Below are 67,691 nucleotides of genomic sequence, written 5' to 3' on the forward strand. Positions count from 1 at the left end.
AAATACAATTTTAACAAGGAATCCAATGATTTCATTGGACAAAGGTGGATGCTATTCCTGTGCCATTCCTTCTTTTTTGTGGAAAAAAGTTCAAAGTTCAGGATCTGGGGAAAGTCTGTCTGAAAATTCAGGATCTGGGAAAAGTGTCTGAAACTTCAGGATCTGGGAAAAAAAATCTTTCTAAAAATTCAGGATCTGGGGAAAGTCTGAAACTTCAGGATCTGGAGAAAGTGTCTGAAAATTCAGGATCTGAGGGAAATCTGTCTGAAATTCCTCCTGGGGAGGAGTGGAGGGGCAGGCAGGGATTTCTCCTCCCTCCAGATGTAGGAAAGGGTGGAGATGTCTCAAAAAAAATTCAGGTGGGATTTTAGGGAAAGGTTCTGTCCCCAGAGGGTGTTTGGAACAGCTCCCCAGGGAATGGTGACATTCCCAAAGCTGCCAGAGCTCCAGGGTTTGGACAATGGGATGCACAGGGTGGGAATTTTGGGGATGTGATGATCTGGGTGGGTCACTTGGAGAAGTCACATTCCATAATTCATTCCATAATTCCATCATTCCATCATTCCGTTATTCCATCATTCCCCAATTCCATAATTCCATCATTCCATCATTCCATCATTCCATCATTCCACAATTCCATCATTCCACAATTCCATAATTCCATCATTCCATCATTCCCCAATTCCATCATTCCATAATTTCATAATTCCATCATTCCATCATTCCCCAATTCCATCATTCCCCAATTCCATCATTCCATAATTTCATAATTCCATCATTCCATCATTCCACAATTCCATAATTCCATCATTCCATCATTCCATCACTCCATCATTCCACAATTCCATCATTCCATAATTCCATAATTCCATCATTCCATCATTCCATAATTCCACAATTCCACAATTCCATAATTCCATAACTCCATAATTCCATCATTCCATCATTCCACAATTCCATCATTCCATCATTCCACAATTCCACAATTCCATAATTCCATAATTCCATAATTCCATAATTCCATAACTCTATCATTCCATCATTCCATAATTCCACAATTCCATCATTCCATCATTCCACAATTCCATCATTCCACAATTCCATCATTGCATCATTCTATCATCCCATCATTCCATCATTCCATCATTCCATCATTCCATCATTCCATCATTCTATCATCCCATCATTCCATCATTCCACAATTCCATCATTCCATAATTCCACAATTCCATCATTCCATAATTCCACAATTCCATCATTCCATCATTCCATAATTCCACAATTCCATCATTCCATAATTCCATAATTCCATAATTCCATAATTCCATCATTCTATCATTCCATCATTCCACAATTTAATCATTCCATCATTCCATCATTCCATCATTCCACAATTCCATCGTTCTGTAATTCCACAATTCCATCATTCCATCATTCCACAATCCCATAAAGCTGCACAAGCCACAGAACTGCCTGGATTGAGCTGGATTTTCAAGTATTTACTGAAATTCCTCAATTTAGGAATTCATGGGATGATTTGGGTGGGAAGGGACCTTAAATCTCATCCAGTCCCACCCCTGCCATCCTGCCACCCTATCCCAGGCTGCTCCAAACCCAGCCTGGATTTGGATATTCCAGGAGCAGCCACAGCTTCTCTGGGAATTCTGTCCCTCACAGGGAAGGATTCTTTCCCAAAATCCTGTTTTCTAGCAGTGGGAGCCATTCCCTGTGTCCTGTCCCTCCATCCCTTGTCCCCAGCCCCTCTCCAGCTCTCCTGGAGCCCCTTCAGCCTCTGCAACCAAAATTTTGGTTTAGTGCCCCAAAAGACAAAGCTATTGACACATGGTGACCAAAAAAAAAAAAAAAAAAATCTATTGTCATTCTAAAAAAAAAAAAAAAAAAAGGAAATGCAGGAGCAGGTTGCAGGTATGGTAAACATCAGTGCAAAAGAGATTTTGGGGAAAAAAAAAATCCCAAGTTTTGAGAGTTTATGCAGAGATAAAAAGAGCAGAATTGTCAGAGTCCCTTGGAATGGTTCACAATTAGGATGGGAAGGTCCAAGAAATTTGGATAAGAACAAAGTTTCACAGGGCAGGAGACAGGAGTGGTGGATTCTATCAGCAGGAAAATGTCACTTGGAAACCACTGGAAATACCTCCACGCATTCCAGTACAATTTGGAATTCAAAAATGGCTTGAAAAATAAATTATTCCGTAGAAGAAAGCTCAACAATCCATCATGATCTTATCCCATTAACCAGGAAGAATTTCCTTTACCTGGGCTAATCTCTGCTTAACCATTCCCAAAACAACTCCTGCAGAAGCAGAAGCACTTTATTTATTATATTTATGATGGATTGATTTATTTACCATGATTTTTGAGCACATCTCAGCAGAAATAAAACCTTTGTTCTGCTGCATGCAGAGGTTTAAGGATGCATTCCCCTAATCCCATCAGTCCACGTGGCACCAATGGAGCAACAGAAAAATTCAGCTGGGAATAAATTTAAAAATTTTAGGATTTAACTGAATCAGCCTCAAGTTAAAGCAGGAGAGGGATTTTGGTTGTAAATCAATGTATCAAAATAAACAGTGCAGTGATGGAGGTTTTAAGCAGCAGCACCAAGCAGAGGTACAGGCAGAGCAGAGGGTGGAGTAGGAAGGAGCTGGGGCTGAAATCAATAATCAATAGTCAATAATCAATAATCAATGATCAATAATCAATAGCCCAGCAAGGCTGGGAGTTGTCCATGGATCCCAATGTGTTTTCCAAGCATTCCCTGAGCTTATTTTGTTTGAATGATGTCTTTATACCCCCACTGTTGGAGACTCCCTTTGTGGAGTCACAGGATTGTTCAGGTTGGGGAAAGGCCTGAGCAAACCCAAACACAAACCCAGCCCTAATCCATGTCCCCAAGTGCCACATCCTGGTGGCTTTTGGACACTTCCAAAGGATTCCATCACTGCTCTGGGCAGCTTGATCACCCAAATATCCCCTCTGAGCCTCCTCTGGTGTCACCTGAGGCTGTTCCCTCTCCTCCTGTCCGTGTTCCCTGGGAGAAATCCTGTCCCCCCTGGCTGTCCCCTCCTGTCAGGGAGTTGTGCAGAGCCACAAGGTTCCCCTGAGCCTCCTTTTCTCCAGGCTCAGCCCCTTCCCAGCTCTGTTCCCTTCCCTGGACACTCCAGCTGCTCCATGTCCTTCTTGTCCCAGAGCTGGAGGTGCCCCAGCAGTGCCTTGGAGGGGGTTCAGAGAAAATTGGAAAATCACTTGGAGATTATGGAGTCCAACCTCCCCCAGCACTGCCAAGGCCACCTCTGACCCATGTCACCAAGTGCCACATCCACATGGCACTGAAACCCTGCAGGGATGGAGACTCCACCACTGCCCTGGGCTGGACAACCCTTTAAGTGAAGAAATTCCTCCTGTTATCCAGCCTGAACCTCCCCTGGGCCAGCCTGAGCCCCTTCCTCTCCTCCTGTCCCTATTCCATGGCAGCAGAGCCAGATCCCACCTGGCTGCAGAGAGGAAAAGTTCCCCCTGAGCCTCCTTTTCTCCAGGCTGAGCCCCTTCCCTGCACACACTCCAACTGCTCCATGTCCTTGTCCCAGAGCTGTCCCAGCACTGGAGGTGCCCAGCACAGGGGACAGGCACTGCCCTGACCCTGCTGCCACCCCAGAGCTGGCACAGCCCAGATGCCACCGGCTTCTTGCCCACCTGGGCGCCCTCATCCATAGGGATGGAAACATTGGGAACACCGCTGACATTTTCCACCTTCCTCCCCGTACCCCGAACCCGTTTTCCCCCCCGCACTGCCGGCGGAGTTTGTGTCACCTCCCCGCCGTGTCTCAGCGCATTTGATGTCCCTTGGGGTGTGTCCGCTCCTGCCCCCCGTGTCCCCCCTTGTCCCCCGTGTCCTCTCACCTTCCTCCTCCCTCCTGCCGACGCCGCCTCCTCCTCTTCCTCCTCCCCCCCACATCCGCATCCCGTCGCTATGGCAACCCCGGGGGAGGGAGCGGCGCCAACCAATCAGCTCCCTCCTTTTTCCTCCCGCCCGTCCGCATCCCGTCTCCATGGCAACCCCGGGAGGCTCCAGCCAATCAGAGCCCCCCCAGCGGGGTTAGAGCGGCCGGGGGTTCGGATCTACCTAGCAACCAGCCCGGCGCGCTCTGATTGGCCGGGAGGCGGGGAGTGGGCGGGACGTGATGGCGCGGGGGGCGTGGCCATGCGAGAGGCGTGGCCGGGCGCTGCCGCTGCCGCCGCCGCCCGAGGAGCGCGCGCGGGACCGTGAGGGCGGCGGGAGCCGCGCAGGTAACGGGGACACGGCGGGGACACGGCGGGGACACGGCGGGGACACGGCGGGGACACGGCGCTGCCCTCAGCGGCTCCTCCTGCCCGCCCCGGGCACAGGCGGCGGCGGGGCCGTGCAGCGCAGCGCGGGGATCGGGGATGCCGGTGCTGCTGAGCTCGGCGGGTGGGAGGAGAGCGGGGGGATGCCGGCCCTGAGCGCCGGGAAGGGGCCGGACCCGCTCCCCGTGAGGCCGGGGATGCTGGCGCGGGCTCGGCGTGCCGTAGTGCGGTACTGCGGCCCCGGGGAGGGGATGCTGGAGCCTCAGCGCTCTCGCTGAGGGCTCGGGGGATGCCGGATATTCACTGAGGGCTCGGGGGATGCCGGATCCTCGCTGAGGGCTCGGGGGGTGTTGGATCCTCGCTGAGGGCTCGGGGGATGCCGGATCCTCACAGAGGGCTCGGGGGATGCCGGATCCTCGCTGAGGGCTCGGGGGATGCCGGATATTCACTGAGGGCTCGGGGGATGTTGGATCCTCACTGAGGGCTGGAACCTCGTTGAGGTGGAGCCTCACTGCCTTCACTGAGGGCTCGGGTGATGCCGGATCTTCACTGAGGGCTCAGGGGTGTTGGATCCTCGCTGAGGGCTCGGGTGGTGCCGGTTCCTCGCTCAGGGCTCAGGGCTCGGGTGATGCCGGTTCCTCGCTCAGGGCTCGGGTGGTGCCGGTTCCTCGCTCAGGGCTCAGGGCTCGGGTGGTGCCGGTTCCTCGCTCAGGGCTCAGGGCTCGGGTGATGCCGGTTCCTCCTCAGGGCTCAGGGCTCGGGTGATGCCGGTTCCTCGCTCAGGGCTCAGGGCTCGGGGGTGTTGGTTCCTCGCTCAGGGCTCGGGTGGTGCCGGTTCCTCGCTCAGGGCTCCAGGGATGCCGGCGCTGTCCGTGCTCTCCCTGGATCCATCCGGGAAGGCGGTGCGGGCGATCCGGGCTGGATCTGGGCTGGATCTCGGCTGGATTTGGCCTGAACTCGGGCTGGATTTGGGCTAGATCCGGGCTGAATTCGGGCTGGATTTGGGCTGGACCCAGGCAGGATCCGGGTTGTATTTAGGCTGGATCCGGGCTGGACTCGCGCTGGATTTGGGCTGGAGCCGGGCTGGATCCAAGTTGGATACGGGCTGCATTTAGGCTGGATTTAGGCTGGACCCGGGCTGGATTTAGGCTGGACCCGGGCTGGATTTAGGCTGTATTTAGGCTGGACCCGGGCTGGATCCAGGTTGGATCCGGGCTGGATTTAGGCTGGATTTGGGCTGGATTTAGACTGGATTTGGGCTGGATTTAGGCTGGACCCGGGCTGGACCCGGGCTGGATTTAGGCTGGACCCGGGCTGGATTTAGGCTGGACCCGGGCTGGATTTGGGCTGGACCCGGGCTGGATTTAGGCTGGATTTAGGCTGGATTTGGGCTGGACCCGGGCTGGATTTAGGCTGGACCCGGGCTGGATTTAGGCTGGACCCGGGCTGGATTTAGGCTGGATTTAGGCTGGACCCGGGCTGGATTTAGGCTGGACCCGGGCTGGATTTGGGCTGGATTTAGGCTGGACCCGGGCTGGATTTAGGCTGGACCCGGGCTGGACCCGGGCTGGATTTAGGCTGGATTTAGGCTGGACCCGGGCTGGATTTAGGCTGGATTTAGGCTGGATTTAGGCTGGATTTAGGCTGAACCCGAGCTGGATTTAGGCTGGATTTAGACTGGATTTAGGCTGGATCCGAGCTGGATTTAGGCTGGATTTAGGCTGGATCCGAGCTGGATTTAGGCTGGATCCGAGCTGGATTTAGGCTGGATTTAGGCTGGATTTAGGCTGGATTTAGGCTGGATCCGAGCTGGATTTAGGCTGGATCCGAGCTGGATTTAGGCTGGATTTAGGCTGCATTTAGGCTGGATTTAGGCTGGATTTAGGCTGCATTTAGGCTGGATTTAGGCTGGATTTAGGCTGGATTTAGGCTGGATCCGAGCTGGATTTAGGCTGGATCCGAGCTGGATTTAGGCTGCATTTAGGCTGCATTTAGGCTGCATTTAGGCTGGACCCGGGCTGGATTTAGGCTGGATTTAGGCTGGATTTAGGCTGGATCCGAGCTGGATTTAGGCTGGATTTAGGCTGGACCCGGGCTGGATTTAGGCTGGATTTAGGCTGGATCCGAGCTGGATTTAGGCTGGATTTAGGCTGGATTTAGGCTGGACCCGGGCTGGATTTAGGCTGGATTTAGGCTGGATCCGAGCTGGATTTAGGCTGGATCCGAGCTGGATTTAGGCTGGATTTAGGCTGGATCCGAGCTGGATTTAGGCTGGATTTAGGCTGGATTTAGGATGGATTTAGGCTGGATTTAGGATGGATTTAGGCTGGATTTGGGCTGGATCCGAGCTGGATTTAGGCTGGATTTAGGCTGGATTTAGGCTGGATTTGGGCTGGATTTAGGCTGGATTTAGGCTGGATTTAGGCTGGGTTTAGGCTGGATCCGAGCTGGATTTAGGCTGGATTTAGGCTGCATTTAGGCTGGATTTAGGCTGGATTTAGGCTGGATTTAGGCTGCATTTAGGCTGGATTTAGGCTGGATTTAGGCTGCATTTAGGCTGCATTTAGGCTGCATTTAGGCTGCATTTAGTCTGGATTTAGGCTGCATTTAGGCTGCATTTAGGCTGCATTTAGGCTGGATTTAGGCTGGATTTAGGCTGCATTTAGGCTGGATTTAGGCTGCATTTAGGCTGGATTTAGGCTGGATTTAGGCTGGGTTTAGGCTGGCTCCTTTTGTGCCTTGCTGTGGGTGGGGGAAGGGCATTTTCCTCCTCTCTGATATTTTATCTCCCCGTTTCTCTTTTTTTTCCCCCTAAAATCTGATAAATTCATTTTTCTTCCTCATTGCTCCCTTAGGGACTTTGAAATTTCGGTTTAAAAAAAAAAATAAATTATTTATTGTGAGAATCAACCCTTTCTCATGATTTTTCACTGTAAAGTCCTGATGAATTTTTTTTTTCAAGTTGATTTTTTTTTTCCTGCTTTTTGCATAGTTAAAACTTTTTTTTGTCCTTTTTTTTTTATTTTTTTGGTGACTCATTGAATCTTTATTTTTGAGAAATGGATCTGTTTGGATCCTGTGTGTCATTAATATGATTTCTATGCAGCATTCTTGAACTTTTTCCCCCAAAAATTCCACATCCTCACCTGAATTTGCCCAATTTTTGTGGTGCAGATTTAACTGGAGCACAATTCACCTTAAATTGCTTCTGAACCATTTTTTGTGATGATTTTTTTTTATTACAGATCACTGCAATTCCACCTCAATCACAATTAGAAAAAAAAATAAATTATAAAATAAATTCCCTTGCTCATCCACACTGCAAAGTGACCTCACTAAAATTGGAGAATAAAACCCTTTGGAGAAACAACAAAAAAAATTCTGAATTCAGATTTCTGGAGGTGCCAACAAACTCAAAAAACATTTTTTTAATTTTTTTTTTTTTGTGTTTGAGGAGCTGTTATTAAAATATTTAACCCAAGGGAATGGATTTAAAGGCTTTGGGTTGAACCATTTATTTCCATTTTTTCAGCCAGGGAATTTCACAAAACTCAGCAATTTTTCTATTTTAAATCAGAAGGACACAATTTTTCCAACTCACATCATCTTGAAATTTGCCCTTAAATCAGGTGTGGCTACATGGAATATTTATTCAATATTTGGGTTGATTTGTGCCTTTTTAAATTCAGTGTATTTCAGAATATAAACTGAGATTTGAGTTGTGTTGCTTCTACCACTTTCCCCCTTTTTTCTATTTTTTTTTTTTGGCTCATATTTTGTTTTTCCTGGCTTGGAAACTTCTCATATTTCTATTTTTTTCCCTTATTTCAGTGCCTATGAAAGCAAAATTGTCAATAAACTGAATTTAATGTGATTATCTTTAGCAGCTTGGCCTTTTAATTTTTTAATTTTTATTTTTTTTCCCATCTCTTTACATGTTTATTATAATATTATTTATTATTTATGTCTCCAAAAAGTTCCAGCCCATAAAAAAAAAACCCCAGAATTGTTTAGGTTGTTAGTCCAACCCACAAAACAGCACCAAGGCTTTAAAATTTTAATTTTTTCTGACCATAAGATGTAAATAATAAAAATGTACAGAAATAAAAAAAAATTCTTTCCAGGAAGAATTCTCTCAAAATTGAGAATCTGTTCAGATTTTGGGAATATTGATGAAGTATTTGGGATTTTCTACATTTTTAAAACAATAATTCACTTTAAAGCAACTGGATTTTTGCAAATGTTACCTTTGGAAGACAAAATTATGATTAAAAATTGACTTTTTATTTGGTACTTTGGGGGGGGGCTCTGTGAATGGATAATAAAAATCAAAATAAAAACCAAATTAAAATGTCACATTTGAGCTCCCTGGGCAGGTTGGGATTTGTGGGGTTGGTGAGTGGTTTTGTGTTTTTGTTTTATAATTAGAATTTATAATTATTCCTGAGATGCTATCATGGGAGTGAGTCACAAACAACCTGGTTTCAGTCTGGCCAAGCTGAAAGTTGGTTGTTTTTTTAAAATATTCTGATTATGAAATGTTAAAATAATATTAATAATCAGAATTTTAGTTATTATTATTAAATATAAAATATAAATACCATTATCAGTATTATAATCATTTTTGGGTGCTTTTCTTCCCTCCAATTCTGCCAATTGTGGTGGATTATTAAATATTAAAATATTTTAATAGTCAGAATTTTAAATTAATATTATGGAATATTAAATATAGAAATATTAATATAATAATCAATATGACCCTCATGTTTTCACCATTTTTGGGTGCTTTTCTTCCATCCAATTCTGCCAATTTTGCTGGATTATTAAACATTTAAAATAATATCCATAATCATAATTTTAAATACTGCTATTAGATATAAAAATATTAATATAATAATCAATATGACCCTCATGTTTTCACCATTTTTGGGTGCTTTTCTTCCATCCAATTCTGCCAAATTTGGTGGATTATTAAACATTTAAAACAATAATAAGAAATTTAAATATTAATAACTATTAAATATAAAAATATTAATATCATAATTAATATTACCCCCGTGTTTTCACCATGTTTAGGTGCTTTTCTTCCATCCAATTCTGCCAAATTTGGTGGATTATTAAACATTTTCAATAATAATAAATTTCAATATTAAATATAAAATATCACTATAATAATCAGTATGACCCTCATATTTTTATTATTTTGGGTGCTTTTCTTCCATCCAATTCTGCATCCAAATTTGGTGGATTATTAAACATTTTCAATAATAATAAATTTCAATATTAAATATAAAATATCACTATAATAATCAGTATGACCCTCATATTTTTATTCTTTTGGGTGCTTTTCTTCCATTCAATTCTGCATCCAAATTTGGTGGATTATTAAACATTTTCAATAATAATAAATTTCAATATTAAATATAAAATATTAATATAATAAGCAGTATGACCCTCATATTTTTATTCTTTTGGGTGCTTTTCTTCCATTCAATTCTGCCAATTTTGATGCCAATCTTCCATCAAATTCTTCCATTTAATTCCTCCATTTCCACTCATTCCCTCTAGAAATTAAAAAAAAAAAATCAGAATTAAAACTTGCAGAAAAACCTTACACCTTTGACCAGGAGAACTTGAAACAATTTAGGAGTTGAGAGGGAAAATATTTGAATATTTTTATGGTTTTACCAAATTTTTTCACTGTGTTTTCTCTTGTATTTTATCTCCAGGTTTTCCAGGAAAAATAAAAAACCAGCAGGAATCCCCTGGATCTCTACCCTGTCACCATGGGCTCAATGGTGTGGGAATGTGGTTAAAATTCCAATATTTAATTCATACCACAGAGAAAAGAAGAAAGAAAAAAAAAAAGAAAAAAAAATGCCAAACCTCAAAAAAAAAACTCTTCCAGCTAACAAAAACCTCCAACAAAACCTGATGATATTTTAAATAAAAAACCCAAAAAAATAAAAATCTGCAATCCATGAAGAGCTGGAAAATCTTCTGGCCCCTTGATTGGGGTGGAAGGATGGCTTGGCTTTGGCTGTTGTGGATTTGGGGTTTTTGGGTGACCCCCACAATTGGTCACAGCCTCTTCTCCTGTGAGCCCATCATCCTCAGGATGTGCCAGGACCTGCCCTACAATTCCACCTTCATGCCCAACCTCCTCAACCACTATGACCAGCAAACTGCAGCTCTGGCTATGGAGGTAAAAAAAAAATAAATTGAATTTTTTTTTTGCTTGAATTTATCTTTATTTATGTCGTTTCGGTTATTAGGTGGTCGAGGATTGATAGGAGAATCCAGAATGGAAAAATAAAATAAAAAAGGTGTTGAATAATTTAAATATCATTCAAATGTTGTGTTTTAAATAGTTCAAGTATTCCATGGGTACACACTCTGCCTAATTTAATATCTGAATTAATATCTAATATCTAATATCCAATAAATATTTAATTTAATATAATTTCCCACTGAGTGGGAAATGCTCTGTTCTTGTTGTTTTAAATACCTTTTAAATTATTAATTTATGCAAATTTTTTTCAGTGTGTTTCCCATCCATTATATTCTATAAAGTCCAAATATTCAATGGTTACACATTCTGCCTAATTTAATATCTAATTTAATATCTAATTAATATCTAATATCCAATAACTATCTAATTTAATATCATTTCCCACAGAGTGGGAAATGCTCTGCCTGTGCTTGTTATTTAAAATACCTTTAAAAATCTTAATTTATGCAAAATTTTTCAGTTTATTTTCCATCATATTCTAAATAGCCCAAATATTCCATGGGTACACATTCTGCCTAATTTAATATCAAATTTAATATCTAATTAATAGCTAATATCCAATAAATATTTAATTTAATATCATTTCCCACAGAGTGGGAAATGCTCTGTTCTTGTTGTTTTAAATACCTTTAAAATCTTAATTTATACAAAATTTTTTCAGTATGTTTCCCATTATATTCTATAAAGTCCAAATATTCAATGGTTACACATTCTGCCTAATTTTAATATCAAATTTAATATCTAATTAATATCTAATATCCAATAAATATCTAATTTCCCACTGAATGGGAAATGCTCTGCCTGTGCTAATTTTAAATACCCTTAAAATCTTAATTTATACAAATTTTTTTCAGTTTGTTTCCCATCATATTCTAAATAGTCAAAATATTCCATGGGTACACATTCTGCCTAATTTTAATATCAAATTTAATGTCTAATTAATATCTAATACCCAATAAATATCTAATTTAACATCATTTCCCACAGAGTGGGAAATGCTCTGCCTGTGCTTATTTAAAATACCTTTAAAAATCTTAATTTATACAAATTTTTTTCAGTCTGTTTTCCATCATATTCTAAATAGTCAAAATATTCCATGGGTACACATTCTGCCTAATTTTAATATCAAATTTAATATCTAATTAATATCTAATATCCAATAAATATTTAATTTAATATCATTTCCCACTGAGTGGGAAATGCTCTGTTCTTGTTGTTTTAAATACCTTTAAAAATCTTAATTTATACAAAATTTTTTCAGTGTGTTTCCCATTATATTCTATAAAGTCCAAATATTCAATGGTTACACATTCTGCCTAATTTAATATCTGAATTAATATCTAATTTAATATCTAATTAATATCTAATACCCAATAACTATCTAATTTAATATCATTTCCCACAGAGTGGGAAATGCTCTGCCTGTGCTTGTTATTTAAAATACCTTTAAAAATCTTAATTTATGCAAAATTTTTCAGTTTATTTTCCATCATATTCTAAATAGTCCAAATATTCAATGGTTACACATTCTGCCTAATTTTAATATCAAATTTAATGTCTAATTAATATCTAATACCCAATAACTATCTAATTTAATATCATTTCCCACAGAGTGGGAAATGCTCTGTTCTTGTTGTTTTAAATACCTTTAAAAATCTTAATTTATACAAAATTTTTTCAGTGTGTTTCCCATTATATTCTATAAAGTCCAAATATTCAATGGTTACACATTCTGCCTAATTTAATATCAAATTTAATATCTAATTAATATCTAATATCCAATAAATATCTTATTTCCCACAGAGTGGGAAATGCTCTGCTTGTGCTTATTTTAAATACCTTTTAAAATATTAATTTATCCAAAATTTTTTCAGTCTATTTTCCATTTTACCCAAAAGAGTTTCCTAACTTGCTGTTCTGTGGTAAGACTAAAATGAATGAAAATTCAGAATATTCATCAAGTTCTTCTCACAACCTATTCAAAATTCCACCAGGGATTTATGCAGGTTTTGCTTTATTTGTAATTTATTTTTTTTTAAATTCTTGGGGAACTTTTTAAATAATATAAACCTTTAACTTTGTGTGGTTTGTCTGTGAAAGAATTTGGAATTAAATGTGGTGGATTTTTTTTTTTTTTAAATTTGAGCTCCTTTCCCTTAAATTTGGAGCAACTGTGGGATTGGATTCCTGAATGTGGAGCAAGAGGAGGGAATTTTATTGTAAAATTGAACAAAATGACTTATTTTTATTGTAAAATTGAACAAAATGAGTGAATTTTATTGTAAAATTGAACAAAATGACTTATTTTTATTGTAAAATTGAGCAAAATGAGTGAATTTTATTGTAAAATTGAGCAAAATGAGTGAATTTTATTGCAAAATAAACTGAAATTCCCTTTCTCCAAGGTTAGAGCAGAAAGGTGAGAGAAGTCAGGAATGGGATTTAAATTCTCACCCAAACCATGCTGGAAATTAATAATTTTATTTAATTTTTCATTCTCTAACCTATTTTAAACCATTTTTTCTGCTGCTTTCCTTCAATCTCCTTTTGGAATCATTCCAGTTTTTTCCCCTTCTCCAAATGTTGATTTTCCTTCCTGCAATTTTGCTGCTTCATTCCTGGGATAATTTGAATTCTTTTCCCTTCTCTCCTTTTTATTATTTCCCTAGTCTTGTCCTTGTCCCTTTATGAATAAAATCCAATTTTTCCCTAATAATGGCCAATTTTTAGGGATAATTTTTACTTAAATCCCATTTGCTGGAAGCTTTATCAAGATTAAATTCTCCCACTTTAGATTTTGAGCAGCAAAAAAAATAAAACCACCTAAAAATCCACATCTTTTCATAAATTTATTCCCATTCCTTGTATTAATTTAGATTTAATATCTACACAAGAAGAGGGATTTTTTTTTTTTTTCTAAGCCCTGTTTGCTGTGAACATAAAATGATGTAGAAACAGAATCAGGGTGATTCATTTTGTTTGCAGAACTTCTTGTTCACAGCAGTTCCTGACTAAAAAAAAAAAAAAAAAGAAAAATTCAGCTGGTTTATGCAATAAAACAAAGAGTAGAGATGAAGAAAAAATGAGAATTATTGTAGCTGTTGCTTTGCCATCCATAAATTCAGTGGACTTCTCTTCCCATGCTGCTGAAAAATCAAATTAAATTGCCTTTTTCAGCCTTTAAATGATGTAGTTCATTTATAATTGTATTAAAATCACATCATAGGTGAGAGAATCAGCAAAATCAAGGAATTCCTGATTTTTGGGATAAAGGAGATTTTAAAATTCATCCTGGACACTATCCCAGGTTACTCCAGCCTGGCCTTGGACATTTCCAGGGATGGAGCAGCCACAAATTCTCTGGGAATTCTCTTCCCAGGGAAGGATTTTTTTTCCCCCCCTCTCTAAATTTCTCTTTTTTCAGCCTTGAATGTGAAATATTCCATCAGCTCCTGCTCCTTGAGAAGAGAATTCCTTCAGTTTTGTGCTTTAATCCAGGAGGATTTGGAGCATTATTTTATTCCCAAATATCCCTGGAGGATCTTTGCAGAGGACAAACACCAATCCAGCAGAGACTGAAATGAGAATTATTTTGCTTTTGCTGCAAAAAAATTGAAATAAAAAAAATTCCCTGTGCTGTTATAAAAGCAGCAATAAAGGAGTGTCAGTCCCAGTGTCCAGGACAGGAATTTCCAGCTGTTGTGGAATTTTTGGGATGAGCTGTCCAGGGATTCTTTCCTGCATGATCTGAGGTGTGTTTGACATTTTTCTATAACTTCTGACAGGTTATTTTTTTTGGCCAATATCCATCAGGAAGATCTGGTTTTTTAAGCAGTTTTTGAACTTTCTCCTCAATTATTCCTGAGGATGCTGCAGCTCTGTGTGTTCCATAAATCCAGAAATCTGGTGGAGAAATCAAATTACCTCTTGTCCCCCTCAGGGACCTGACCTTGTTTTCTCATCTCTTTAGGTTATTATTGCTGCAAAAAATTCTCTCCTGTCCCTTTTTCCATTTAATATTCCTTGAAGGATTTGCTGAGGTGTGGGAGCAGTGGGATTTATCTGCCTCAATACAGTTTTTCTAGGCAAACATTTTAATGAAAAAACCTGAATTTTGGTGACCTGTGGACCATTCAATGACAACTTTTGTCATCACTGATGAAGAAAAGCACTTTAATTTGATGATTACCAAGCTTTTTTCAATTAAATAACCTGTCACCACTTCTTTTTTCCTCACCTTGATTTTTATGGCACCCCACAAATCCTGCTGGGGATCAAAGAGGTTTGAAAAGACAGGAGCCAGCCATGGCTGAGGGCTGAATCTGAGTTTTCTTTTGGGATTAAACTGGAGGTCAAAGGCTCTAAAAAGGAGCTGATGCACTCACCATATGGCCAGGAAGATAATGCTTCTTCCTTTGCACTCCATTCCTATTTTCCTATCAAAAAAAAAAAAAAAAAAAGAGCAGCAGTTGGGACTCAAGGATGCAGCTGGGCTGGCCAGGAGATGGAAAAGTGAGAAAATGAGGAATTGGATTATCCCAGGTTGATTTGAGGTTTGCAGTGTGAGGGAAGAAGGTGGAAGAGGTTTGATCCTACCAGGAAATCATTGATAGAAATAAAACCCCCATTTTTGGAATATTTAGAATTTAATTTACCACTGAATATCTGATTTCAGATTTAGTGATTTTTTTTTTTTTTGCCTGTTCTGGTGCTCACAGAGGAAATTCCACTGACCTGCACAGAGCTGCAAGGTCTGTGTGCCCTTGCCAATTTTTTGGAGTCTTAATCCATTTTTTCCTTTTTTTTTTTTTGTGATAAGAGGAATTTTTCCAGCAGAGGCAGGTATTAAATATAGAATTCAGTGGCTCATTTAGTCTTTCTTTCCTATTAATCACCAAAAAAGCAGAGTGAGAAATCCTTAACTTAATTCCACTTTTATTCCTTCCCTTTTTCTGCCTTCAAATCCCAAATTTCTCACTTCACACTCTCTCAGCTCTGCCTCCCAGACTCCTGCAAGCACAGGCACATAAAGCTAATAAAAAAAGTTGTTTTTAATCAGCTGCTTTTTTGTTAGCACCCTGATTTTAGGCATTAATTTACAGCAAGGATTAATTTTCTCCTTAGCACAAACAGAACAATAGAGCTGTGCAGGATCACAGGGATGGGAACAATGCTCCAGCTGATTAAAACCTTGAATTTCATTTTAAAATCTCTTATCTCCAGCTAGAATTTTTTACATAAAAAAAAAAAAAAAACACTTCTAGATTTTATTATTAAAACAAAGCTAGAGTTGAGGAATTCCTGATGATAAATTCCTGAAGCTCAACAGTTTGAAAAGCAGCAGCTTCTGGTTCAGGTTTGATCTGTAAAATGTCATGAAAAGGTGAAATCCTGAGTGGGAAAAAACAATCTGGGATGAACCAGAGCTCTTACATCCCCCAGCAGGTTTCATACAAAAATCAGCATGATCTGACAATTTTGTCAGGCTGGAGGGAAAAAGGGAATTTTGGATGAGAATATTTAGCAGCAGTTAATTCAGGCAATATCCAGGAATAAATTGTGGAATTTTGGGATGCTGTGTGCAGTGATTTGAATCTAAAAGTTGAGATTTCCTTCTAAAACAAACACAAAACACTCAAGGGGTGAAATTTCTGCCTGGAGATCACCAATGCCCAAATATCAAAATAAAATCACAGGTGTGAGAAAAGCTGCATTTTTCTACCACATATTCCCCAAATAATAATTTAAGAAATACTGATTTTTAGTCTTTTATGTCTGTTAATGAGAACAAGATGCCACATGATTATTTTTTAAATGCTGGTTATGGCAGTGAGAGAAAAAAAAAAAAAAAAAAAAAAAAGATTTTGAAGTTTTGTTAAAATGACAAAAAGATGAACTTGGTCACTTTTACATATTTGCTCAATTCCAAGAATAATTCTGAACGATGGAAATAGGAGAACCAATTTAAACCTTAATGGCTGAGTGCAAACATAGAGAGGGAGGAAAAAAAAAAAAAAATTCTGTAAAGATGGAGTTGAAAGTCAATGCTGCACATCTTAATCAAGATTTATTCCCAGGGGGATGTTTTTGGGGTCAGGGAGGCAGATGGCTCTGCCTTGTGCTCATTCTGCAGCAGCTGCTGCAGCCTTAAGGAGGAATTATTAGGAAAGGTGGAACAAGCATGGATTTATTTGGAATTATTAAAAGAACAGAGCTCTGCACACTCAGCAAATTGAATTGCCAGAGGATGTCATTCTCTGGTAATATTTTGGGAATATTTGGTTGAAATTTTACCACTCTCAACCATTATGAGGTGACAGCTATTCCTTCCCATCTTGGTGTGATTTTTTTTTTTTTTTTTTGTGCAATAAATAATGTCTGCCTGCTTAAAAGTAGAATGGCTTGGCTGGGATGTGTTGGAAAATTGGCTTTTTCCTGCTTTTTCTGGTGTGTGGTGGTGGTTCCAGTTAAAGGGTGGATAGATCTGGAATAAAAACCCCACCAGACAGAAAACAAGGAATAAATCTGGAATAACTTCAGCACCAAGGAGCAGCTGTTAGAAATATTTATCTTGCTGGCATAACTGCAGTTCCCTTCTTTGTTTTGGTGAGTTTAGAGGGAATTCAGGGTTTTTTTTTATGGATTTGGGACATTTTCCATTATCTCAGGTCACTCCACTCTTTCCTTGGACACTTCCAGGGGCAGGCACAACTTTTTTGGGAATTCCAGCCCTTGGAGCATCCCAGTGCTGCTCCAGCAATTCCTCCTCATTCTGGTATCACCACAACCATGCTCAGCACAGGGATATATTTCTGATATTTTCCACATTTATCCATTTTCTCCCCCATCCTCCTGACATTCACAACAACATCCACACAAATCACAGTTTGCTGTTGTTTCTTTGCTTTGTTTGGGTTTTTTTTTAAATCTTCAATAAACCACCTGCTGCTTTTTTATTCCCTTTTTTTTTTTATTCTGAATACACAACAAGTTTTCCTTGTTGTGCCATTAGTGGTTTTACAGGGCTCATCCTCCTGCTGTCTCTTTTACAAGGTGCAATAATCAAAACATGCCAGATTTATTTATATTTTTATGGAGCAGCTTTTTATTTTTTTTTGATGGACTAGAAGGATGAGATGCAATGCTCCCAGCCTGACAGATAAAACACCCTTCAGCATCTCACAGAACATCAAATTCTGTCAAATTTGGGAATCCCTTCTTCCCATTTTCTCTGTGATCTCTTATCAATCAATTTGTTGCATTAACTGTAGTTGGATGCTCAGCCCTTCAAATTTTCTTTCATTTTAGGACATTACCAAATCCTGGCATCGTGTTTTTCCCATTTTTTTCCCATTTTCTCCCCATTTTCTTCCCATTTTTTTCCCATTTTCTCCCCATTTTCTCCCCATTTTCTTCCCATTTTTTTCCCATTTTCTTCCCATTTTCTTCCCGTTTTCTTCCCATTTTCTTCCTATTTTTTTCCCATTTTCTTCCCATTTTCTTCCCATTTTTTCCCATTTTCTTCCTGTTTTCTTCCCATTTTTTTCCTATTTTCTTCCCATTCTCTTCCCATTTTTTTCCCATTTTTTCCCCATTTTTTCCCTTTTTTCCCATTTTTTCCTCATTTTTCCCCATTTTTTCCCCATTTTTTCCCCATTTTCTCCCCATTTCCTCCCCATTTTTTCCCCATTTTCTCCCCATTTTTTTCCCATTTTCACCCCATTTTTCCCCATTTTCTCCCCATTTTCTCCCCATTTTTTCCCCATATTTTCCCCATTTTCTCCCCATTTTTTCCCATTTTCCCCATTTTTTCCCCATTTTCCCCATTTTTTCCCCATTTTCTCCCCATTTTTTCCCCATTTTCTCCCCATTTTCTCCCCATTTTCTCCCCATTTTTTCCCATTTTCTTCCCATTTTCTCCCCATTTTTTCCCCATTTTCTCCCCATTTTCTCCCCATTTTTCCCCCATTTTTCCCCCATTTTCTCCCCATTTTTTCCCCATTTTTTCCCCATTTTCTCCCCATTTTCTCCCCATTTTCTCCCCATTTCTCCCCATTTTCTCCCCATTTTCTCCCCATTTTCTCCCCATTTTCTCCCCATTTTCTCCCCATTTTCTCCCCATTTTCTCCCCATTTTCTCCCCATTTTCTCCCCATTTTTTCCCCATTTTCTCCCCATTTTTCCCCCATTTTTTCCCCATTTTCTCCCCATTTTTCTCCCCATTTTCTCCCCATTTTTCCCCATTTTTTCCCCATTTTCTCCCCATTTTTTCCCCATTTTTTCCCCATTTTTTCCCCATTTTCTCCCCATTTCCTCCCCTTTCCCTGGCGATTTTGTCCCCCATCCTCCCCCATGTCCTGCAGAGTTGTTCCCATGGTTACCCCCTCTTTTTGGGGGGACAAAGGTTGGCATCTGCATCCCCCCAGCCCAAATTCTGCCCTTTGACCCCTCCCCTTTTCACACCCCTGCCTCAGCTTGGCCTCCCGGAGGTTCCCATGGCAACAGAGAAGGAAATTTGAAAAGAGAAAACACAAAAGAGCTGCTTGATTTGAATTGGAACAAGGGGATGGAAGGTTCCTTGGAATTCTTGGAAAGCTCCAAATTTATCTTTTCAAAGTTGCTTTCAATTTGTAAATTTGTTTATATTCCCTTTTTCTCCATTTATAGGATAAAAGTTGGTGTGTCCAGCAGGGAAAAACATCTTTATTTACAAATTCAGGGAGACAACTCTAACCAGCCACTTGTTTTTCTTCTCCCCACTCACATCACTGCTGATTTTAACATTTCTCCCTAAAAACTCACATGTATTACATATTTTCCACTCCATAAAAACTCCATGATATTTTAAATTATCTGCAGCCTGTGTTTATGGGGGAATTGTGTGTCCTTGAGAATCAGCAGAGCCAGGGCTGAATTCTCATTTTTTCCCCTCTTTATTTTACATTTTAACCCTCACTGTGCAGAGAATAATGAGATTATAAAGTTTGACCTTGGGTTTTAACTTTGCTGCTTGTTGTCAATAATGAAAAACAAAAAACAAAAAAAAAAAAAAGCAAGGAAACAAAAATATAAAAATATCGTGGGATGGTGACATTTTATCTGCAAATTTGTTCAGTTATAAGGTTGGATATAAATGCATTAAAGTCACTTTTCCTCCAGGTTTTTCTCTGTGGTATTTTGAATGACACATTATCCAAATCTTCCAATAAAAATCTTAACCCCACATCCAAGAAAAAAGGAATTATTTGGGATTCTGTCCTCCAAATCTTGTGGCTAAAACACAGATCCTGCAAACACTCTGACATTTTCTTTTCCTCTTCCTTTGCAAATCATTTCTTGTGTGAGAAATTTCTTTTCTTGGTGGATTTTAAAAGGTTTAATAAAAAATAATGACAGATAAATAATAAAGTAAAAGGTTATAACAGCTGGGTTAAAATCACACTTGTTTTGGAGACACTTCTTAAATTTTTTTAGCTTAAAATTTTTTTTTGGGGTGTTATCTAATTAAGCAGGTGCTTTATTTACTACCAAGAAACTTTATCAGCTTCTGTTACTCTTAAAGAAAACTAAATCTTAAAAAGCATTTTAACACCACACATACAGTATTTTATTCTAATATTTACAAAAATCCAATGCCATGAGATGTATTTATAACACTCACAATAACCTTCATTAAATGGCATCATAAAAAGGCAACTATGGGATTTTGAAATGTTAGAATATCAGAATAAATATTAGAATAATATTAGTAAATATTGACTTATATTTACACATACAGTATTTATTCTAATATTTACTAATATTAGTGAATATTAGAATAAATACTGTATGTGTGGTGTTGAAATGGCTTTTAAGATACAGTTTAAAAATTATTCTTTCTATTAAGTAAACTACCTGCTTAATTACATAACACCCAAGAAAAATAGTTACCAACTATCTGTAAAAATAAAAAGCCACAACCCAAATTAAAACCAAATAAAAAAAAAAAGAATTACAACCACTAAAACAGCAGGCTCAAAAAGTAACCATGTAAAATAATTCCTAAAATATAAAAAAAAAAAATCATTTATTAAAAAGTTTCAAAATATAAATTTATAAATATACAACAAGCTAATAAATTTAAAGTGTCTCCAAAACAACAAATGTGCTCTCAGCTAAATTCCAAACATCCAACTGTTATAACCTTTTATTTATTATTTCTTATTGTATTTTATTCAACTTTTAAAAATCTACCCAAAAAAAAAAAAAGAAACCTTGTTTTTCCTGCTGCTTCCAGTTCTTTTCCTTCCCTACCTGTTATGGATTAGTTAATTTAGTAACTTGTAATTTAGTAAATTTAGTAATTTAGTAACTTTAGTAAATTTTCTCCTGTTTGGCCTCAGTTGTTAATTAATTTTTATTTCAAGAGTTCTGCAACACTTCCAGCTAAAAGTGAGCAAAATGAAGATGAATTTAACTAGTTACAAGGAAAAAAAAAAAAAGCTGAATAGCCTAATAAAGAGCTAACATCTATATTATTTATATTTTTGATTTAATAACCAAACACTTGTGACCTTTACTTTTTATTTAACCAAAAAATCCACCTGAAATTATGAAGCAGAAGGAAGAAGAAAAAAAGAGACAACACTCAAAAATCTCTATTTTGTCTCATTCCTATTTACAGTTTGAAAAAGGCTTTGTAGGGCTTTTTCCACAGCATCCACAGATATTTGTTTTTTCTTTATTCCATTCCACTGAGAAAGAAATTAGAATTATCCTCTTTTTTTTTTCTTGCCTTGTTTCCTTCACTCTGATTAATCCCATTATTGTTTAACCTTACCCTGCTTGGGAATGTTCCAGAGATTTCCCCTAAAACAGAGCTGACAACAAAACTCAAAAGGGACCCAAAATCCAGCTCTTTTTAGGGCAAAATATTCTTTAATCTATTTAGAAAACACTGAAAAAAAAACCCCAAAAAAAAACCCTTTTAGGGGGCCTCATAAACAAATAAATGGAGAAATTCCTGTCAAATATTTATCTGGTGAATTATTAACTGAGAAAAATCAAGTCAAGGGCTCAATTTTTGGGGAGGATTTTTGGGTTTGAGGTGGGTAACAGCTGTGTGGCCAGTGGGAAAATGGGATAAAATTGCAATTATTTTTTAATTCTTTGCCCTTCTCCTCCCATGTAGGGTTCAGCTGTGACCTCATTAACTCAGCACTGAATGGAAGGCAGAGTGAATGATGAATCTTAATTTTGATGAATCTTAAATTTTCAATTTACAGCTGCTGCCTTCACACTTTTTTTTTTTTTTTTGTGGCTTCAAAATGCTTAAAAATTGGAATCACCCCCTAATTATCTTAATTCCTCTATTTAGAAGAGTAAATTAATTTTCATTTCATCCATTGGAATATATTAATTTATTCTCAGTCTTAGCTTTTTTGCATTATTAATAGAGAGGCTTTTTGGGTTGCCCTCTTGTAAATCCTTAGTTGGGGAAGAGAAATTTATATTGGGATGGGCAAAAAAAAAAAAAAAAAAATTCTCTCACTGTTTTTTCAGGCTGTAAAATGGAAAATTTCTTTCCAAAGATTGAAGTTTTCACCCAAACCCACCTCATTTTCTTGTTGTTGCTGTCCAGCTGTTGGAAGAATTCCATGAATACCAAAATAAGGGAAATGGAGAGATTCAGCTAAAATTCACCTTATATTTCTGTAATGGTTTTATTGGCTTGTTCACAGCACAGGATGATTTTGTGTGGAGGAAACACTGAGAGAAACAATCTTGATTTTTTTACCAGAATTTCAGGTAAATTTACAGGTTTTTCCTGTTCCATCCCTGGAAGTGACCAAGGTCAGGATGGAGGAACCTGGGATAATAAGAGATGTCAGGATGAGCTTTAATCAACACAAAGCATCCCATAATTCTGTGATTCCATGATTTAAAGGACAGCAGGGCTGTAGAATTTGTGGAGAATAGAAAACCATCCTGAATTATTTATGCACATAGAGCAACCTGCTGATTTTTTGAATTAATTCCACCAAAAAACAGCTCCTGGACTGACAGTACAGCATAAGGGGAAAATAATATAATATCTTTATTAGAATTATTCTAAACAATTTATTTCTCTTATTTCTCTGTGAAATATCCTTAATTTTGAAGCCCAAATATATAAATTTTCTCTCCCATCCAACATGTGTGTGATTTTTGCTGCATTAGAAATTGAACAGATTTCACAGTCTGCAGTGTTAGATTGAGGCACAGCTGCTAAAAATTATCAGCATTCACATTGCAGACACAGTTTTTTTTCTCTATCCAGAATAATTTTTGTAACTTTAAACCAACAGATGATTTTTTTTTTTAATTTAGTTTGCATCATGTTATTTATGGGTATTGTTGTAGTGGATGAGGGCTGAGCTCTGAAATGCATCATTTTATCCCCTGACTACATTTAGGGTTTCATTTGGGGCAGAAACTTTGTGGATGTTGCAGGATGATTCCTTGAAGGATTTTGGTGAGATTTTTTTTTTTTTTTTCATAGGAGAAAAATCCAGCAAAATTCATTTATTTAACCTCTTCCCAAGGAGTTGCTGCTCCTGATTTAGGGAAGACAGGAGAGCTGTTGGATGGTGATTCCTTCAATATTCCCAGCTGCCAAAATTCTGCTCTGATACCTTCATGAAGAGTTTGCTGTGGGACTGAGACTCTGAAATTCACTTTAATTTACCTTAAACCCAAATCAGGGCTGCAGAGGAAGAGGATAAATAAACTTATAAATAATAAAATTCTTAGGTTTACAAATTCAGCTTGCCAGGTTGTATTTTACAGGGTTTTATGTTTTGTTTATGCGTGTTATGTGGCAGATTTTTTTAATTTTTTTTTTAATCTTCCTGTGAATTCCATCTGGTCAGTGTCAAATCCTGTAAGAAATCCCACCAAAAGCTTTTCCTCCTTTGCTCAAGAGAAATTTTGGAGCAGTGCATTGCCACACTCCTCTCTCTCCTGTAATTTTCCAGAGACTTCCCTGGAGGTGGCAGGAATTGTGTGACCCTGCATGGGGATCAGGGATGGGGGAGAAGGAGAAGGAGAAGGAGAAGGAGAAGGAGAAGGAGAAGGAGAAGGAGAAGGAGAAGGAGAAGGAGAAGAAAGAAAGAGGAGGAGGAGAAAGGAAGGAGAGAAAGAGAAGAATGAGGGGAAGGAGGAGGAGAAGGAAAGAGAAGAGCAGAAGAAGGGAAGGAGAAAGAGGAGAGGAAGGAGGAGAGAAAGAGAAAGAAAAAGGAAGGAAGAAAGAAAAAAAAAAGGAGGAGAAGAAGGAGATAAAGAGAAAGAGCAGGAGAAGAAGAGGAAGGAGAGAAAGAGAAAGAAGAAGGAAGAGAAGGAGAGAAAGAGAAAGGAAAAAAGAATGAGGAGAAAGAGGAGGAGAAAGGAAGGAGAAGGAGAGAAAGAAGAATGAGGGGAAGTAGGAGGAGAAAGAGAAGAGCAGGAGAAGAAGGGAAGGAGAAAGAGGAGGGGAAGGAGAAGGAGAGAAAGAGAAGAAGGAAGAAAGAGAAAGAAAGAAAAAGAAAGAAAGAAAGAAAGAAAGAAAGAAAGAAAGAAAGAAAGAAAGAAAGAAAGAAAGAAAGAAAGAAAGAAAGAAAGAAAGAAAGAAAGAAAGAAAGAAAGAAAGAAAGAAAGAAAGAAAGAAAGAAAGAAAGAAAGAAAGAAAGAAAGAAAGAAAGAAAGAAAGAAAGAAAAGAAAGAAAGAAAGAAAGAAAGAAAAAGAAAGAAGAAAGAAAGAAGAAAGAAAGAAAGAAAGAAAGAAAGAAAGAAAGAAAGAAAGAAAGAAAGAAAGAAAGAAAGAAAGAGAAAGAGAAAAAGAAAGGAGGAGAAGGAGGAGATAAAGAGAAAGAAAGGAGGAGAAGAGGAGGAAGAGGAGAAAGAAAGAAGAAGGAGAGAAAGAGAAAGGAAAGAAAAAAGGAGAAGGAGGAGAGAAAGGGGAAGAGGAGAAAGAAAGAAAGAGGAGGAGGAGGAGAAGGAGGAGGAGAAATAGAAAGAAGAAGGAGAGAAAGAGATGGGAAAGAGAAGCAGAAGGAGGAGAGAAAGAAAGAGGAAGAGAAGAAGGAGGAGGAGGAAGAGGGCAAGGAGAAGGAGGAGGAAGAAAGAGGAGGAGAAAGGAAGGAGAAGGAGAGAAAAAGAAGAAAGAGGGGAAGGAGAGAAAGAGAAAGAGGAGCAGGAGAAGAAGGGAAGGAGAAAGAGGAGGGGGAGAAGAAGGGGAAGGAAAGAAAGAAAAAAAGAAAGAGGGAAGGAGAGAAAGAGGAGAAGGAGAAGGTTGTTGTTGCTCCACTTGTCACTGTGGCTCTCCTTCCCCTCCCCAGGTGAGAGCAGCCCTGGAGCCTTTCCCAGCAGCCTGGGAGCTGTGATCACACTCCCACTGGGAATGTCATCCTTGCAGGAGGTGGGAACGTGTCATTTCTGTGAAAAACAGGATTTGGACAAGATTTACAGCTCCTGCCCTGGTGTCTCTGCCTCACCCAGGCAAAGTGTCTTTATTTAACAGTATCTAAACCACAGTCCAGAAGATGCTGGATTGATTTGTGGGTTTATTTCCCTGATAATATCCCTCTGCAGTTCTCCCAAACCCATCACAGCAGGCACAAGGAGAGGAAGGAGGAAACCCAAACAGAAATGGTTCATAGGCCACCCATTCCCAAAACAGGCAGGAAAATTGCAGATTGACAGATGGATGCCATTTCCAGAGGAACTCTGGAATTTTAAATGCAGCAGGAGACATCTTTAAAGAAAAACAGCAGATGGCTTTGCTTTTTGCACCTATAGGCAGAGATTAGTGGAATTCACTGGCTTTTTACTGCTTCCATCTTTATCCTCCTTTTTATTTTCTGCAGAAATTAACCTTGGCTGGTTGGCTGCAGACAGAAAGTTGAGGGTGGTTTTTCATGATTGTGCCCTCTCAGGGCAAGGCAGGTAAAATAATTGGATTTTAAAGTGAATAATAGGGTGAGTGCCTAGTTCAACCTATAGCATGGAAAAATATCGTTTAAACCCACAGTAATTACTTGTCTTTTTTTATTGTTGGAGTTTCTTAAATTACTATTTAAATGCAGCCATTTATTTTTAGTGCTAAAGTAAAAACAATCTGGGTTTTTTTTTCCCTTTCCCAGCCCCTAAAGCAGTGCAGTGTCAGTCTAATCCTTGTTGCAGCTGCCATCAAATTCTGAGATGTGGTGTTCATACAGAAAATCGGGAATAACTTTATTCCATGCTGAAGAGGGAAAGCTCAACAGGCTTTTCATTTGGCTTTTTATACGTGTAGCACTGAGAGAAAGCAGAAATAATTCCAAAAATAAAAGTACACCTCATTTTCTCACCAGGGAAATGGGTGGTGAGGTAAGCCTGGCTCTGTGCCAGGAATTCTCACTGAATATTTCTTGGCACCAAGCACTCCCAGCAGGCTTGGGCAAAATCACCTTTTGCCTTCAAAAATCAGAATAAAGGAGCTGCAGTGCCAGAGTCACTGTGTTAAACTGGGCTGGTTCCAGCAGAAACAAACTCCCTCCTGCACACCTGGCTGTGTTCACAGCCCTCACTGCCACCTTTGATTTCATGGCATGATCCAGCCAAACTGGGAGGCAAAAGCAGAAATGATTTTCTGCCAAGTTCATGCCCCAAATCCCTGCTTTTTGTTCTGCTGTGCCTGGGTGAACATTCCCTGGGGTTTTTTTTTTTTCAGGAAGCAGCAGCTGGGTTGAGGCAGGACCTTGTTTTATTCCAATAGCTTTTCAGCTCAGGTGTGAACCTGGAGCAAACATTTCCAGGTGAAATGTGAGCAGCACAATCCAGAGAGCTTCAGAACAATCTGGGGGAATGAAAAATAAATTTTCAGAGTCTCAATTCTGCTTTTAAGAGGCTGAAGGTGCTCAGTGGAAGCAGGAGCTGCCTGCAGAGTAAAATCCAAACCACATCCAGCTCTCCAGGGGAGGCATCACCCTTTGAGACACAATTCCCGATTTTTTTTTTCCTTAATGAACAGCGAGCTCCATCAAAGGCTGGGAGATTGAGGACAAAGAGCTGCTCATGTGAGCCGGGATGTGCCCCCAGGCAGCTGCTTCCACCCGGGAATTGCAACAGCAATTGAAAGTCATAGCATCATTCTCTTCCCTGGAGCCCGAGGGGGAAAAAGTTCCCTCCTTCCCTCTGAGTTTATGAGGATGCTTCCTCTTTAGTTGTCTGATCAAAGAATGGAATGTATAAATAAACAGAATGAGGGAAAGATCAGCCGAGTTAATTTGGTTTAAATCTTGCAAAGCCGCTTCCCAAATAACAGCCAAATGTCGGCGTAAAAGAAAATAATTTGGGGTTATTATCTCGCGGTGTTACGAGAAATTGGAACTGTTTATAATTTGAGTTAGTGCTCTTGCTTTGTAACCAAAAGTGAGGGTTTGTTAAGAAAATGATTTGGAGTGGGGGAAAATCGACACATTTCATCTCTTGGAGGATGAAAGTTGAGGGTTGGAACGAGTTGATTTTTAAGGTCCCTTCACACAACACCTGAGTGGCAAAACGAAGGACAAGGAGAATGTATCTCTTCCTTCTCTTGATTTCCCAAATCAATCAATTTGGCTGCTGCCACCCCTCCTCTTGCCCTCATCCTCTTCCCTTTTTCCTCCTGGAGTTGCTCACCAGGCGTTTTTGTGAAGCACATCCCGTTAAACAGAGAGCCTTTTGTTCAGCTCGATGTCATGACTTGCACTGCGTCCTTGGGCAAGAGCATGAAAAGAGCCTTTTAATCTCCCTGTGTTTATTTTTAATAGGGAACACCATAATCAGTAGGTGGAGGTGACCTTTCATCTCGGGAGCTGCGAGGGGGGAGGACAATTTGGAGATAATTTTTGGGGTGCTTACAGAGGGAGCTGCCCACAGGCACAAATGCTGGCTCAGGGCAAGCGAGTCTCTTTTTCTGTGTTATCAGAAATTGTAGAGATTTTTCTTTTGTTCTCCAGCTCAGCATCTTCCTGATTTTAAAATTCACAGGATCCCAGGCTGGAAAAGAACTTTGGGATCACAGAGTCCAACCTGTGACCGATCCTCACCCTGTCACCAGCCCAGAGCTCTGAGTGCTGTTCCTTGGGCACCTCCAGTGATGGGGACTCCAAACCTCCCTGGGCAGCCCCTTCTGATTTTTAGCAGCTTTTCCATGAGGAAATTCTGTTGCATTTCAGAAATCAGTAGGTGGAGGTGACTTTTCATGTCAGGAGCTGCGAGAGGGGAGGACAATTTGGGAATAATTATTTTCTCTTTCCATTAAGTAAAGGCTTTTATCTCCACCTTTTCCTGGCAGGTGTTATAACTCCCTGGAATCAATTTTTGAATTCATGTGGTCAAACAATGGCTTTAACTCTGCTGTAGACAACAAATACTCACAAATCAATATGTAAATACAAATAAATCTGAAGTACATGTCCAGCCTAACAGAAGGACTTCCTTGAGTAACATGAGCCTGTAAATGTAAATATTTCCCAACTGCTGCTGCATTTTTCTTATAACTCTGGAGGTTCATCCTGCTCTTCCTGCAAGTTATTGCTGAATTTCATGAGATGTTTGAGAAATTAAGGAAATTTAATCAACTTGGTAAATAGTAATGATTTTTAAAAAAACAAAACACATTGAAATCATAGCATGGTTGTGTCTTGCATTACCAAAATTAACATTTTGCAGAGGGAAGGAGACTTCTAGGAAGGATTGGAAGAGTAAAGAATGATAAGGGAGAAATTAAACTTTTCCTTATAGTTCCTGGTATTTGCTATTTTCTGGACCTATTTTTTCCTCTTAGATCATTTCTACTTTACAGTGTGGAAAAAGAAAATGCTGAATTGGTTTAAAACACTCCTCAGGAAATTGCTGCTTGAGAATGTAATCTTTGTGCAGCTCCTCTTCAGCTGCACTTGTAACAAGATTAAGGATTTCTAGGTATTTCTATATAGCAAGTTCATTTGTGCTTCATTGTGCACTGCAAATTCCAAGGATCAGAATTCCTGCTCTTTAATCCTGCTGGGCTGTGGAAAAATAATGATATCCAAATAATAGACTTCTTCTAAAAAATCTGTGTAGAAGAAAACTATAGATAAAGCCACTGTCACCTTTTCCCTTTGAGCTGTGATTTGAAATAGAAATCAGGAAAAGAAGTAGCTCATAGAGGTGTTTTTCCAGTCTGGGGTTTGTTTTATTCCAGAATTGGAAATCCTAATGTATTCCAATATTCTCTAATTCCACTCTCACAGGAATATCATTGATCTTACATTGATATCCAAAGAGATGATGAGGCTTTGCATGGTGCCACAGAGATTTGGAATAAAACATTGCTTAATTCTTGGAGAGTTTTAAGGGCAAACCACAAAAACCAAGAGCAGGGTGAAACCACACTGAACAATAACATGGATTATCACCATGCACCAGATTCTTCTGAGACATAAATCCTCTTTACATTTCCTTCTTTTTCCAGACCAGCTGTATTTGCCTAACTCTGATAGATTTTCTCTCAGAGCTTTCAGGGAGTGTCACTCTCATTGATACCCAAACCTCTTAAAAAGGAGCACGAGATAATCGTTATTTATTTGGATTTTTTAAATTTTTTCAGGTTTTGATTTCATGATGTTTTCTGATGTTTAGGCAAGAAATGACATCTTGGTTGTGCCTTCAGTGTGGTTACAACCCTGGAAGTTCTGTGGCTGGGTGGGAATTTAAAGAACTGGGATAATGTGAGGTTTGGGAATGTTTTCCTTTCATGGATTCACCTTCATGAGAGAAGTGAAATCCAACCTCAGGGGAATTTATCCATCTAATTCCCACTGGTTTTAATGCAGAATGGAGGACATAAATATCCCTTGGGAGTATTTTCATTGTCCCCACACTCACCTGTCTTCCTAAAACCCCCAAGTTCTGTCCTGATAATCATTTCTCTCAACAGGTCACATTTACAGTTGTGATGTGACAAAAGTGACATATTCCAATGTGGTGGTTTGTAAAAAAAAAGAAAAGGAAAAAAAATTAAAAATACCTCTGTTTTTTTCAAAAATAATAAAAATTGTTTGAACTGTTATATTCATTAAAATGTACACCATAATCAATATAGTCCTCAATAATAGTTCTAAAAAATCCTGTTAGTTAAAAAAAGATATTTTTACATAGTAATCAGAATTCCATTCTCCCGAACAACTAATCATAAATAAACTGTTTCTTATTAAAAAAATCTCCATAAACTAAAGAAAAAAAGTCTCTTCTCCCAAATAAATTAGTAAAAAACTATTTTAAAGATGATAAACTAAGTTATTAAACTGTTTCTTATAAAAAATCTCCATAAACTAAAGAAAAAAAGTCTCTTCTTCCAAATAAATTAGTAAAAACTATTTTAAAGATGGCAAACTAAGTTATTAAACTGTTTCTTATAAAAAATCTCCATAAACTAAAGAAAAAAAGTCTCTTCTTCCAAGTAAATTAGTAAAAAACTATTTTAAAGATGATAAACTAAGTTATTAAACTGCTTCTTATAAAAAATCTCCATAAACTAAAGAAAAAAAGTCTCTTCTCCCAAATAAATTAGTAAAAAACCATTTTAAAGATGACAAAATAAGTTATTTTCTGTACGTTTTCAGTATTAAAAAAAAAAAAAAGTCTAAAAAATAAGAAATAGTCTAAAGTTTTATTCTGAGTTTTTCCCTCTTATAATGAAATTTCTCTTTGTACAATTTTAAATTAAACCTGCTTTACCTTCCTCTTAATGTTATCCCACACCAAAACCAAATTCGAATCCATAAACCAAAACCGCCACATCCGCAAAAGCGGCATATTGAGTTTGGAGTATTGAATTCTCAATATTGAATTCTCAATATTGAATTCTCAATATTGAATTATCTTCTTTTCTTTCGTTTGGTTGTTTTTATTTTTTTTTCCCTTTTTGTCAGCCCTTCCACCCCATGGTGAACCTGGAGTGCTCGCGGGATTTCCGCCCGTTCCTGTGCGCGCTGTACGCGCCGGTGTGCATGGAGTACGGGCGGGTGGCGCTGCCCTGCCGCCGCCGCTGCCAGCGCGCCCACAGCGAGTGCTCCAAGCTCATGGAGATGTTTGGTGTCTCCTGGCCCGAGGATATGGAGTGCACCAGGTCAGAACATTCCCCGATCACCCTTTCTTTGTTTTATTTTATTATTATTTCGGGTAATATTTATTGTCGTGGTTTGAAGGGGCAGGTGTCTGCTAAGAAAGGCAGGAGCTGCTCTTTGAAATGGAGAATGTGAACCCCTTCCAAATTATTATAATTTTGAAATTAAGGGGCTCTCAGGCAAAGATATGGGAATTAGGAATAACAATTCTTTACAAGGAAAATTAAAATAGAAATGCAGTATTACAAAGAACAATCCCAACCCCTGCCAGAGTCAGAATCCAAGCTGACACAGTCAGTCAGTCAGGGTGGTGGCACAGTCCCATTCCATGGTGCTGCATCCTCCTGCAGTGGCAGATGTGGTTCAGCTGGAGCAGTGCTCCTGGAGAAGGTGCAGTTTCCTCTGAAGGTGCAGGGATGATGTGGGAAGGTCCAGTTTTCCTCTGGAATCCAGTGGAAAGGCTGCTCTGGTGTTCCAAATCTCAGTTTTTCTCTGGGTAGGAAAGGCTTGGCTCCTGCCCTGGCTGGAGCATCTCCCAGTGGGATGATGGAATTTTATCAGTCATGCACTGGGACTCAGTGGCCATGAACAGGAGATATCTCCTGGAGGGAGGATGGGCTGTGGGAAGATAAAGATGATTGCCCAGCTGGTTTAAAGATGGCCCATGAGCAGAGAATATGTGCCAGGAGATCAGGGGCACTGCCCCACCTGGTTTAACAGATGGTGACAGAACACAGACTTTTGCTCACATCCTGTATTGCAACCCAAGACACCCATAAAAAGCAGTTTTAAACGTTTTCCTTCACAAAGCTGTGTTTTCCTTCCCATTTGCCAGCAGCCTTTCCTGAGGTGGGAACTGAATTCCTGTTTCTGCCCAAGAGGTCACCTGAAAATTGGCTGGGTTTGATGAGGCTGAAATCTCAAAGCTGTTTGCAGAGCGTGTACCCCATGCTGAGCTGCAAACAGCTGTGTTCAGCTTTACACTGTACAAATAAATTTATGGAAAAACCATCCCATGGCGTTCCAAGCTGTTGGAGACAGAATATGCATGAAATTAAAAGCACTATCTTCATTCTTTATTGTTTTTTGTAAGTGACTCCAACCGTTAATGAAACTGAGGAGCAGAAGCAGGAAGAAATAGTTTACAGTTGGATTGGAGAGAATGAAAAGCAATTAAAATTATTTCAGTTAAATACGTTAGTTATTTAGTTAAACTTTTAAACTTTTTAGTTAAACTATTTAAGTTTCTAGTTAAATAAGTCAGAGGATGTTTCTAGGTTATTTGGATTGCTTCAATGAAACTCCATCTTCCAGTCGGAGCTTTATTTAGACAAATATCTCCATCATAATTCCATTTATTAATGCTGTTGTCAACTACACAAACATCTTCATCATAATTCCATTTATTAAAACTGGTGGCATTGCTAGTTGGAATTTTGGTGTCACCACATCACTGCTCTGTCTGATGGCAGCAGAGGCATTTGTTCAGGAAAGGCTTTAAAATGTTTTTGAAATCCTGCTGCCGTGGGTTTGAATTCACAGATTTCCTGGGATGGATTTTGCATCCTGACCTTCATTCTTAAAGCCCAAAATGGGCTCCTCATCAGTTTCATTTTTACACTTATAGTTTTCAAACTGCTCTGTGGGATGAGTTTGTGCAGGATTTCCCGGATTCCCCATTTTTTGGATTGTCTGGTTTTGCTCCAGCTGATTTGGCTGAAGTCACACTCAGAGATGAGCTTACCAATCCTTGTAAAGAGTGAGTACATTTCCTGAACCTGCCTGTCTGTAGGTTCCCAGACTGCGACGAGCCCTATCCCCGCCTGGTTGACCTGAACGTGGCGGGGGAGCCCACGGAGGAGGCGCCCATGGCCGTCCAGAGGGATTACGGCTTCTGGTGTCCTCGGGAGCTGAAAATCGACCCGGAGCTGGGCTACTCCTTCCTGAGGGTCCGGGACTGCTCCCCTCCCTGCCCCAACATGTACTTCCGCCGGGAGGAGCTTTCCTTCGCCCGCTACTTCATCGGCGTCATCTCCATCGTCTGCCTCTCGGCCACCTTGTTCACCTTCCTGACCTTCCTCATCGACGTCACGCGCTTCCGCTACCCGGAGCGGCCCATCATCTTCTACGCCGTCTGCTACATGATGGTGTCCCTCATCTTCTTCATCGGCTTCCTGCTGGAGGACCGGGTGGCCTGCAACGCCTCCAGCCCTTCGCAGTACAAAGCCTCCACGGTGACCCAGGGATCCCACAACAAAGCCTGCACCATGCTCTTCATGGTGCTCTACTTCTTCACCATGGCCGGCAGCGTCTGGTGGGTGATCCTCACCATCACCTGGTTCCTGGCTGCCGTGCCCAAGTGGGGCAGCGAGGCCATCGAGAAGAAGGCGCTGCTGTTCCACGCCAGCGCCTGGGGCATCCCGGGCACGCTCACCATCATCCTGCTGGCCATGAACAAGATCGAGGGCGACAACATCAGCGGCGTCTGCTTCGTCGGCCTCTACGACGTGGACGCGCTGAGGTATTTCGTGCTGGCTCCTCTCTGCCTCTACGTGGTGGTGGGAGTCTCGCTGCTGCTGGCCGGAATCATCTCCCTCAACCGCGTCCGCATCGAGATCCCGTTGGAGAAGGAGAACCAGGACAAGCTGGTGAAGTTCATGATCCGCATCGGCGTGTTCAGCGTGCTGTACCTCGTGCCCCTGCTGGTGGTCATCGGCTGCTACTTCTACGAGCAGGCCAACCGGGGCGTGTGGGAGACCACGTGGATCCAGGAGCGCTGCCGCGAGTACCACATCCCCTGTCCCTACCAGGTGAGCAGCACCACGGCCTCAGCCCCATCCTGTCCCTCTGTGCTGCTTGGGAGGACAGGTGCCTGCCAAGAAAGGCAGGAGCTGCTCTTTGAAATGGAGAATGTAAAGCCCCTCCCTCCAAATTATTATCATTTTGAAATGAAGGGGCTCTCAGGCAAAAATATGGGAATTAGGAATAACAGTTCTTTACTAGGAAAATTAAAATAGAAATACAGTATTACACAGAACAATCCCAAACCCTGCCAGAGTCAGAATCCAAGCTGACACAGTCAGTCAGTCAGGGTGGTGGCACAGTCCCATTCCATGGTGCTGCATCCTCCTGCAGGGGCAGATGTGGTTCAGCTGGAGCAGTGCTCCTGGAGAAGGTGCAGTTTCCTCTGAAGGTGCAGGGATGATGTGGGAAGGTCCAGTTTTCCTCTGGAATCCAGTGCAAAGGCTGCTCTGGTGTTCCAAATCTCAGTTTTTGTCTGGGTAGGAAAGGCTTGGCTCCTGCCCTGGCTGGAGCATCTCCCAGTGGGATGATGGAATTTTATCAGTCATGCCCTGGGACTCAGTGGCCATGAACAGGAGATATCTCCTGGAGGGAGGATGGGCTGTGGGAAGATAAAGATGATTGCCCAGCTGGTTTAAAGATGGCCCATTAGCAGAGAATATGTGCCAGGAGATCAGGGGCACTGCCCCATCCTTTTTTGTTCTGTGGCACCTAAAATGTGTGCTGAGAGCAAAGTGTATGTAGAAAATTTGGATTTGTTTGGTGGAAATGAATTCTTTGTGCACTCCCCCTCTGGAAGGTGGATGGTGGATTTGGAGCAGTGGAATCACTCAGGATTTGAGCCATGAGCAGATTCCCTAAGGTGATTTTTGGGGCTCTTCCCACTCAAAGGAGATGTTGAGAGTGAAGTTTTCCCTCCTTTGCCTGGGGAAGTTTTGGAGTTTTGCCTCCTTTGTCACAGGTAAAGGGCTGGTCATACAAATCTGTTGTGTCCTTGGAGATGGGGCCACTCAGTGCTAAAACCAAAAGATGTTGAATATTTAATTATTGGGTAATTTTGAGAAGCCCAAGGCAGGAGGGGGCTGTGCTGCCCTGGGAGCAGCTTGGGGGGGGTCTCACAGAGAGTTTATGGGGTGGGTGGGTGGGGAAAAGCTTCCTCAGAATGGGAAGAAATCCCTGCAGGGTGGAAGCTGAGCTGAGTGACAGGGGAGAATTACTTGTTCCTCACTCAAGTTCTTCTGTTCCTATTAAAAAAAATCATTGCCATACTCAAAATCATTGGGATAATGTCTTAGGCCAGGTGTTGTTGGAAAATCAGAAGTTCCCATCAGCTGCTTGGTTAATTTTTCCTGAAATTTCTGGTCTGTGTGGGATGCAAAAATTATTTTAAACCGACCTCAAGACCAGGGCTTGATGAGTTTAATTTTAGTTGTTGGAAATTTTGCTGGTGAGGTTTTAGTGTTTAAACTGAGTTGTCATCAGTCTGCTTTTTGCAGTTCTTGTTCATCTCTAACAATTTTTGGTGTTTTGTTGGCCTGGAGATTTTTTGTGCTCATTTTGTGCCAGGAACATCTGTATAAAATCTGATTTGAAGCATCTTCTGAAGAAAACCAGAGCTTGCAGCTCATCAGCTCTGGGGTTTTTTTTCCCAATAAATTGAGGCTTATCTGCTTGGTTTAATTGAGTTATCACAGGAACAGAAGCCTCTAAGTGCCCAAAGATCAAACTCTCCACTGCTTTATTCAGATGCAGTTGAAAAGAAAGTATTTTAGGGATTAATTGCCTGCTCTTGGGCCAAAATGGCAGGTTGCTTTTGGAATGACATTCCTTAGATATTTCCTGCAATTTATTTTAAAGCAACTTTATTTCCAGAGGGTTTTACCCTCTATTTTACAGCTGCACGCAGAGGGATATTTAAAAATTAACATTTTGCCTCTGAAGCTGTAAAAACACCAGCTGAGTCATCAAAGCTTACATTTTAATGCAATAAAATATCACTTAAAGGTTCAGCTTAGGCTTGATAATAATCCTTTTATTACCTTTTAACCCTTTCTGGTTGTTTTGGGGGTTTTTTATGAGGTTTTATTAGGGTGGGACTCTTCCCTCCCATCCTCTGTGGGAGCATTTTTATGGCAGGAAATCTCTTTCAGTGGGTGTGTGCACTTCCATTGGCTTGATTGAGTCTTCACTGCTGCAGGTTTTAATCTGTTCAAACTGGCTGATGCTTAAAAAGAATTAAAAAAAATAGTGGAGGGGGGGGAGACATATATTTCTCTTTTAATTTCCAACACCCAACACGTGTGCCAATCTAAATTCAAAGCCTATAAAATACCAGGATTTTGAGGAGGCAAAACTAGGAGCAAAAACTCATTTTAAACCTCCAAAGTGAGAGGTGGAATGATGAAAACATGTCTGGAAATGCTGCTGAAATCCTTGGCAAACCGTTGCTGTGATGGCCCAGCAGGAGTCAAAAGAACAATAATGGTTTCATTCACATCAAATTGGGTTGAAGGACCTGCAGACCCCAGGGAGCATTAGAGGGGTTGGATTTTTGTGTTTTTTTTTTTTTTTTTTAGGGGGGAATGTAGAGTTTGTGTTGAAATAAGAGTGTATTTTTACAGAGCTTTAATGTTATTTAATTAATTTCCAATGTTTCTGAGAAGCAGAACCATCCTAAATGGAGAGCTGGAGTCAATAAAAGGGATTTTTGTGTGAAGCTTCCCTGGGTTCATGGTGATCAGGAGCTTTTTCCCAACAAAAATCCCAACAAATCTGAGCTTCAAAAATCCATTGGGGCGTGACATCATCCTTGCCATCAGAAATGATGCCACAGAAACTCCTTCTGGAAAATTCCCAGTGAAAGGGGGGGATGGGAATGTGCAGCTGCTCCTGCAGGGTCAGCACTGTGGATTCTCCTGCTCCACCACCAGGCTGGGCTACACATTAAAAAAAACAACCCAGAAATTGTTTATTTGGCTGCCTAAAAATTGGCAAAATTCAAAATATTCCCAAGTGGAGAAAGCTACAAGATCCACACCCACTGATTATTTGGTATGGATTATTCTGGATTTTTTTTGGCAAATCTGGGAGGAATCCATTGCTTTCCTTGTGAAATAAAAACTTCTTTGCCACAGGGGCAGGAAATCCCAAATTCAGGAGAGGAAAAAAAAAGGAAAGAAAGGAAAAGGAAAAGGAAAAGGAAAAGGAAAAGGAAAGGGAAAAGGAAAGGGAAAGGAAAAGGAAAAGGAAAAGGAAAAAGGGAAAGGAAAAGAAAAAGGAAAAAGGAAAAGGAAAAGGAAAAGGAAAAAGGGAAAGGGAAAGGAAAAGGAAAAGGAAAAGGAAAGGGAAAAGGAAAGGGAAAGGAAAAGGAAAAGGAAAAGGAAAAAGGGAAAAGAAAAGGAAAAGGAAAAGGAAAGAGAGAAAGAAAGAAAGAAAGAAAGAAAGAAAGAAAGAAAGAAAGAAAGAAAAGAAAGAAGAAGAAAGAAAGAAAGAAAGAAGAAAGAAAGAAAGAAAGACAAGAAAGAAAGAAAGAAAAAAGAAAGAAAGAAAGAAAGAAAGAAAGAAAGAAAGAAAGAAAGAAAGAAAGAAAGAAAGAAAGAAAGAAAGAAAGAAAGAAAGAAAAGAAGAAAGAAAGAAAGAAAGAAAGAAAGAAAGAAAGAAAGAAAGAAAGAAGAAAAGAAAGAACAGAAAGAAGAAGAAAGAAAGAAAGAAAGAAAGAAAGAAAGAAAGAAAGAAAGAAAGAAAGAAAGAAAGAAAGAAAGAAAGAAAGAAAGAAAGAAAGAAAGAAAAAGAAAAAGGAAGGAAGGAGGGAGGGTGGGAGGAAGGAGATAAAATTTTGGTCACTGCAGAATGGCTCAGGTTGAATTTTAGGAAAATATTCTAATTTTTGAATTCCATAAAAATCCATGATTTCCTTTCCATCTGACCCCAGAAATAAAGGGAAAAGCACAGGGAAAATGGGAAAAAAAATCAACTTTGAAGTTCATTTATCTGCTGTTCCACACCCTTGTCCTGCACTATCATTTATTCCTTATGAGAAGAGTTTTATTCCTCTTATTAGAAAGAAAATTAGAAAGAAAATTAAAACTGGGCCACACTGACCTGCCCCAGTCTGTGAAAAAAGGTCTCAAAACTGGGATGGATTTGGTTAAAAATTAAAATAGAAAAAAAATTGAAAAAAATTGAAAAAAAATAAAAAAAAAACCCAAGAAAAATCTGATTTCCTGCAAAGCAAAGGAAGTTTTAGAAGCAATTTATCTTAAATTCAAATCTAAATAGAATCCACAATTTCCATAAATTGACTCAGCACTGAGCTCCTGGGAGAGGCTTCAAATTTAGATACCAAAGTGGGAAAAAAAATGGAAAATAAACAATTTGAAACATATTTGCAGCTGTAATGGGAGTCACATTGGCTCTTACTGGGGATTTTTAATTTGGGGATTTTTTGGCTGCAAAATTCTGAGAAAATTTTGGGGAAAAGGGGTAGGAAAAGTGAGGGATTGGTTTTGGTTTTTTTCAATCAGTCTCCTTTAAAAATGAGATTAAACTCTTTTAAATTCACTTTCTAGATCCAGAATATATAAAGATATATACATTCATATATAAATTATAAAAATTCAGCCTTGGTTAAAACTTTATCATCATTCCAGAAAGAAAATAAGAGGGAATAAATTATTTTTTTTTAGCCATTTTTTTTGTAAATAAACACCTAAAATGGAATTTCCTGGAATTTGAGAGATTATTTCATTTTTCTGCTGGTAGAGAGGAATTTTTTTTCTGCAGGAACAATGAGCACAACTCTTTCAAAAGTAATTTTCATTAAATTAAAATAAAAGTATTTTTAATTGAAGCAGTTCCTGTGCTCATCTCTAAATCTTTTTTATTTTCCTTCTGATCTCCTCTTGGAAAAAAAAATAAAAAAATTAAAACTGCCTTGGTGTTTTGAAGAACTTAATTATTCTGAGTTTTAAGATGATGTCATAGCAAAAATCTTTTTTATCAGCAATAAAAATAGATAATCTCATTTTTCCCCCTTTTTTTTTTTTCATTCCAAGTTGAGACTGTGGGATAAAATTAAATGAGATTTTACTGGAGAATAAAAGTCCACACTTGCCAGTTTTATTCCTGTTAATAATGAAATTTCAACCCCAATTTTAATGCTATTTGAACACAAATTTAATGCAAATTTTAATTATCTGACAACATTGGATCCCAATGGGTTTTTATATTAGGATTAAAATTTTAAGAAGATTAAAATCCTTTCACCTGCTGCTAATTTGACCTCAAGAATTCAGCAGTTTTCTCACCTCCCATTTTCACAAATGCACTTTTAGAGCTGATAATTATTAATTTTTAATTTAATTTTACATTTTTAACATCTCCACCCATAGCAGAGCTTTGCAATGGGATGAGCTTGAAATAATTTCCAAACCAAAAATATCTGTGATTTTTTTTTTTTTATGTCCCAAAATTAACATTGTGTGACCAAAATCTCTTAATTTCAGGTTTTTTTTCCTCACTAATTTCTTTGTTTTATTGTTTGTTTTTTTTTTAAACCAATAAGTGAGGGGCAATTTCCAAATTTAATTTTTCCTTGCCTTGACTTTATCCTTTCCTCTGCTGAATATCCTGACTCCTTGTGCTGGTTTTAAATAAAATTTAAACTGAAATAAAACAAAAATTGCCAAGAATTAATCCTTGACCCCGTGCTGCTCAAATCAGGATGGAATTTCTCCGTTTTTATGGAGAAAATTCAATTTTTCCCCCTTTTTTTTTCATTTTTATCCCATTTTTTTCCCATTTTTCTCCCCATTTTCTCCACTCTGTTATTTTATTTTTTTTTTTTCACCCAGAATTTTTCAGCTGTTTTATCATCTGTGGGGCTGCTGAAAAAAAGAGGTTTTGTCAGGAAATTCTCATTGATATAAAAGAGAAAAAATCAATGTAGGGATGTCTGTAAATCCAGATTTTTTTTCCTCCATTTTTTTTCTTCATTATTTATTATTTCAAATTCCTCTCAGGAGAGTTTAAATTTGCTTAAATCTGCAATTTGAGGTGTTATTTCCTAATAAAATAAATAAAACCAAAACAAAAGTGGAAATAAAAAAACCAGATTTTTTAATTTTAATTTTTAATTTTCCATCTTAATCCCAATTGGAATTAGGAGCTGAATTTCACAAACAAATGTAATTTAGCTCATTATTGATCACAGAATTTCATGATATTGGGAATTTCTCCTGTAGGTTATTAGAAAAAAAATAAATATATATTTGAGGAATGTGTCAATTAAGTAATAATGCTTTTGAAGGCACTAATAATAATAATAATAATCTGAATTATTTTAAAATAATTGCTGAAAAAATGAGCAAGACTGGGGTCTATAGCTCATTTTCACCAGGATAAAATAAAACTTGCACACTCCTTGCAATAGTTCAGCTTTCAGGGAAGTTTCTTTAAAAAAAAAAAAAAACCAACAGTTTATTCAGGTGTGAATAAAAATAGAACAAGGTAGTGCTCAAACAAATTTGCTTTTAAACCTGAAGTGTTTAAATTTTTCAAAATTTTATGTTAATTTTCACAATGTCTGTCCAATTTTCACTTTTCTAAAGTGGTTCTGATGCCCATTCCCTGAGAGAATTTATTATAAATAAGGACCCAGAGCAGATCATGATCACAGGGACTTTTGGAAAATATTTTGATTTTTTTTGTCTGAGTGAATTCATAATTTCATGTGTGGTGAATAAATCTAACCCCATCCAAATCTGCAATATTTCAAGTTGTATTTTTAACTCTTCCTAATTAGCTGGGCAGTTAAAAAAATGAAGTTTTACTGATGAGCACAGGTGAGTTTTTTGCCTAATTTTGCTGTTTTTAAAACTGATCTGTCCCAGTATTTTGGCCTTTGGGCTCAAACACCTGGTTTTTAAACCTGGAAGAATAACTTCAAGTTTCATTTTTTTCCCAGTGTTAATTATTCTAAATGTTGTTAATTATTATAAATACCTCCTATCTGCAGATTTATATTCTTTCAAACAGGTGCAGTCACTCAATATTAATGTGAGTTTAATGGCTTTTATTCCCTGAATTGGCTGCTTGGAGGCTTAATTTGGAATAAAGTGTGTGATGATGTTTAATTTTTATTTTCTTTTTTTTTTCCCAAAGAGCAGGACGTGCTTCCTTTCACCTGAAAGATTTGTTGGATGCATTTATTTTATTTTTTTTTTCCACTTGGAATTATTTGTAGCACTCAGCAGGAGCACATTGAGCCAGGAGTTTTGCTGTTGAGTGATTTATTGTAACATCTTGGTGGAATTAATCCAGTGAGCTTTAGCACTAGAACTGCTGGTTTATTCTGGATGAAAAATTCAAAATTAAATTCCCTTCAGGTCAGAAATTCTGCTAGGGGAGACCTGGCCCTGTGAACCAGACATTAAATGCAAATATAAATAATTAAATATAAAAATGCACCTGGATGTCACCTTCATTAAGAAATTATTAATTTCACCACTTACTCCACTTAGTGCCAAACGAGCTTGTGATGAAATAATAATTGAGATTTTTGAGAGCTTTGTTTTGCTGGGTAATTTTCTGTTGGATAATCATTAATATTTTTGATTTCTGGATAGAATCTCACAGCTTGGCCTATGTTCATTACACTTCTGCACTTCCATTTTCCATCTCCACTGGTGACAGGACTAAAAAATGTGTAATAATACAAAATATTGAACAATCTGCTTTTTGTTCTCCATGTTCTGTCTTGTCCTCAGCCCTCACCTCCTGAGAAAATTAGAATGGAATGGAATGGAATGGAATGGAATGGAATGGAATGGAATGGAATGGAATGGAATGGAAAGAAATGAAATGGAACGCAATGGAAATGGAATGGAAATGGAATGGAAATGGAAATGGAAATGGAATGGAATGGAATGGAATGGAATGGAATGGAATGGAATGGAATGGAATGGAATGGGAATGGAAAGGGAATGGAAAGGGAAGGGAATGGAAATGGAATGGAATGGAATGGAATGGAATGGAATGGAATGGAATGGAATGGAATGGAATGGAATGGAATGGAATGGAATGGAATGGAATGGAAAGAAATGAAATGGAATGCAATGTAAATGGAATGCAATGTAAATAGAATAGAATAGAATAGAATAGAATAGAATAGAATAGAATAGAATAGAATAGAATAGAATAGAATAGAATAGAATAGAATAGAATAGAATAGAATAGAATAGAATAGAATAGAATAGAATAAAATAAATCATGCTCTGCCATGGGCAGGGACACCTCCCATTATCCCAGGTTGCTCCAAGCCCAATCCAGCCTGGCCTTGGAACTCCCAGGGATCCAGATTCTCTGGGCTGGGATGATGTTTTGCCTGAGAAATGATGTTTTAACTCTGGAAACCTCAGGAGAATTGGGCTGAAATGATGTTTTAGGTGTGGCAAACCAGGAGGATGTGGGTGAAACGCTGGGGCAAATGATGTTTTCTGGGAATTCTCTGGGAATTCCATTCCCACCCTCCCAGGGAACAATTCCTACCCAATATCCCACCCAAATCTCCCTTTTTCCAGTTTGAAGCCATTCCCTGTGTCCTGTCCCTCCATCCCTTGTCCTCTCCAGCTCTCCTGGAGCCCCTTTAGGCTTTGCAAGGGGCTCTGAGCTCTCCCTGGATTCTTCTCTTCTCCAGATGAACATTCCCAGCATTTATCCCAGTTCTCCCAGTTGCTGGAATTGCTGGAATTCCACGGAATCACACAGATGCTCCCAGAGGATTTCACACCACCAGGAGTTTGTCCCTTCCCTCCACAGCCTGGTGGCCTCTTGCTCTGGAAGTTCCCTCTCTGTGAAGATTCAGTTTTTGAGCCAGGTTATCAGTGTAAAGCTCCTGGGTGTTTGTTTTCCTGGAAGGAAAATATTTGTCTTCTTTTCCAAACAAACCCTTTGTGTGCAAAAACGTTTGGCAAAACAGATCTTGTCAGCATTTTCAAGTTCAGCTGATCTTCCTGAAGAGAGAAAGTTTTGCTGGGTTGATAAGAACTTGTACCTGGCCAGAGCCTTGAATTCCCAAGGGAGGGAGCCAGAAAAACCCTCCAGGGAATAAAGGATCAGTGCTGACCATCCATGAAGCTTCCAGTGACATTTTTCCCACAGCACCTGGTCCTATATATAGGTTAATCCCATCAAAGGAACGACTCTTCCTGATTTGCAGACTAGAAAATAATTCACAATTATTCAGGCCAGGGACAAAAGGGCCAGAAATACAAATAAAGGCCAGGACCTCACAGCAGTTGAGCCTTTTGTGTGGCTTGTGCAGCCCCTCGGTCATGCTCGATGGAGCCAGGGAACAAAGGAACCCTGACCGTGTTTGCTTTGCCTCCAGGCAGGGAGGGATGAGTGAAATGTGTGAAATAAACGAGTGCTCAGCCAGGATGGGTGCTGGAATCTTCCTTTTCTCTCTTTTTTTTTTTTTTTTTTCTCTCCCTGCAGGTCACTCAGATGAGCCGTCCAGATCTGATTTTGTTCCTGATGAAGTATCTGATGGCTTTGGTGGTTGGGATCCCCTCGGTGTTCTGGGTGGGAAGCAAGAAGACCTGCTTTGAGTGGGCCAGCTTCTTCCATGGGCGCAGGAAAAAAGAGTGAGTGTGGATATTTTACAGATAAACCCTTCCCTTGCTGTCCTGGGACAGAGTTTGGGTTGGTTTGTCATGGGGGCAAAGGCAGGAATGGATGGAAAAGTCACTACTCAGAACACAGGCAACATCCCTAATTATTTCTCCCTAATTATTCTTTGTTCCCAGAATCTAATCTGCATTTGTCTGTCTTCAAAATAATTTTAAAGAGAAATAAGTGTCAAATAAACACTGCAACCACTCTGCCTCTTACTGAGAGGTGGAATGGAAACTTTTTATTTATAAACGTACATCTAGCCAACTGAACCATAGCTTTAAATTAAAATTAAACACAGGTTCCTCTCACCGTGGTTGCAGCTGAAAGAATCTGTCTCTGCTTTAAATCTTCTTTATGGATTGGTGCTGAAGAACAGTTTGTTAGCGACAACAAGAATTTCTTGGAGTTTCTGTAAGGTTGAAATTAATTTAGGTGAAGGTTGGGATCAATTTAGAGACGAGCCGTGTGATTTTATGGTAGCAGTGGGTAGGTACTTTGCTAATAGTGTCCTTTAAGATGTTTTAAAACACATCCACAAAGACAGAAGAAGCCTTTAGGTGACTCCTTCCTGACTTTTGGTGCATCCTTCAAGGCTAAAATAACCGCATGGGGAGGTGCTTCATGATGAGGGAAACATTTGCAAAGCCCTCGCAGCGCTGCCATCACTTCACACCGCAGTAATTAGCGTTAATTGCTCCAGGGTCGTCAACGAGAGCCGCCAAGTGCTGCAAGAGCCCGACTTCGCGCAGTCGCTGCTGCGGGACCCCAACACGCCCATTATTCGGAAATCCAGGGGCACTTCCACGCAGGGCACCTCCACGCACGCCTCGTCCACGCAGCTGGCCATGCTGGACGAGCAGAGGAGCAAAGCCGGCAGCGTGCACAGCAAAGTCAGCAGCTACCACGGCAGCCTGCACCGCTCGCGGGACGGACGGTACGGGCTGAAAGCGGCTGCTGGGGAGGGGCCTTGGGCATCACCTCCTTCCTCCTGGCTGAGCGGCATCCAAAAAATCCGGGGTGCCTTGGGTGGGGAGGGGCCTTGGGCATCATCTCCTTCCTCCTGACTGAGCTGGCTACAAAAAATCCGGGGTGCTTTGGGTGGGGAGGAGCCTTAAACGTCACCTTCTTCCTCCTGCCTGAGCAGCATCCAAAAAATCCGGGGTGCTTTGGGTGGGGAGGAGCCTTGGGCATCACCTCCTTCCTCCTGCCTGAGCGGCATCCAAAAAATCCGGGGTGCCTTGGGTGGGGAGGAGCCTTGGGCATCACCTCCTTCCTCCTGACTGAGCTGGCTACAAAAAAATCCGGGGTGCTTTGGGTGGGGAGGAGCTTTAAATATCATCTCCTTCCTCCTGACTGAGCAGGCTACAAAAAATCCTGGCTGTTTTGGGTGGGAAGGGACCTTAGAGACTTCCTCCTTCCTGAGCAGCCTCCAAAAAATCCTGGTTGTTTTGGATGGGAAGAGACCTTAAATATCATCTCTTTCCTCCTGCCTGAGCAAGCTACAAAAAATCCGGGGTGCTTTGGGTGGGAAGGGACCTTAAACATAATCTCTTTCCTCTTGCCTGAGTGGGCTACAAAAAATCCTGGCTGTTTTGGGCAGGAGGGCACCTTAAACATCATTCCCTTTCTTCTTCCTGAGCAGCTACAAAATATCCTGGGTATTTTAGGGGGAGGGCACCTTAAAGGTCATCTCCTTCCACCTTCCTCCTTCTGAACAGCCTCCAAAAAATCCTGGGTGCTTTGGGTGGGAAGGGACCATAAACATAATCTCCTTATACCTACCTGAGTGGCCTCCAAAAATTCTGTCTGTTTTGGGTGGGAAGGCACCTAAAACATCATCTTCTTCTTCCTGAGCAGGCTACAAAAAATCCTGGCTGTTTTAGTGGGGAAGGGACTTTAGGCTCATCTTCTTCCACTTTCCTCCTTCCTGAGCAGCCTCCAAAAAAACCTGGGTGTTTTGGGTGGCAATGCACCTTAAAGATCATCATCTTCCACCTTTCACTCTGCCAGGTTACTCCAACCTGTCCTCAAATAATTGCAGATGTGGGGAGTTCACAACATCTTTGGTAAATCTTGTACAGAAGTTGGACGGGCTCCTTTAAGCCATAATTTTGCTAAAAATGGGATGTTCTGGTGCATCAGAGAGAAAAAATGCCATGGTATTTCAGAGTCTGTGCTGCTCTTGGTGAATGAATTACACAGCAGGGCTGGTTTTTCTGCCCCAACATCAGCTCAGCACTTTCCTGGCTGCTTTTGTCCGTGTGCCAGTGGATTTTGTGTTTGTCAATACTCCTGGTAAAGAAGGGCAGAAGTCCCCTTGTTGTTTCCTTGCTCTGAGTCGAGGTGGAGCTAAGGTTTCCAGAGTAATTAATCACTGAGTGTTTTACTCCCTTAATTATCAATTAGCTGGAGAAAGAACCAAGTGAGACCCATTATGCAGGAGCTGGAGTGCTTCACCCAGGGGCTGTGGGAGCTGAGCAGGTGTCCTGGTTTGAAGGACAGGTATCTGCCAATAAAGCTCCTCTTTGAAATGGGGAGTGTAAACCCCCTCCCTCCACATTATTATTATCATTTTGAAATTAAGGGGCTCTCAGGCAAATATATGGGAATTAGGAATAACAGTTCTTTACTAGGAAAATTAAAATAGAAATACAGTATTACACAGAACAATCCCAAACCCTGCCAGAGTCAGAATCCAAGCTGACACAGTCAGTCAGTCAGTCAGGGTGGTGGCACAGTCCCATTCCATGGTGCTGCATCCTCCTGCAGGGGCAGATGTGGTTCAGCTGGAGCAGTGCTCCTGGAGAAGGTGCAGTTTCCTCTGAAGGTGCAGGGATGATGTGGGAAAGTCCAGTTTTCCTCTGGAATCCAGTGGAAAGGCTGCTCTGGTGTTCCAAATCTCAGTTTTTCTCTGGGTAGGAAAGGCTTGGCTCCTGCCCTGGCTGGAGCATCTCCCAGTGGGATGATGGAATTTTATCAGCCATGCACTGGGACTCAGTGGCCATGAACAGGAGATATCTCCTGGAGGGAGGATGGGCTGTGGGAAGATAAAGATGATTGCCCAGCTGGTTTAAAGATGGCCCATTAGCAGAGAATATGTGCCAGGAGATCAGGATCACTACCCCACCTGATGACAAAACCCACATTTCTGCCCACACCAACCCAACCCAGCAGTGAACACCTTTCCTGCCACACCTCTCTAACCATCTCCCCTGCATTAGGTACACCCCCTGCAGCTACAGGGGCGTGGAGGAGCGACCCCCTCACGGCAGCATGTCGCGCCTGACCGAGCACTCCAGGCACAGCAGCTCGCACCGGCTCAACGAGCAGTCGCGGCACAGCAGCGCCAGGGACCTCAGCAGCAACCCAGTGACACTCATCAGCCACGGCAGCAGCATGAACCGTGTCATTGAGGAGGATGGCACCAGTGCCTGAGCCTCCCTCGGGCAGGTGACACGCCCAGGATGGTGCTCAGCCCCTCAGGTGCTCACTTTGGGCTGAATTTGGGGAGTCGGGCTTGGCTTCTCTGCCTGGAACTTGGCTTGGAGCTGGCTGAGTGAAAAAAAGTTGGTTGTCTCCTCTGAAGCCTCTCTGGAGGTGATTATTTATTTGAGAACTCGTCACACACAACTGCTGAATTTTGGATTCTCTGTGGGAAACATCTCCCCCTTCTCTCCCTTCCTTTGTCCCTCCTTCCGTGCCAGCCCCAAAATTTCGGTGTTGGGGTCGTGCTGGGAGTTGTTCTGATGAGACTTGAGGGGACTGTTGATGGCTGAAGGAATCTCTCCCTCCCTCCAGCACTGCCTGAGGGATGCTGGCAGCATTTGGTCACACTGGAAACACCACAGGAATGAGCATTTTGGAGAAGGAAGCTCCTCTGAGGATCACCATTCCTTTCTCAGTTGTCCACACAGGGTTTGGGGGAAGAGAGAGGCAGGCAAGAGCAATTTTTTTATAACTTGTATTGTCCTTGCATTTTTTTACAAAAGACTATTTAAATTTTCTACTCGTTTACAATTTCTGTAGGAAGAGATGGGTTTTAAAAGCAGTTATCTAGATGATGTTCAGCCACTTATTTTTTAGAGTCACGTACAAAAGCTGAGATTGCCTGTTCCTGATCTATTTAAAAAACAAAAAATTCTCAGAGAAATGCTGAATTTGTCACCCAAGCAGGAATGTACAGCCAGAGCTGAGCCTGTTTACAAACCCCAGCACCTGAGGCCAGAAGGAGCAGAGGAGTTGATTCAAGGATGCCCCACCTGCCTTGTGATGTCAAGGCTGGTTTGGGGAGGATTCTCTGTGCTGAGCAAAATTCAGAGATGGGTGGGGGAACTGAGGCAGGAGCTGTCCCCAAATGGGGAAAAAGGAGGAAGTGGCAGCTGAGGAGGAGCCAGGATCCACAGTTCAGGGACCTTGGTTCCAGATCCACCTCTGCTGGGGTTGTTTTCATCCCCTACTGCAGATTCATGGTAGAGAATTCTCAGTTTGGGCTTTTTTTGTGTGAGGTACTTGAGGCAGAAGTCAAGGATGGTGCTGGAGATCTTCTGGAGCATCTTCTGCAGGGGCTCATTCTGAACGAGGCAGACCTACCTCAGTAACTGCTGGGAAATGAATCCTTATTTTACATTGTCCTTCCATAATTCCCTCCCTGACCTGCTGGAGAAGCCTTTGTGCACCAACCTCGAGGGCAGGAGCTGCTCCACAATTAACTCCTTTTAATTGCAGCTGATGACACAACAGCTGATGACACAACCTGTGTGCTGTGCAATCAAAGGCTCCCAGACAGATTCATCCCAAATTTCTTTCTTGCTCCCATTGAGTCAGAAGAGACAAAAGGAGCCCAGGAGTAACAAAGTTTTGTTGTTTGGAGTAACAAACTTCTGTTGTCAAACATCCCAGGGATTGTCCTGTCCCAGGGAGAACTGCTCAGATCCAAAGCTGGTGGAAAATCCTTTGGAGTGATTTCATCTGAAGAAGCTGCAACTCTCTGGAAGCCCCAAGGGTGGAACCTTTGCTGTTTTCAAATTCAGCTCCTCCTGCCTCACGTGCTGCCTCAGGGGGCTGATCTGGTAGAAATCTGGATCTGTGGAAGATGAGTTTTCCTAAACACTGGAACTGAACTAAATAAGCTCAAGGGTTTACATTGATCCTCTTGGCTCAATTTCCAGTACTTTTATCTTAATAAATTGCAGCAATGCTTTGACTTGTTTAGAGACAGGGAGAGGAATGCTGATGGAGCTTGAAGAAGGATCCTGCTGGAAATGTTGTTAATTAGTGAAGCTCAGTCCCCATACTGCTTCCAGATGGGAATATCCAAGTCATTCCTTGCTGATGGAACCTAAAGGAACAGGTTCCTGTCACCCCAGAGAGGTGATTAAACACCAAACATCAAACTGAAACTCTCTTCTACCTTCAACACCTGAGCTGTGCTCTCCTGCCAGAGCATTTCTCACCCATGGCTCACAGGGCTTCAGCTCCCAAATCTGAGGTGCACCCCAGTTTGAATGTGACCCCACCAGCACCTCAGGCAGGGGCACCAGGATGTGGCTGCTCTCCCCAGAAGCAGGCAGGGAAGCTGGACAGTGCCTGGTTCTCCAGCTCATCCCAAACTTCATCCCTGTCCCTCCCACCAAAACTCTGCTCTGTGAAATTGCTCCATCAAAGCTGCAAAATGCATGACTCCTCATTCCCAGTATTCCCAGGGATCTCCAGCTCCTGTTTTACCAACCTGACTGTGCTGGCAGCAGTTCCCCCTGAGTTTGTGGTGTTCCCTCTCTTTCAATCCCTTCACAGCTCCTGTGAAATGTCCCAGGTTGGAGCTGTGCTCGTGTTGCATGGAAGAGCTGCTCCTCTCTTTGAAACCATAAACACCCCAACAGCAGCAAACAGCCACATTTGGGTGTCAGTGTGTTTGTGTTCTCCCCTTTCCTTCCAGTTTAGACCCAAATTTTGTGCTGGAAGCTTGAAGCCCCCAGCTCTAGAGGAGAGGTCAGTGATGAGCACGGCTGAAATCCAGTCTCTGCTCCCAAGTTGTTCCAGCAAGGATGGGAGGGGAAAAAAATCCCTCAGGAAGGGCACAAGGAGAAAATCAGTGCCCACCCTTCCAGGAGAGCCGATTCTGCAGCCCAGCTCTGAGCCCTGAGGATCCCAAAAAGCAGCAGGGATCCAACAGCTGTGTCTGTGTGGCGAAGCCAGGGCGCAGAGCAGAGCATCCCCCACCAGGAGCCATCCCCAGCTGCCCCCTGAGCAGCAGAATGTCCAGCTGAATGTGAAGCTTTACCCCACCCCCCTGTGCTTCTTCTCTGTCCGGATCAGGATTGCCTTTGCCCCCAGGGGCTGTTTGCCCAGGTTTGGCTGTGCCTGGGGAGCTCGGTGCATGCAGAGCCTCTGGCAGCTCTTCCTCCCCTCGGCACCGCCCAGGAAGGAGCTCCGGGAATCCTCTCGAGCCCTGGGATGTGTGGGCTCACCCCACTTGCACTCAGCTCTTGCTAGAACCTTGTTTACAGTTAGTCCAGTGTCGGTTTTGTAACGTTTTAATTTTTAGCACTTTAACTGTGAGTGTACAAATTGGTTCCCTTGTAGTTGGTGTACATTTTCATTTTAGACCTTTGGAAGTTTTTAATAAAACGATGGAAAAACTCTGGTAAACAGGTTTTCAATTCTTCTCCTGTGGGTATAATCCTACCTCCCTTTAAAAACCCACTTCAGCAGTTGAGATACAAAGGTGAAATAATTAAAGATCCGGTTTTACTTTGGCCAGCAGCTCTGTGAATTTAAAGAAAGGCTTTCCAGACTTTAATCTCCCGCCAACATCTGCACTCGTGGACGCCGGGCACCCTTCCAGCAAACACAAACTCTGCGGATTTCAGCTCTGGGTTGCTCCGCCCTTGGACAAGAACAGACCACTCAAGCACCAGCATTCCACAGGCACAGAGGAGCAGGGAGCCAACAGGGGTGTTTGGGGTTTTTTATTGCCAAATCCACGATGAGGAGAGGATGACTGATTTATCTGGAGGAGCTGTCTGGGATTCGTGGTGATTTGGGGTTGGAAGCCGTGTGCTGAGTCTGGCGTGGCTGGTGATAAAATAACTCACTAATTACCGGTGCTGAATTCGATAATTAGCTCAGGGATGAAACTGGTCTGCTCCACCTTCCCCGAATTTCAACTGTTGTGGTTGTGAGTGAGCAGCTCTGAAGTCAAGCAGCCAGAGGAGGATTCCCAGTGCAGCAGAGCCCAGCAGGGATGAGGAACGGGAGCTCGCAGCCTTTGTCTCATTGCCGGGTGCCGAGGGGTTCATGCAGGAGGAGATGGAGTCACCTGGAGCCTGCTCAGCCCTCCCCAGGTGGTTTAAGGTGGGGAGGGGCTGTGGTGGGAGCAGGGTCAGTCCAGACCCCCGGGGGGATTTCAGTCACCATCGCATTCCTGGCTCACTTGAACACCCAGTTTGCTGCTTTGGTGGCAGCTTTGTCTCAGCTCTGCCAGCTCGTGCCCTTGCTGAGATTTCTCCAGCTGGAAGGGAGAAGAGCATCTGGCCATGCACTAATCCTAAAAACAACAAAGTCATTGAATCATGGAATGGTTTGGGTTGGAAGGGACCTTAAATTAAGCTTTTAATTCTGTTTTCTTGCCATGAGCAGGGACATCTTCCACTGTCCCAGGTTGCACCAAGCCCTGTCCAGCCTGGCCTGGGACACTTCCAGGGATCCAGGGGCAGCCACAGCATCTCTGGGGATCTGTGCCAGGGCCCTCCACCCTCACAGGCAACAATTTATTCCTAATATCCAATCAGAACCTACTCCAAGAAATCATTGGTAACAAAAGGCTGAAACAGGTGGAAGTAGAAGGATTTAAAAAAAACAAAACCATTTTTTAGGAGTTATCTCCAGTTCAGTGGGATCAAACCTCCAGCCCTGGAGCGTGACCAGCCAGGATCCACATTTCCAACGCCCTTGGCTACCGGTCTGACTGGTTTTTATGGTAACACTCCAGACACCTGTGATTGATTTCAGTCTCCAGTTTCAGTGCCTGCACCTCTGTGCCACCTCTTCCCTGCACCCACACCCTGCTGCTGTCACCCCACTGGCTCCTGCTCCCCTTCCATCCACAGGGACATCCCGGGTGGGGACAGCTGCTTTCTCCTCTCCAATCTCCTTGGGTTTGGCTTTTAGGAGATCCCACCTTCCCCTTTGCTTCCTGCCCCCATTTCTGCCTCTACACACTCCCCTTGCAGCATCCTGATGCATTTCAAAACCTCTGCATCCCAGGAGCTGGCTTAAAATATTTCCAGGGTGTCCCACCAGATGCTCAGCAAACTGGAGATATCCTGATACCTGAAATGGTGGGAAAGGTGCAGAAGGATGGATCAGCAGTGCCAAATGGTTGCCAGCCTCTTCCCAAGCTGCTGTAGTGCAATATTTTAAATAGAAATATTTTGGTGTAGACACATCCTCCTGTGCTTCCCGTTCAGTGCTGGAGCAGAGGGTTCCTGCCTTTGGGAGAAGGTGCTGAAAAGATCCCTTGAGGCTCTGAATTGCAACATGAAGCAGCTCCAAAGCCCACCTGGAATCCGTCAGAAGGGACGAGCCCCGACATCCCCCGACGCCTTCAAAGCCCTCGGATCTGGAAACGACACCATCAGATAAGGCTCAGCTCCTGCCAAGAGACACAGAACATCTGCTGGGCTGCACAAAGGGGGGTTGGGGGAAACTTAACCTTGTTCCTCAGCTCTGATTTTTGGGAGGAAATCAGCTCCCAAATTGTGCTTGGCAGGGCGGGTTTGGGGCTTTCATGTCCCCAGGCTCTGGGGACGAGGTGACCTTGATGATGGCACAGGGGGAGCAGGGCCAGGGATGTGCTGGCTCATGGAAGAGCAAAAAAATCCGGGGTTAACCAAGAGCTTGGGTTTGTGATGACGAGATGAGAGGAAAACGCCCTTAAGCTGTGCCAGGGGAGATTCAGGTTGGACACCAGGAGGAATTTTCTCACAGAAAACACTGCAGGGGAGGTGCTGGAAACTCCATCCACTCAGTGCAAGATCACTCAAAACTTGGCCTCGATCTCAAGAGATCTTTCCCTACTTAAATAATTCTGTGAAAACCAGAAACCTTTTCTCCACTTGGAACGTTTCTCCTTAAAAACAACCCCGAAGAACCTGCTGGTTCCACAGAGCTCGTCCCACAGCAGCTCCTGCTGCTCCCCTGGGGCAGGTGAAGGGTTAAACCCGGTCTTTGGGAGCGAAATCCCCGAATGCTGCCAGAGCTCATTAGCGGGGAGAAGGGACACGCCGCTAATTGGAGCGACGGCCCCCAGAGCTGTGAGAAATCAGCAGCGGCACAAAGAGGAGGTGCCGAGCTTCGCGGCCACTAACAGGTGCCGGGTCACCCCAAAATCCTGACCCCTGTCACTCAGTGCCACTCACCCTCCCGACCTGCCCGCGGGGAGGCTTCTCACCCCCGTCCGGAGCAGCTGCTGCTGGAAAAGCTCTGACAGGCTGCATTTGAACTTTTGTTTTTTTCGCTGGAAAAGCAGGAGCTGTAAATCGAATTCCCAGTGCTGCTGCTGCTGCTCCAGACCCTCCGGGGGTGGCATCAGGGTGGTGCAGGAGCAGAAAAAGCTGCAGCATCCCAAAACCTGGCTCCTGGCATTAGCAGAGCCCCTTCTGCTCCTCCCCTGCTCCCACTGTAGTCACAGCTCGTTGTACAATTATTTCCCCCAAAATGCTTTTTCTCCATCCTGGGACAGCGAGGAGTTGGGTGCTTTTCAAAGAGCTCGTGGAGCAGACGGGGTGCAGGAGGATTTTAGCTGTGCTGGGATGCTGGTGGGGAGGATTTGGTGCTTGGGATGCTCGCAGAATCCTTGAATGATTGGAGCTGGGAGATTTGGGAAGATGTGTTGGGAGGATGGGAGAAACCACGATGCTGACCCTGAGTGCCGGCAACGCTTCACATGCCCCCTCGGGGCACTTTGGCAAAATCCGCCGCAGCTTTTCCACCCAAACCGCGGGGGTGAAACTCCCGCCTTAGCCTGGAAAAGGAAAATCCCCCCCGGACACCGCCCGGCCTGGCCGATGGCTTTGGGGAGCCCACGGGGGTTCTCCTTGGGACCAGGATGGAGAATCAGCCCAGAAAAGCGGCGTCCCCCGAGGGCAGCGCGGATTTTTGAGGCGATGGTGCCACCCTGTGCACCGGGCTCGCAGGGACACCGCGGAGGGGTGACAGGCAGGAAGGTGGTGGCACTGGGGATCCATGGCAGGAAAAGGGTGACAATCCCTGCCGATGTCCCACTGCAGCTGGGATCCTGCAGAGGTTTGTAGGGACACGCCTGGAAAGTGCAGGAATCACATCAAACCCTGCGCTTCCTGGAGCTACTAATGGGAATTTTGAGCTGGTTTATGCTTTTCCCATTTTCCCTGGGCCACAGAGTCCCCTCCTGTGCTCCACGCCCTGCCCCGAGGGAGATGTGGGGACATTCACAATGTCCCATCAGTGACCCTGCAGAGTCCCTGTCCTCCCTCTGAGCCCCGGGATGGAGCAGCACCACCCGGGAGAATCCCCCTGGGATATCTGGGATAATTCACTGTCACAACTTGTAGCCTCTAGGAGGGCTGGGGGGAAGGAATTATTTTTTGATTAGTATTTTAATTTTAATATTTTTAATTAAGCAGGATGAGTATCTCCCCAGAGACCAGAAGGTGTCACCCTGACACCCCGGGACTGATGGAGGCTCCAGGGGCAGCAGCAGAGCCCCAGCCCTGCTTTCAGCTCCCCAGATGGTTTCAATCCCCCTTCACATCCCAGCTCTTCCATGGCCACCTATCCCAGGCTATTTCAGGGTGTCAAATAGGGACAAGAACTTTGGGGACATTTTTAGTGTCAGGTTTTGCTATTTCAGCTCCTCCCCATGTGTGCACACACCCTGAATGGCCCCACAAGAGTGATGGGAAAACATCCCCCATCCCATAGGGGCATTTGGGATCCTCAGGCTGCAAGAGGGATTTGTTGGACAGAAGGAAGGATTCCAGGAAAGGATTTCAGGAAGGAAAAGGTCCCTGGGCTGTACAAATAAATAATGGAGGAGCAGCAGGGAATTTTGGAGAGAGAGTTTTGCAGGGACACCCCCAGTGAGCTGGAGACACAACCACTTCCCTCTCTTGGATTCCAAAGGCTAATCCTTAGGGAATAACAGACATAAACCTCTTAGCTGGTGTGCTGGCAGTGCCCCTCACTGAAGAGCTGATTAAAATCAAGTGGAAAAGATGGAATTCTCCCCCTCCAGGTACCCCAGGAGCTGCAGGTGATGCAGAGGAGATGCTCCTTGCTGCCTTTGCTCTTCCCTGTCTGTCTGACCAGACCTGGATGCTCCATGGAAATGTTTCCTGCCTTTGTGATCTCCACTAAATCCACACCAGGATTATCTGTGTCCAAGCTGCCACCTGAAGCTGGAGGAAATGGTGCCAGGAAAACCAGTTAGAGGCAAAAATTCTCACAGAGCAGCCCCTATCCCCATCCTTGGGCATTCCCCAGGGATATTCACAATTTTAACTTTATTTAAGCTGCTCAGAACAGCCATTGCTGCTCTGGACATGAGCCTTGACAAAGAAACACACAGAATTTCCTGGGATTTGAGAAATACTTGCAGCCCTGCCCAGAATTTGGCCAAATGTTGACTCTGATCTCCACAGAGCCACATCCCTGCTCCTGGGGAGAAACAGGAGCTGTGGAAAGACATCATGGGAATAGAGGATGCAGAAAAGTTTGGAAAAGCAGCTTTTTGAGTCAGAGCTACTGGCAGGGTCTGAAATGTCACTTCACATCTGCAGCAGACACAAGGTGGCATCAGACAGCCAAATCCTTCCTGTGAGGTTTCTCTTGCTGTGGAAAAGAGTCAGAAGTTGGAGCTCCTGGTTGCTGTGCCTCTGGTTTTCCTCAGGGTCCTGCAGCAATTCTCCTCTCTTGTCACTGATGTTTTTTTCCAAGTCTTGTCCATGAGCTGCAGTTGCTTCTCCTGTCAGAAAAAACCCAGGAATTACATCTTGATGCAAACTGGGAGTGTGGATCAAGGCTTGTGAGGTCTCACTTTCAGAGCAGTATTTGAGCTCATCGTGGTTTAATGCAGGTTTGGTTTTTGGCTGGGACTGCTTTAAGCCCATTTTTGGGGTGGCTGGGTGTAGGATCATCATCCCACTGGGATCCCTTTTCCTCAGGGAGTTGCTGAGTTTTGGGCTGATCTCTGAGCAGGATCCCAGGGCTGGGCTCAGCAGAGCAAAGTGCTGACCCAGGGAGGTCAAGCCACAGAGTCTCGTTAATATTTAGGTGATTCTGCCTCAGAGCTGCATTAATTATCCACTCAAGATGAATTAATTACCCACCTGAGATGCATTAATTACCTTTCCAAGCTGCCTGGGCACAGAGGAGATGCCTGTGGGGAAAAGCAGGGCAGAAAGAGTCAGGACTAGGGCTGTGACCCAAAGAATCCCCAAACCCATCCTGGCCCCAAATCCTCCTGCAGCACCCAGGGGTGCATCCAGACCATCAACCCACACATTTCCAATCCACACATTTCCAATCCATCAATCTGTACCTTTCCAATCCATCAATCCATACATTTCTATAACTACAGACACACAGTTTCACCCCTGAAGCTGATGTGCCCCAACATCTGCCCCTTCCTCTCCAAACCAGTGCATCCCATTTATTTTCCACAGGTGTTTTAAGACACTTTTTTGGGTTTTGTCTGGGAATGGGCACAGATGAGAGAAGACTCTGGAAAGATTTTAGAACTTCTTGTAGAGCCTAAAGGGGCTCCAGGAGAGCTGGAGAGGGACTGAGGACAAGGATGGAGGGACAGGACACAGGGAATGGCTTCAAACTGGAAAAGGGGAGATTTGAGTGGGATATTGGGAAGGAATTGTTCCCTGGGAGGGTGGAAAAGCCCAGGAATAGAATCCCCAGAGAAGCTGTGGCTGCCCCTGGATCCCTGGAAGTGTCAGGCTGGATCAACCTGGGATGGTGGAAGATGTCCCTGCCCATGGGGAAGTGGAATAATGTGATATTTAAGTTCCCTTCTAAAGCCAAACATTCTGGGAATCTAAATTTTTACACATACAAAACTAAAAAGAAATATGGATATCCAGTATTCGTATATTTTACGTGTATGTGTAAACACACATATAAAATAAGTGTATACCAGATATCCATAAAATTACATGGATAGAGATATAAATGTATATACATATATATGAATATACACATGGATATATATATATATATATATTAATATTAAATTAATTAATAAATTTATAACACCCCGCCTACATCCACAGACCTCCAGCGAGACCCATTTATACACACCCCCCTCTCAGAACCCCAAACCCCCCCGTTGTTCCCAGGGTGTCCCCCCCACCCTTCCCAGCCGAGGGTCCCCCGGGCAGGAGGTGCCGGCAGAGGGCACCGCGCCCCCGTTTTTGGGCTGCGCTTCCCAGAATGCAGCGAGTGGGGCCGGGGGCTCCGCACGCCGGGGCTGCGGCCGCGGGGACAGCGGGGGCTGCGCAGGTAAGGGCTGCTCCCCGCCACGCTTCGGCATCATTTCATTCATTGCATGTCATTTCATGTCATTTCATGTCATTTCATGTCATGTTTCATTTCACGGCACGTTATTTTACCGCATGTATTTGCTGTTATTTTTTAAATTTTTAGTTTATTGGTTTTATTTATTTCAATGTTTTGTTTGCGTTATTTACTTTATAATCTAGTCTGTAGATTATGTTTACTATAATCTACTTTGGAATCACTCCCCGCCCCACAGGAGGGGCGCCCCGGATTGAACGGGGGAGCAGCACCAGCCCCTCCCGGGATGGGGACCCCTCCTCCCCTCCCATCCCGGGCTGGAGATATCCCTGGGATGGGCTGGGGGTTTTTGGGAACTGTGGGGTTTTTCCTGCTTGAACCAGCAGCTGCTTTCTTGGAGGGGGGAGTGGGTTTTTATCCAGCTCCCCAAAGTTGGGGGAAACTCGTTCTGGTGGCGCTGGGGTGGCAGCGGCTCCTGTCCCGCTGGGATGGTGCGACATAAATTCCGATTTAATGTCACGGCTGCGATGGAACAGCGGGCGGGGCTGCTCTGCCCCCGCTCAAAGTTGCGTTGGAGTTTGGCAATTTGGGCCAAGGGGAATGCGAGGAGAATTGGAGGCTTTGGGAGGGTGGATGGTCAGAGAGGAGGAGAGCGATCCCCGAGAGCAGGGGAAGGTTTTGGGCTGCCCTTGAGGAGGCAGCGCCGGTGTCGTGGTGCCGCCCGTGGTTCAGCGGTAACTCCGTGTCTGGGATGCGAACAGGACACAGAAGGACTTGGAGAAATCAGGATGCTCCAGTCCCGGTTCCTTGCTCAGATCCCCCTTCGTCTCTTAAATCTGGGGGTGCTCAGGACTCGCCATCTCTCCCGAGTTGTGTTTTGAGTCGGATAAAACTCTGCTTTGCACCAAAGCCTCCAACCAGAGCAGCACTAAAGACATTTTTCTTGAGCCTGGGAGGGAAGCTGGAGCCGAGCTAAAGCAAATAAACTTGTATTTCATCATGCTGGGGCTGGGTTCCTTTGTGCTCTGCTCTGCTCTGGGCAGTCTGAGCTCCTTTCCAGCCCAGTCCAACCTTCATCTCCAAACGTGGCCGAGCACAGAAACTTCTGCTCCTCTGCAAAGCTCTGTCCTCTGCCTCCCGCGGGCTTTTCCCGGCTGTTTCTCGCCCCAGGAAGGGGCTTTGCAGGGTTTCTGCTCCAGGCTCAGATGCTGCAGCCTTGCAAAGTGTGAGCAGGGCTGTGTTCTGCTCTGCCCGGGGATGGAAAGGATGCTGCAGAGGAGGGAAAACACCTTTTTTATCACTGCAAACAGCAAAAGGTGCTGAGGTGTTTCTCTGCCCGGCCCCACTGTGTCCCACTGACCATGGGAATGTGTCTGTGCAAAGCGGGAGCTGAGCGGATTTCAGGGTGGAGGTGCTGGAATATATCATTATGAGACTAAAAATGATCCCAGAGAAAGCTTGGCTAAGAGGTTTCTCCCTGCTGGGTGTGCAGGAGTGATGAGGAGATGCAGTCAAAGATCAGAGGTGGGAAAAACGGGATGTTACAGAGAAAAAAAAAAAAAACCAAAAAACCCCCAAAATCCAATGATGCGCTGTGCTCTTCCAAAAGCAATAAGGGGGATGCAAGCCTGTTGATCCCACAGCAATATCCTGGGGGAACCTGTGGCTCCTCTGCAGCGGGGCCATCAAACTGTAACTCATTAAATGCATCCCATCCTCTCAGGAGGACACAGATGAAATGTAGGTGCCGCTGTCCCCAGGGCGTGTGAAGTGCTGCTGCATCGGGGGAGAGGGAGGATTTTGACACATGGCACGGGTTCCATCCATTAGTCACAATATTGCCATCGTGCCACACGTGCTCTCACATTTTGGCATAAATGGATGCACGAGAAGCAAATTCAGAGGTGGCACAAGGGAATGTGGAGAAGTTGAGGTGGATTTTCCCCCTGCAGGACCCTTTGCTGCCCAATAGGGACCTTCAGCTTCAGCCCATTTGTGGCTGGTGTAGGTGATGCTTTCTTTTTTTCTGATACATTTTTGGCTTCTTTGTACCAGTTTTCCTGCTTTGGAGGGAGGGAGGATGGAAATGTTGCAATTCCCGTTGAAGAGTTTGACATTTTATAGCAGATAAAGCCAAAGGCAGACAGTTGCTTTGATTTGGCTCCTTTTTGCTGAGTTTAGGGGAAGGCAGGATGGGATTCGGGCTGGAGGTGGAGAAAGGAGGTGGCACATACATCCCTCATGTCACAGTGTCCCTCTGGTGTTTTTAGCAGGAACAGGCTCTTTCCAACTGGTTTTGTGCCCAGAAACTCAAATCAGTCACATCCAGCAAAAAAAAAAGAGATGAAGGTGAGGGAACATCTGCTCCCCTGGCACCCACAGGAGTTTTTGTGGCAGCTCTGATTTGCACACTGGGGATCCCAAAAAGGATTTTGTGACTCTTGGGTGAGTTGGCATTGAAGGTTCACCACTGCTTCCTCAATTTCTCCTATTTCTCTGCATCCCTTGGGAATGAGGAAAGGGATTCCAGTGCCATGTCAGCAGGTTTTTATTTTATCTGTAGTTGATCCTGGAAATGGTCAAGCAGGAGTTTTATGGCTCTGGTAGCAGGAGCAGGAGAGGCTCTGGTGGCCTCAGTGCTTGAGGAGTGGTGGGCACTGGTGGCTCTCAGATGGATTTCACATCTGCTCACTGCTCCCAGCCAGGGATGGCTCTTTCCAGATCTGCCTTTTTTTTTTTTTAAAATTCCTTCCCCAAATACCCCTTGAATTTTCCAGCATGGAAATGCTGGAAAACTTCCATGAACTTGCAACTGGAATGTCCAGCTGCAGAAGGAGATGGAGCTGCTCTGTGGGCTGGGTGTCACATCCCTGTCCTTTCTGTATTCCCTTGGAAAAACCAGAGAGTTTTCTATGGAATGTGGCCCAGGGATGCTTTTTCCTTCAGAATGAGTCTGAACTTGTCCAGTTCAGCTGCAAAACCCTCAGCTGCTTGCATGGACCACTCTTTAAAAACAAAGGCACTTAAAAAAACCTATTATTTCCCCCCCAAAAAAACCAGCTTTGGTGGCTGTGACTGTCACTGAGTCACATTCCTGGTGGATAAACCATGTCTTTGTTGCTATTAGTTAATAAGGCAATTATTATGATAGGAAATTAACAGGAAATTGTTAAACTAATTAATTCAATTAATAGGAAATGCTACCCTTGTTTCAGAAACACAGCAGAAGGAGGAATTGCTGCCAGTGATGTGGAGGGGCTGGAAGGAGGCAAAAAGGGTGGTGAAAATCACTCATCAGCCTTGATGTATCTCCAGCGTGGCCTTAGGAAGGGATCCACCTTCAGATGGTGTCAAAATGGTCAAAAATCTGATTTTCCTGGCTGCCTTGAGTGCCACTGCCCTCATGTGCTGTGCTCCTGTCCCAGACTTCCACTGAATCTTGGCTTTGGTTTGCAGTCTGAGATATTTTCCTACCAAAAGTCAGAAAACTCTGAAAATTTCAAACAAAAGCCCAGGCAATTCTTTCTTTTGCAGCTTTTATTTCACAGTGTGTCTTCCTTTCTGGTTGTAATTCCTACTGGGACTTCTGGCTTCCTAGAGAAAGGGTAAAAAAAAAAAAAAACTAAAAAGAAAGCAGGCATTTAATAATAGATCAAAAAATGAGATTATGCAGTAAGTCAGCCCTCCCCTTCCCAAAATGCAACCAAAGAAATTGCAAATCACCTTGAAAAAGGGAAGGAAAAGAGTGTTGATCAAACCTGGTGTTAAGTATGGATGGTTTATATTTTATTTAATGGTTTTGTGCTGTCCTAGAACAGCCACCCTCCCCTGAATTTCTGTTTGTGAGTAATTAAACAGTAGAGATGAACTGGGATGGGGAAAATTCAGTGAACTGAAGGAAGAATTCAGGGTTGGCTGCTTGGCACAGCTGGAGACAGGCACAGCTGGTGGTTTTTGGAGCTCCCAAAAACCTGAGAGGCTCCTTGGTGCCCATCCCTGGTGACTCTGGGCCAGTTCTGACCATGTTTGGAGGAGCAGTGGGGTCACCAAGGGAAGGGAACCCAAGGAGATTTGTGCCAAAGGAGTGGGTGCCAGCAGAAGTGCCAGGATGGAGGGAAGAGGTGGTTATTAATCATGGGTAATTAGTCACCAGCCAGGCTGCCCTGGGAAGCTGGGCAAGCCCCAGCCTGGGCCAGAGCTCAGCCAAAGCTTGATGAGACACGAGCTCCTGGGCATCCAGGCTGGTTAACCCCAGGCCTGTTCTTGTTGGCTGTAAATCCTCTGGCAATTTAAGGTTTGGGGGTTGGTGGGGCCATTGCCACAGGAGGGGGGGAGTTGGGATTGGTCTCTGAGCAGCCTGTGGGGAATGGATCATCCATTGCATGTGGGGAATGTCTCCTCCTGGATCATCCCAAAGGTGACCAGAGCCAGTGTGGGTGCTGTGAGTGCCAAGAGTGTGGGCTCCAGTACAGGCTGGAGGAGGTGCAAGGCTCTGGCTCTTTGTCCTGGGTTGAAGGACAGGTATCTGCCAACAAAGGCAGAAACTTCTCTTTGAAATGAAGAGTGTAAACCCCCTCCCTCCAAATTATTATTATAATTTTGAAATTAAGGGGCTCTCAGGCAAATATATGGGAATTAGGAATAACAGTTCTTTACTAGGAAAATTAAAATAGAAATACAGTATTACACAGAACAATCCCAACCCCTGCCAGAGTCAGAATCCAAGCTGACACAGTCAGTCAGTCAGGGTGGTGGCACAGTCCCATTCCATGGTGGCTGCATCCTCCTGCAGGGGCAGATGTGGCTCAGCTGGAGCAGTGCTCCTGGAGAAGGTGCAGTTTCCTCTGAAGGTGCAGGGATGATGTGGGAAGGTCCAGTTTTCCTCTGGAATCCAGTGGAAAGGCTGCTCTGGTGTTCCAAATCTCAGTTTTTCTCTGGGTAGGAAAGGCTTGGCTCCTGCCCTGGCTGGAGCATCTCCCAGTGGGATGATGGAATTTTATCAGCCATGCCCTGGGACTCAGTGGCCATGAACAGGAGATATCTCCTGGAGGGAGGATGGGCTGTGGGAAGATAAAGATGATTGCCCAGCTGGTTTAAAAATGGCCCATGAGCAGAGAATATGTGCCAGGAGATCAGGGGCACTGCCCCAGCTGGTGATAAAACACACATTGCTGGACACATCCTGCATTGCAACCCAAGACAGTCTTGCACAGAGTCTCCACCAGGACAGCAGACCTGACCCCCCTGAGGTCCTGTTTGCACCCTTGATGAATAAAATACCAAGAGGGACACGAGGCACAGAGAGTCCTCTCCCATATTATCCTTGTCCAACATGGATAACCCAACCTGGGTCCTGCCATGGGGATGAACCTCCACACAAAACCACATTGGAGGGGCTTGGAGCAACCTGGTCTAGTGAAAGGTGTCTCTGTCCATGGCAAGGGGCTGCAATGAGATGAAATTTAAGTTCCCTTCAAACACAATGTTTGTATGACTATAAAATGCAGCTGTAGATTTTTTTTTCCTTGCTAAATCATCCACTTTCAAGCACAGAAGGTGTCAGAGCTCCTCTCTGTGAGAGGAAGAGGCTGAGGAGCCACATCCATCAGAGCTCTGTGGTGAAGGCAGGCCAGGAAGAGAACAGGAGCAGCAATTCCATGCTGGGTCTGGCACGTGGGGCTCTGAATGTTCACCAAGGGCTGCCAGAGCTCCAAGGGAGGCAGAAGTTGATGGAAATCACCACTCCCATGTGTGATCAGCATCCTCTAAGGTGTTCATTTATCTTCTTTGTCACCTCCTTGGTCTCAGCTTTCTATTTGTAGAGTTGGAGAAGAATCTGTTCCATTACCTGCTGGGCTGCTGCTCTTCTTGTTTATTCCCCAGAAGGAAGAGAATTCGATGTGCCAGAGCTGGAAGTTTAAAAAATAAATAAACCCAGACTTTGGAAACAACCACTTGGAGGTAGAATGAGCCTCAACAAGAAAATATTTGTCTTCCACCTTTTTCTGAGACTGGCTGGGACTAAAGTGCAGGGAGAAGACAGGGCAAGGTTTACTTCCTTTTAATTTCAAATATATTCCAAAAGCAGTTGGAATTCCCTTTTTTTCCTTCGAGTTGCTTTGCCAAGTTTGGGTGGAGAAAACCAGCTGAAAGCCTTGCCTTGGTGGATGTGGGATGGAGGCAGGAACACATTTATTTTCTTTATTTCCCTATTTTCATGGGTGAGGCCTTAGGGCAAACAGCAATGCAGACAACAGGAGCACTTTTCCCTCCCTCCCAATCCCTTTTCCCAGCACCAACAAGATCAGCACCAAAGATACACAATTGAGTCAGCAATGCAGATGCCATCAAATGTCTGCTTTATTCCAGGCATGAATCACAGCAGTGTCACAGCCTGATATCCTGCATCTCCTGATAAGAGTGCAGCTCCCTCTGGGGGAACCAAACAGGGTGAAATCCCATCCTGCTGCCTCTTGCAAGCACCCAGAACTCACTGGGACCAGCAGTGCTTATTTCAATGCAACTTCTGCTGCAGCACATGCAGAGTGTTCTTTTTTTTTTTTTTAAATCTCACATCCTGCAGCCAAAAGATGGTGTGGGTTTATGAGCTGTTTGCATTCCATGTGACCAGAATGAATATGTGTACATATCTATGGACAGGAATATATAAATATGAGTATTTTCTGGAGCACAAGCTGTTTGTGTTAAGACCAGTAAGAGCAGCGTGTGCCACCAGTCCAGGTGCTGGCTGCTCACTCTACATGGTTTTCTAATTTATTGTATCCTTGGAGAAAAAAGGGATTAACTTGATTTGACTGTTCAGCCATGCTTTTACCTCCAAAACCATCTTAAATTCCAGGCTTAAAATCTTTCCCTTTCAGTTTGCTGTGAGAATCACGTGAGGAAATGAAACCTTTTATCCCCAGAAGTTCTCTGCTTCTCCCTTGCAGGATTCTCCATGCCCAGCTCTGTGACAGCCTTTCCTGCTATTGTTCCAGCTGCTGGCTCCCTCCTCAAGGGTTTTTTGTGGCCACTGGTTTTTTTTTGGCATCAGTTGCCTCTTTTCTCCTGGTTCCAGGCTCCTCTTTCTGCTGCAGTTCCCATTCTGTACCTGGTCTGAAAAGCCTCAGTGGGATGGAAGGAGACCTGCACTAGTGCAGTTTATATCCCCTAAAAACAGACACAACAGAGAAATTCTGCTAAAATCTGTCTGTGTTGCCCTCAAGGGACTTGTGGAGCTGCTTAAAAGACATTTATGCCACTGTAGTGGTGGTGGAGGCAGAGAAGGACAATTTTCACCTCAGATTCCTCCTTTGAGGGGTTTTTTTTTGCTCCTTGGGGTTTTTCTGCACCAGAGAGACTACAAAAGTTGAAGGGATAAAAAGCATTTCTGTGGTTTCTCATCTGTAGATTGGAGGGAAAATTAGTTCAAATCCACCACCTTGAGCTACATCATAAATCTGACTGCAGAAATATGGAGCCTGGATGTGAATAATTAGGACTTGCACAATAAAGGACTGGAATATTTCACAAATGACACACCATCGTTCAATCCAGCTGATGCTGTGCAGAGATCTGTGTGAAAGTTCTGTGCAGCCAAGGTGCACAAGTTTTTGCTTCCATTTCAGAGAAAGAAAATGGGAAGGAAAAAATCAGGTTGCATCCCCAAAGTGCTCACTAAAGCTCAAATATAGGAGTTTTAAGGTTTCCCCCTATTAGAAAGTGTTTGTATGTGCTGAAAGCAAATGATGCCAATTAATAATTATCCTTTCCCAGCTTCCCACGTCTTGAAATCACTCCAGTTGAGCCAAGCTGCTTCCTATCAAACTTTCACACAAAAAAAAAAAAAAAAAAAAAGAAAGACTCTGCTGGGCTGTGACTGAACATGAGCAATGCTGCTCCCCAGGGGTCCATGTCCCTGAGGTTTGAGGGCTGCCAGGAAAGGGCTGTGGGCTGTGAGATGACAAATGGAACTCCACAGTTGCTCGTTCATGCTCCAGCAAAGCTTTGTTTTGGGTTGGAGATATTTCCCAGCCATGAGGCTGAAACCTCAGCAGCTCTTATTGTGAATATTCTTCACCCTTTTTTTTTTTTGTTAATGCAGTTTGAAGTAATTGGAGGGTTGGTGATGTTTAGAACAATTTATCCACCTGGGAAATGATGACCTTGGATTTAGTCAATCAAAAATTATCAAGATTAAGAGTGCAAATAGCTGAGCTTGTCAGTCAAAAGGAATTGTTTTGCAGCCTGGGCTCAAATCCATCACCTGAAACCAGGAGACTCTGGCAGGATATTCTTCATTCATCAGCAGGAGGCATCACAGCAAAATCATTTGACTGTAATTCATCAATTTATCAAGCTACTCAATTAAGAGGGGCTGGAGAGAGGATAAAGGGAATGACTCTGTCTGTTGTAAGGAATCTTTGACCACCTGAGGACTTTTCTTGCTCCTTGCTCTTTCCTGTTTCATTGAAGGCCTTGTTCAAAGGAAAACATGACAATGGTGGTGTAGAGAGAGGCTTAAAGAATTAAAAGGATTCACGAGTTAGAGCTTTTGGCTTGTCACTGACCTGGAGAAATCTGAAGAAACCCTGGAGAATCTTGGGTGGATTTATGGAAGAAAATGACTGAAGTGAAACTTTGTGCAGCCTGGAGCAAAGGGATGGACCTTGGCAGTGCCATTCTGCTGCTTGCCTTGGGGGGTTTCTTTATCACTCTGGTATTTTAGACATCTGCCTGTTGCCAAGTTCATCCAAATACTCATTTTTCTGCGTGGTTACACCTGAATCTTCAGGTTGTTTCCCTGCCTGGGATCTCTGCTCAGATCTGTGACACAATAACCAACATCTGTGTTGTTTTCTTACAAAATCACCCCTTATGCTTGTGCCACCCCAACAACTCCTGAAGCTGGCAGCCTGTTCATTCCAGGCAAGCCTGCCAAGGAGACACTGGGCTGAAGGGTAATGGAGGTTGTGTAAGTTCATGAAAAACAGGCACGAGGGATAGCCCAGGTACTCACAGAGCCTCGGGCAGGGGTGGAGCTCAGCAATCCCCAGGAGGGAGGGAGATTTTCCAGCTGCTCCATCTTCCTTGCTCCCTTTGCTGCCCTGGCAGACCTCAGGCCTGTGGATGCCCATCTCTGATTGCAATAAAACCGGTTTTGAGTTGAAATGCTCTGGCACTTTGGGCAAAAGTAGCCCTGAGTGAGGTGCAGCTGCTCGTCTGTTTTCTGCAGAAACACAGCAAAAGGTTTGAGCGAGTCCAAGCACTCCAGATCAGGAAAGCATCTCCTCCTACCTGGGTTTCTCACATGTCCTGTTGGTTTTTTTTGTTTTTTTTTTTTTCAACACAAGCAAGAAAAACGGAGAGTTCATTTGAATTTAATCCTGAAACACCTCCAAAAAGATGAAGCAAAAGGAACTGGAAGGAAAAGGGATAGGTGGAGATTAAAAACACTTTCTTTCTCTTGTTGTCCCTTGCACACACATTATACATATACATAGCCTGATCTTGTGCTACACAGGAAAATAAATTGTAAAGGAGACAATACAAATCAGGATGAAAGGGAAAAAAAAAAAAAAAAAAAAAAAAGATGAGTCAGGTCTGCTCTGCTTATCTGAACCGAGGGGGAGCCTGCCTGCTGCTCCTGACAGGTTTTTTCAGGAAAGATAATGCATTGGGTTGATGACAGTTTATGAGATAGACTTGGAGGGGTATGAAAATTGCTGGTAGGTACTTGAATGGCTCTGACTGCACGGAGTGAATTGGAGTCGAGTCGCAACAATTTCCCTAAAGCTGTGCAGATTAACATAAAAATACCAAGGAGGTCCAATCTTTGAATTTTTATCTGCTTCAGCTCGAGAGAGAGAGAGAGAGAGTCAAATGCAGGGGCATTACACAAGTGCCATCCATTTGAATCGATTGTCATGGAAAGGCTGCATCTGGGTTTATTGATAACGTTGTTGAGGTGCTTAGAAACACAAGTGTGTTGGGTTTATTTTCCCTTCAGTAACTTATTCTTGTTTCTGGCATTTTGTTAAGATATTTTTTAGTTCTGGTCTCCTCTGGAGATCCCCGCTGAGCTGAGCATTGGTAGCAGAGATGCTCGGTGTATCTTTTCTCTGAGAGTTTGCCATAAACCTGAATCTGTTTCAAAGCTTTCTTGTAAATTTTAAGGTAATTTTATGTGCTGGAGGAAAAACTGAGATGAAGAAGAGAATCTAGAAATTGTGATTTACCAACTTTTTAGTGAGGAGGCTTAGCTAGATCCTTTTTTTTTTTTTTTTTTTCTTGGTTAAACCACATCAGCTGGAAAGCAATTTTAGTGCCCAAAACTTCCTGCTGATCTCCATTGCAGCATCACTTCACCCAGTTTACTTCCTCTGCTGCACGGAGAAGATAGAAAATCAGTCTCCCACACACTAAAGAAATAACTTTATATATGAAGTTTCAGGTTTGGAGACAAGTGTTTCAGGTTATAGATGTGTCCTGCTGTCGAAGAAACACGGGGGAAAATTCCACCTACTGAGAGAGCTGCATCACCGGGAGCCTTGTGCTCCTCTGGTTTAAAAAAATGGCTTTTTAGGATGACTTCACCGTTTTGCCTTTGTTCTCATCTTTAAAAACAGTTCGTGCACCTAAGGAGGTGGTTGTGAGAATTAGTCATTGGGTTTAGAGCTCTTTGAAGACGGCAAGTGGTGGATAAGAGCTCAATGTTTATTAATGTGGTGAGGATGTTTCCCGGGGTGGGATGGAGCCCAGCAGCTCGCAGTGGGCTTTGCTTGGCTGATGTCCCCCAGCTGTGCCAGCTGTGCCACCCCATTACCTGACCCAGCACACCTGATCCCCTTCCTCTCCACGATCCCCCAGCAGGTTCTGCTT

General features: G+C 42.8%; 1 protein-coding gene across 1 annotated transcript; it reads left to right on the forward strand.

Moving 5' to 3' along the window:
• Positions 1–4,262: 4,262 nt before the first annotated feature.
• On the forward strand, positions 4,263–47,225 carry FZD3 (frizzled class receptor 3). Its single transcript, XM_079299337.1, has 7 exons — positions 4,263–4,308; positions 10,077–10,552; positions 30,573–30,769; positions 32,560–33,577; positions 43,065–43,213; positions 43,945–44,178; positions 46,466–47,225. Exons 2-7 carry the CDS (start codon positions 10,328–10,330, stop codon positions 46,677–46,679), a joined length of 2,037 nt encoding a protein of 678 aa, XP_079155463.1. The 5' UTR covers positions 4,263–4,308; positions 10,077–10,327; the 3' UTR covers positions 46,680–47,225.
• Positions 47,226–67,691: the final 20,466 nt, after the last annotated feature.

Source organism: Erithacus rubecula (assembly GCF_903797595.1).
Source record: "Erithacus rubecula genome assembly, chromosome: 2".
NCBI lineage: Eukaryota > Metazoa > Chordata > Aves > Passeriformes > Muscicapidae > Erithacus > Erithacus rubecula.

Bases quoted from the DNA above. Each gene is read 5' to 3' on its own strand.
- FZD3 (XM_079299337.1), top strand. From the start codon at position 10,328: ATGAAGAGCTGGAAAATCTTCTGGCCCCTTGATTGGGGTGGAAGGATG. The intron at 33,578-43,064 runs GTGAGCAGCACC...CTCTCCCTGCAG, and splicing joins ACATCCCCTGTCCCTACCAG to GTCACTCAGATGAGCCGTCC. The intron at 44,179-46,465 runs GTACGGGCTGAA...CCCCTGCATTAG, and splicing joins CACCGCTCGCGGGACGGACG to GTACACCCCCTGCAGCTACA.